The sequence below is a fragment of the Varanus komodoensis genome, unplaced genomic scaffold (genome assembly GCF_004798865.1).
Source record: "Varanus komodoensis strain SLA01 unplaced genomic scaffold, ASM479886v1 scaffold34_1, whole genome shotgun sequence".
Lineage (NCBI taxonomy): Eukaryota > Metazoa > Chordata > Lepidosauria > Squamata > Varanidae > Varanus > Varanus komodoensis.
In genome coordinates this window covers 7,934,983-8,005,430 of record NW_025335854.1, presented here as the reverse complement: position 1 = coordinate 8,005,430, position 70,448 = coordinate 7,934,983, and the positions used below count along the sequence as shown (strand labels likewise).

Genomic DNA, 70,448 nt, shown 5'->3' with positions numbered 1-70,448 from the left:
CAGACTTGGCTTCCGGCAAGGGGGGCGGCCAGGCTGACACTCCAGCCTCCCAAAACAAGGGGGGCTGTCAGACCCCTGGGATGGTGCCACGTGCGTCGCTAGGTTGCCACACGCGACTTGAAGTGATGCCGTCCGTGGGCTTGTCCAGAAGGCACGACGGGTGCTGCCGACGGGCCTCGTTCTTGAAATGCTAAGGCCATTCGTGGGCACAGTATCTGGGAGGTCACTTACAAGGCGATGTGAAACAGGAACCAGGGCGCCTTTGGCAGACTGGCAGGTGGCTCGGAGGAGCTTTAATCAGCGCCCCCCCTCCCACAGAGGCAGGTTTGTTTGCACATGCCCACGGGGGGCCTCACTGGACGCATTCCAAGGGCTTAATCCCCCACATGCTTCAATGTCATATCAATTACCCATTCGATATTGAATTATCTCCATCAGAGTATTAAGCTAATGAGATACACTGAGGATTCCCATGCAGGGAATACCAAATGCAGCAGGCCCCCACCATCTGAGCTTGGCACTCGTTAGTTTTCCTTTGCAATTAATTCCTATAAGTGTGCTTCTTGCCCCCCTTTTTGGCAGAAGGAAGCTAACATCCCTGTGCCATCGCTCACTTTTGGTTTCAAGGCAACTGAAGAGGTCCCATTCTGCCTACCTGCCTGGTGGGGAGCACCTGGGGGCCCGAGGATGAGATGCTGGCAAGGTAGCCTTGCCTCCCTAAATGATCTGCCACCTGCTGCTTCACAGCCAGCCCACCAGCAGTCCAAAAGTGGGCCAAACGAGACCGCGGAGAAGAAAACCCACCAGAGCTGCTCCAGTTCCTTTAGTGACTTTACACCATATTGACATTTAGCACAAGTGAGGTTTTTTCATAACTTACCTTATGCCAGGAAAACATCCTTTGCTGAACTTTTCTATGTCAGGTTGTTGTCCAAACTGCAAATCAGAAACAGTTTTTAAAAGAGCACTGTAGAAAAGTATCAACCCTGAAGACAAAAAATATAGCTACAAAAAGATATCAACCCAAAGGGGAACAAAGGGGGACTGAAGGAAGAAAAATCTCCTGTGGAAAAGAACCAGCAAACAGATATTTTCTTGACTTTGGGTCGAATCCAATAATAACCCCAGTTACAGTAGATCCATTAAAGTGAAAGTTGGACTTACTTTGGGTGCAGCTCTTTATTACTGGGGGCATATTTTTAACAAATAGAAAACTGGATTTGGAACAGCTAAGACGAGACCTAAGATGGAAAAATGCCAATCTAGTTCTCCCATATCAGGTATTAGAAAGTGCCACACAATACGTGATAAGAAAGAAGTTGGGGAGGAGGAGAAGCGGGGAGACCTTCAGGCCACAGTGGAATTAAAGTGAGGAAACTGAATTCCACTGTCATACACTGTCCAGATGTTTCCAGATTTCAATCTTTTACTTTCCTAGATTTGTCTGGGAATAGAGCTGAAAGACCGCAGTGGTGCAGCAGAGCAGCAGAGGAGACTGGGAGTGGGGGGCTGCACAGCACACCCCAAAATTCCCGCTCCAGGCCAGCTGCCCTTTCTCTAAGGAGCCTCCTCCAAGCTGTCACCCTCCAGAGCCTGCTTGTGAAGCAAACAAGACCTCCTTTCCCTCACACTTCTTTCTGTGCCCCTTCCCTCTCCATTGTTTGGGATCCTGTATTCTTACTTCACAAACCCAGTCTGAACAATATGCCCTAATTTCTTCTTTGCACAGTAATTGGTGGAGGATTCAAAGCCTTTGAGCCGAGTTTTTGAAAAGTTTTCCTTCTAATCAGTGTGATTAGCTCAGAATCAGCTCTCAAAAGAAGGGTCACGAACGGGCTCAGCTCTCCACATGGTGAACAATGCTCGCCTGCGCTTCCAAGACCTTGCCCTTCTAACCCAGGGCTCCCTGTGTCTCTGGCTGAAGTGCCGCATAACAGAGCAGAGGCGAATGAAGTTCAGTGGCCTTGACAACCAGCAGGCATAAACTGTTATGAGCCGAGCTTTTTATGGCAAAGGGCTATTATTCACTGGCGCAGCGATAGCCGCGTGTGCTTTTTATGGAGCAAAGATTGCCATTCTGCACTGCGGGGGACCTTGGCCGAGGGATCTCGTGCCCATTGTACCAGAAAGCGGACGCCAGGCAGGCCTTATGCTGCACCAGGACGACACTGGAGCTCCTTGACAAAGGGCAGGGCTGCGTGGCTTCAGAAAGGTTAGGGAGCATGACACACAGGACAAAACTAAATATTGCGAGTGCAAACAAGAAAGTTAGCAAAACATAGAAGGCTCCTTCTTCTGGCCTGAGGAGCCCACTGGCTTCTAGTCAAAGGGACTGTGTGTGTTGCATTTCCCGAGTCAACGTGGGCATCACTAGGAGAGACCAAGGTTCAGCCAGAAATTGGTGCTCTCCCTAACTGAAAATGTGCTTATGGGCACTTCTAGGAACACGCGATGCTGATTGTGATCCTATCCCAGCTGTTCTCTCTAGCATCCTGTAGACAAAGATATGCCGGGAGTTCCATGCAAGTCCCACTGTATAAGCATGACGAGCTCCGGACTACAGGAATTTGTCTAATGCGGCATTGATCTTTGCTGGATGTTCCAGCTAGGAGCAAGGAAGAGTTTTTAAGAGCGAACGGTGGTGCGGCAAGGCCACTGTTTTCTGTGGGGCACAACAGCCTCGCATGCAGGGGTCTCGAGCTCCCTCCAGGGCCTGTCCCAGCAGGGGTCTCGAGCTCCCTCCAGATGTCAGCACAAGTTTTTGGACCAAAAGCAGCAGAGCTGTGCAAAACGAGCGCAGAGAGGCCAGCCTTCCCCAGTTCAGTGCCTTTGTTGCCTTTTCCCCAGCCCAGCCTAAGCGGAGTGCTTCAGCTCCCATTGGGCACATGGGGTCCCAGGGGGAGACTGGTCCAGTTCACACAGTCTGCATGACTGCTTTCCCACAGTGAGCATGGATGTGTCCCAGACAGAAACGCCCGTATCCTCAGAGTATTTCTGTGACTCCGTGATTGTCTGCAGCAGCACCAACAGCATGGAGAAAAAGGCCAAGCCAGCGGGTGCTCAGAGATTCATTAACCTGGTTATCAGGTTTCCTGATGTGCCTTGAGCATCCATGTCCTTTGGGGGAAACAACTCAATATCTAATCAGGAGCAGAACAGTTTTGAAATCAGAATGCCAGGATAAACCAGCCTCTAGCAAAGCTTCTATCACCTTGTTCAATGGTTTTAAACAATGATCATAATCTAAAGAAGCTGCTCTCTCAAAAGCTGTACATTCTATTACTGATTAGATGTGGAGTCTTTTCCCCTGAGGAAGAGCCCAGATGTTCAAAAGACGTTCGTCCATCTGAGAACAATAAATTTTTAACAATAACTTCTAGGAGCTGTTGGAGCTTAGAAACACCACTTGGAGCCTCAGCTGGGCTTATGGGAGCCAGATGTGAGGAGGAGAAGCCGCCAGCTCCTTTTCTGGCTGAGGAACCGGAGCTGACATAGCTTACCTGTTGCTTTTGCACCTGGCCTCTGGCCTGCATGGAGCTTGACTGAAGGCTAAGCTACCCTTTGTGCCTAGAAACTAGCCACTCCTCTGGCTAGGTCAGTTCTCAGTTTGGAACTGCCCTGTTATTATAGTTTTACCCCCTTTCCAAAGTGGGTTTAGTCTAATACCCTTTTTAGGCTTTCTGCATTTCATTAAAGAGAACACATAATAAAGACCATAAAGGCAGGGAGGTCACCTGACACCTACAACAATGCAAACGCGTGCCTTTGCACTCATCTTTTCCCACTGCAGTCTCCACAAGCAAATCCATTCCATAGCACAAGCAACCTGAGCCAAGCCATTTAAGGATCATGGTGCAAAGCAGAAGAGGAGGGAGGGTGCAGGAAGAGCCACGCTGCAATCAGGCCGCGCTCCACGCACCTGGGCAAGAGCATGAGTGCAAAGCAAGTGAAAAATAAGCGAGAAGAGAAAACAGAGGGAAGGGGGAACTAAGGAGGGATCTGAGTTCTGAATGCACGCACGCGCACGCGTGCACGCACGCGTGCACGCACGCGCACGCACACACACACATACACAGAGTATGACTGCTTCCATGCACCCAGGAGGTCAAGTTAAGAAACAGAAAAAATAGAGAGCAGAAATGAAAAAGTGGGGAGGCTAAGAGAACAAAGACAAATGTTTGGGAGCTCTAAGGAAACTCACTGCATACAACATAATCTCTTACCTGTTCCCAAACATGCTGTTTTTTTAAAGTATTTTTTAATTAAAATGTATTTGCACAATTTAAACTTGCGAAGGAAACAGCTTTCCTTCTGGGAGATGCTGCTTCCCTCTCGGGTCTTCTGGAGAGCCCAGTGGACATGGATAAAATGTCTACAGCTGAATTGGTTTTGAGACCCAGCCAGAGGGTCAATTTGGCTAATGGGCAGCACAGAAATTTAAGACAGACAGACAGGAACACTGGTGTTCTGGGGAGCTGAACAGCGGATTGGTTTTGATGGGTTCTGGAGGAACTCACTGCAACCCTGTTTGGACCATATTTGAGCATCCAAAAACAGCCTCCGCCAACCTTGTGCTTCCCAGATGACTTGGCCTTTAATGCCCATCAGCCCCAGCCAGCATGTCAGGAATTCTGGGCACTGTGAGCCAAAATATCTGGGGTAACGTGGAAGCTGCCTTTGAAGGATACCAGATTTCTTTCACCAGCGGCTGGAAGATCTTCTGCAAGATCTTTGTGAGGCAGTCAAAAGATCATCTCCTGATCTTTATTTTATTTCTTAGGATCGGTTTTAACTACCCGCCCTCCCTTTTCATCTGCCTTCCGCAGAGCCCCCCAGAATTCCAGCCGGGACTCCAAAAGGAGCCCTGCTGGAGCCCGCTTGGTTTAACCGTTTGCCTGACCGGGAAACGGCTGCGGCACTCGCATCCAAGGAAATTCTCTTCAGAGAACCTCAAGGGAGCGAGGGCGAGGCCCAGCCTGTGGCTCCACTCGAGGTGGAGTGAGCCACGTTGCCTGGGCAACCCTCAGTGGACAGGCCGCCTCCGCAGCTCATTCATTTTTGCTCCATCAAGGAGTTTTCTGCCCGCCGGCTGCGGGGCTCCCAATGAGCCCCGAAAGGTGAAATGATGAATAGCACCAGGAAATGAGAGGGACGGGTGAATATTGATGGCCCGTACACATGATAGTGAGGAATAGAAGTTTGCAGTTCTTTCCTGCACCAGATCATTAAGTCCGTAAAATGAGCAACCGGTGGGGGATGCCGTCGTGTTGGGGGGCTCGGGGGGAGCAAAAGGGCCAGGCTGCTTTGCCGAAGGGCTTTTCCTCTGCCCAGAGGAAGGCTTCCAAATCGGCAAAGCAGCCAGCATCTCACGGGGCCGCGAAAGGCTGACACCCAGGCGAGCCGGCACTCCCAAGCAAAGGGTCCAGCTTGGTCTCTTCGCCAGGGAGAGATGGGGCTCACCAGAGGGAAGATCCAAAGTCTGCAGGCGGTGGGCAGCACCTGCAAATGCAGGCAGATCCCAGGGCCAGTTCACCGCACGGTGTGAGCGCGACTGCATTCAGGTGGGCCTAAGGGTCGTGCTTCCCCGGCATGCTGGTTTTCACTTCGGATGGATCACATCCCCTGGGAAGCTGGAAAAGAGGCAGCTTTCAAAGGCAGCTGGTGGGGCTTGTCTTCGGAGTCCATAGCAAAGCGACCTGTGGAACCTGTGCAGGGGCATTGGAGGGAAATCGCCTTGCTTGCTTGCTTCTGCACTGCCCCACAGCCAAAGTCCTCTGGGGGGCTTGCAGCAAATTTAAATCCCTTTCTGTCTGTCTTTTGGGGGCCCAGGCAAGGCGCGCTTAAGCGGCCCCCACCTTCTGCGCTTCTCCCTTTTGCACCACCTGCTCACCAAGGCTGCTGCTGTCAAGAAAAAGCAAAGGGAGGGGACGCATTTGGACCCCCCCTTCCCCCACCGGACACTGCCCCAGCCAAGGCTCCGTCCCCAGCAGCAGTTCCATTCCAGCAGTTCATGTTGCACAACACCAGCTAAAAATAAAATGTAAAATCTAATATATAAAATAGAAATAAATGAAATATGAAATATGAAATAAAATGCAAAATGTAAAATACAATGCAATACAATATACACTTGTTGTGGGGGGGCATTGCCCAGAAACGAAATTAAGAATCAGCCCAGCAACCACAAGCTGCACCTTCCGCGTGTCAGTGGAGCACTTTCGGAGACTCCTCATAGCTGTCCAAATGGGGGCCATGAGAGCCAGCTGTCACTCCCCCCCAAAAGAAAAGATTAAAGGGGAGAAATGGGCGCAGCAAGCCCGAAAGAGCCCTCAGGGGCAGCAGGCAGGGGAGAAAATGAGTTGGTATTCCCCTTGGATACCTGCAGAAGGATGGGGAGGGGGGGCAGCAACCCCTGGCAGGCGCGATTGTCTGTGGGGCTCGCCATGGGTTGGCCAGATGACCACTGGCCCCCATGGCTGAGTGCAAAGGCAGGTTGGCAGGACACACGGCAGAGCCGGACCTCGGCTGTTTCAAACCATTGCTTTAGGGTTTTATAATAATATATCAGATACATGGCTCTGAATCAGTATAGTGAAATTTCTGTTAAAGATTAAAACCAGACCTACCTGCACATTCAAAGAAGCAGCCATCCATTTTTTCCTGAAGGCAAGTTGCTGTGCGCTTCTACCCAGCTGGGAACATCTGGAACACTCTGTTTTTCCTGAATTTATTTGCAGTTCATCCCCTCACCTTCAACATTGCCTTGTCCAAACAGTGCCGCTGAATGAACGAGCCCATTCCAGCTGCTAAATATCTTGTACGTGTCCAACGTATGCCTGTGCCGTCCAGATCGTGGAGGCAAGCGTTCATCTCCTAACGACAGTTCGATCCCTTCCCTCTTTCCTCCGAAAGACCCACCAGCGGCATGTGCGGTCCTCCCCATCCCATCTCAGCATCGGAACAACCCTGTGGGGCAGGCCAAGCTAAGCAACAGCGAACGGGTTCGCATGACATGCGCGTGGTTGCCCAAGTCACAGCCACTCATCGTCTGCCCCTGAACCTTCCCCTCCTCCGCCTGCCGAGCAACTTGATTTCCTTTGCTGGGCACGGCTTGGCATGACCTCCAGACCTGGGGAGGCGGGTTGCTTGGGACGGTTAGCAAGCCGTCCAGAACCCACTGCCCACACCTGGTCCAGACATCATGATAAGCTGTACCCAGTGAGGACGCTTAGGTAAATCATCGTTAGGCTGGTTGATTAGCCACTGCATCTGATCAGCTCTCCTGTATCTGGCCGGATAAATCATGGCTGATTGTGCACTCGAACTGGTTGTTCTTTCTTGCTTGTCTTACATTTTTATATGAGCTCTCCCAAATGTCGGTTTGATGCAACATTTCCATTCTTGTGGGTTCTCGTTGCTTATCATAACAGTCTGTGACGGCCTCCTGGGAGACCTTTACAGACTCTTAGATTAAATGGACTACTAAAAGCCAACTGCCCATTGCAGCAGGTAAGATATGAAAGTTTACGAAAGATGGATCACCTGTTACAGGCAGTTTCCTCCAGGTCTGCGGGAAACGTGTGCTACTCATCTCACCGAATGCTCCACAGGAACCAGTCAGGTTTCAGTAAGGATGAAAGCTCTGGCCAGGACACACCAGATGCAGCAATCTGGGTAAAGCTACACAAAACCAGCATGTTTTGAGAGCACCTGCCATGATGATTAGACTGATGAACAGGTAGATAGATCACAACAGCTGTTAACCCCAGTCCCCTTTTTAGGAAGTGGTGAGAGGCGCTCCCTTGTTTGGAGGCGGCCTTGGTTTGAAGGACTCTCCATCCCAAGTTGGAAGATGGAACGCTGGAAAGGGAGCCACCCGTCTGCAGGCAGCATCTGAAGGGCAACCTCGGTAAGGTGCCTGGGAGGTCACCTGTCAGCCTCTTCCTTGCTACAGTATGGAAGGTGCTGTTTTTTCATTCAAAACCTAGCAATCGTTTATAAATCTGTATCGACCCCTCTCTCTAGCTGCACATTTGCATCTTTTTTTGTGATCAGGTGCGCAATTCTTTTTGGCAACGCAAGTGGAGCCGGCCAGATGCAGATGATGGCTCGGTGGGTGACTAGGAAGAGAGGCAGTGCTAGGAGAGGCACACGCTGGGAACACACGGGGGGGATGATCTTCTGCCCCGTGATACACACAGGGCAGGATGTCTGCGGGAGTCATGAAGTACCGTCATGTTTAAGCAGGTTCCTTGAGCACAGGAAGCGGCAGAACTGCAAGCTGGGTATACATCACACAAGAACCAGAGGCCTCAATTAAATATGTTGCCAGCCACACAGAATCCCGCGCTGTAAGTCATTTCACAAGACAGGTGTTATATTTACAGCAGCCTCAGAAACACGCACACACGCACCCCACTGAGATATTTCCAACGTTGACAGAAGACACGGCTGACAGCGAGACCGGCTTTAAACTTTTCAGAAGTGAGAGCTGAGTGGTGCTGATTTCCAAATAATGATCTAGGCTCTTCTTTGCGGGGCACAGACCATAATGCCCCCAGGAGCCCATGCGATTCCCTTCCCTTCTTTATGCCGTGCCTGCATTTGGGCGTATGCCGATCAGCATGTCCACATGGGCAGTCGCGCGGTCTCGGAAGCAAAGACGGACCCCTTGCGCTGGCCGCAAAGAAGTTTTGTTTTAACAGCTTCCTTTCTTCTTTTACGACCCAAGTATTTTTTAGCAACTGAAGAGACAGCCAAGTCAGTACTACCCTGATGTGGCAAACGTGTTACGGTGTGGACTGCCATTCTGCACACAACCGCTCTCCCAGCTGCAAATCCCACTGAGCTTAGCAGACTTCTCTAGAATGGAGAATCCTCAAATCTGGGCAGTCCTTTTCCTAAATAAGTGCAGAAAATCTGCTCAGCACCATCACGAATGCGTATTTGAGGGAGTGTTCGCCTCTCGGCTGTTTGAACAATGATGATTTAAATAATACTTTTTGTATTACTGACTTGGGGAAAGGGCTATGGACTAAATAAATACTCAGATTAGCCTCCGTAATCTGGCTCTGCAGAGAAAACGGATTTCTGATGAATTTGGCTCCCACTGCCAGGGAGGATGGAGCCTGACTCCTTTTCTCTCCCCTGCCTCCCTGTCTTGAAGCTTGCCCAGAACCAGCTTCAGCTGGACAGCGGAACCGGGTCCAGGAGCAGAAGAACAAAGCAGGCAAACCCCGAAAGTGCTTAGTACATTCAGTGATTCGTGAGCGTTAGATGCTTCTGTCACTGCAGCTGCTGCTGCCGGGTGCGTATTTAATTGTCGCCCATATGTTTGCCATTTTGTAATATTATGCTCCCCAAAAAGCAGGCTCAAGATCTTATAGATAAGTAGCAATCAACTATAAAAAGCTCCTTATTCCATCCAGCCCAGGGAACGGAAATGTGTGGCCCTCCACACGTTGTCACACTACAACTCCCATCAGCCTTAGCCAATGATGAAGATGGGAGCTGTAGTCCAACAAGATCTGGAGGGCTGCAGGCTCCCCACCCACTGGTTTTGTCCATTTTGGCACATAAGCAAGCATCTCAGGGCCGAGCGGTTTTAACTAGTGATAGAATGAACTGTAATTGGAAGTTTGCATCCAAAAGGCATGTGTTCCACCCCAAAGATACACACTGCCCCACACACACACACACACACACACACGCTGTTGAAGGAAGCTGTGTCTGGCCCAGTTCCTGCTGAAATTCTCCCCAGCAGAGTGAGCCGTCAGCTTGGCCAAAACAGTCTGGTGGGAACCTCACCAGAACATGCCTGCACAACACCATCCTTGCTTTGCCCTGTGGCAGGACTAATAAAAAGTAAAAAAAACCCCACAGGTCAGAGATGCCTCATGGTAAAGTACAGCTGCAAGCATCTGCAGTAGAGACCAGCAAAGACCAAACGTCAAAATTTCATTTTTGCCTATGCAGAATACTGAATGCAATGCCTGTCAAGTCCACCGCATCTTTCTAGGCTTGGGACTGATCCATACCTTGGGATGGACGCAGGAACCGCGAGGGCTCCCCTTGTGGAAAGCTGCTTGGCCTAATTTGGGGGTCCCTCTCCCACACATGCCAGAGTTGACCCTGAGGGTGGAGCCAGCTTTTTGGAAAGGGGAGAGGTTTCAGTCTGGAATCAACTAATCCCGCGAGCAGTCGCTTCTCTCAGGATGCTCCGTTGATGTCAAGTCGGAGTAGGAAGGCTGTCTGTAGTCGCACCTGGAGCTGCTGGAGAAGCAAAGAACGGGAGGGGAAGGCCTGCCCACAACACTTTGTTTCTAAATTAAACACAAAACACTTGCGTCTTGCTGCGGGTAAATCAACTCACTTTGTGCTTTCCTTTCCATTTCCAAAGCGAAAGGGTATCACGTTCGATTTGTGTGCCAAAACATGACAGGCAGGAAAGGAAGAAGCAAAGAGGAATATGCAGCATTTACATAACACACGGTGGCTTCCGTGCACTCGATGCACATTAGCCCAGCTGTTAATCCAACCAAACCAGGCGCTCCCTCCAAGGCATCCCAGCTCATCTCGTCTGGCAGATGCTTCCGCAGAGGCAACAATGAGGCCCACGACCTCCACCAAATGCTGCTCTTGAGGAAGCATCATGCAGGTTACTGCACAAGCGGGGAGGGGCCTTGCCCGAAATGACCCTCTTCCCGGCCATTTCACAGACTGTCGCCATGGGGACGTGGGTGGGCATGCGCTCGGCGGGTTCCCACATTGAAGAGCCCCGGCATGACTTCTGTGTGCCCTTCCAGAGCGCCATGCGCACACGCAAACACCTGGGAAGGCGTTGGGGGCAGGGGGCGTTTGGGGTGGGGCTCACGCGTCTGCCTGTATCAGTGCAGTCGATCCAGCATTCGCAGCGACTGCTCTGAAGGAAAACCCTCCTGGCCACAATCCTCCGCTTCATTTTCCACCCAGGAAGCCGGTTCAAACCGTGTGTCCTAGACAGTCCCGGTGAGCATAATCCTGCACTGCATGCCGGGAGAATGCCTGTTTCTCACCCTCGCCTAACTAAAAGCCAGTGCTTGTTCTGATGTACAGCTCCCATCCACCTTAGCGGGGGATGATGGGCATTGTAAGCCAAACTATCTGGGGATCCACAAGGGGCCTGCCTCCGTACTGGATACCCAGCTGGAACAGGAGTTTGGCTGCGGGCACAAGCAAGGAGAGCTGCCCTTCTCCTACCTGCAGGCTTGTGAAAGTCTCGTGGGCAGTGTTTGAGTCCAGGGGAAATGAGAGATGGTGTGCCTCACAACCCACCGCAAGCCACACACCCCCTTTTGTGATACAAATGCGGGTGACACATTTCAGGCAATTCAGAAGAGCATCGCCTTCAGTCATCCTCACTCCCAGTCAGCTCTCAGATCTACTCCTGACTGCAGATACCATCCTGGGGACGGCTGTGGGCCGAGCCAGAGAGAGAGGGTGCTGGAGAACAGACGCGGCGTCCATCCGCAAATTAGATAAAGGCGTGGCGACAGAGATTGGATGTCCCTGGGGCAGGGATCATGGGCCAAGCGAGGCGTCGCAAGACAACTGTTCACAGCGCTATTTGGCGCCCTCCATGGATTCTTCTTGCCTCCGAGTTGCAAAACCTCAGGCGTGTGTCCCCCCCCCCGGCTGCAATGCATCCTGGGAGGGGGAGGTAGAACCGCAGCTTTGCTTTCCCACCGCAGAGGCTTGGGTTGACCCACAAATCTCAGCAACCGGGAGCTCCTGCCACCACCCAGTCATTAAGCTGGCAAATAAGCTATCAAAATGCCTCAAGAGATGCTCGTGTCTCCCATTGACATAAATAATAGCATGCCTATGAATAATATACCATTATTGGGTAAATGACTCCAGTGCCCTTCCACACAGTCTGGTCCCCCGGAATTCTTAGCCATTATATTCGAAATTGCTGGTATTTTTTGCTTGCTTGCTTTTCTATTCCTGAACCTTTTTCCAAGCCTTTACAAAGAAAATTAATAATCATCACAAAATATTGCGTGAAGGGTGCATGTGTAGACAGGGGGGGGAATCCTACAACTCCAAGCATCCAGCAGCAAACATTATTCCGTCTTAATGTGCACAGAATTGTCCTCCAAGTAAACAGGCTGAAAACAACTATTTGCATCTTTGCATTATCAAGTAATAATCATACCAGCATATCTGTGACCAAGTAGAATCCCTCTTGGCGGTGTTCACTCTGAAGGTGGGTGTGGTAACATCCTTCTCTCACGGAGGGCCTGCCTGCCTCTCAGTCGCTACTTGTGTACAGAATCCCCTGGCAGGAGCAAGAGGTCCCAATCCAAGCAGGAGGGGAGAAATTTGTACCAGGAACAGAACGATGGTGGAGAGCTGATGAATAGCTCCCAACGAGGGCCAGGCCATGCCTTGCTCAACATTCACACAATACATTGTCATCTGCAGCACTCACTTTACTAAATGGCATGAACCAAGCAAAATATTGTCTTGTAATGGAGACAGCCGGCCCAGTTCTCACAGTGAAGCCGCACACCAAACCCGTCCTTATTCACCTGGCAAATGAAGGTGAAGGCGGAGCAGCCAAGTGGAGGGCGAGCACCTGCCTTCTGGATGCACCTGTCGGCTGAGGCCACCTTGCTTGCTGTGCAGCCCTTGAGACAGCAATACTTTGTGGGGCTCGGCATCCACAGGGGATCGCGACGCCATGGGTTCCTCACTCCCAAGCCTGAGCAGCCATTCCACCACGGGGCTTTTTATTTGAAAGGGGAAAGGGGGAGACCGACACATTAGACAGACAAAGCAATGACACACGGGACCGAAGGACAGCGCAGTAACCCAATGTCCTTCCCCGAGGCAAGACAAAGGAAGACACAGGTCCCTCTGGACTTGGTTTCTCGGAACCCTACAAAGCACCCTACAGAGGGCCAGCATTTTCCGCTCTCCCTGAGACCACCCTGTGTAGAAGATGTTGCCAGAACGAGGTCAGTGCTGGCCTGGGGTGCCCAAGTTTCATTTCTACAAGGGGCATCAGGTCCCGGCAGTGCCACTTCCACGGAGGAGCCCCGTCCGGTTGGAAGGCAGCATCCTCTCTCACAGTGAATCTCACAGGCAGGCACCTCCTCAGACAGAGGGACCTCATGCCGGGAAGGAAGGTGGCCCTCCTGTCAGTAGGTCATCTCTCTCCAGAAAAGCAGTTCTCTGAAGTTACCTCCCTCTGCCCAAAGGAAGACCGCTAGGTTTACTCTTCTCCCGTTGCTAAGCAACAGCTTGCACCAAAATCTGCCTCCTCCCCACAGCTTTCGTTTCCTGACTGCTCCGTGCTATGTGCAGACTTCTAGCGATCCTGAATGAGGATCAAAGTCAGACAGAGACAGTGTGTGTGTGTGTGTGTGTGTGTGTGTGTGTGTGTGAGAGAGAGAGAGAGAGAGAGAGAGAGAGAGAGAGAGAGAGAGAGAGAGAGAGAGAGATGCATTATAGCAGAATTCTTTCCCAAGTTCTTGGAATGTGCAATTTACTTGGAGACAAGTCTGTGGGACGGGTCTCCAAGCAACTCTGCATAGAAGTTTAGCCCTCTCAGGTATGTATGTACCACCTGACCCTTTGGCGTGTTTGTTCAGAGTCCATCTCAATAGTGTGGACTCTAATGGAAACCTCCACAGGATCCCATGCGCGTTTACTCAGCCACGTCGTACGCAGGCAATGAACTTCCCCCCAATCAGCGAGCGCAGCACTGCGGCCTCACAGCGCGGTTCCTGGCACACTTCCGCAGGCGGAGGCCTCCCAGGACTGTCCCCCAGGCGCACGGAAGCGGGCTGAGTCAGTGCCGTGCGAAGCGCCACCTGCACTGCGCGGAGGCAGCTCTCCGGGCATGAAGGCAACACTGCTAAGGCAGGAGGGGGCAGGGGCACCCCTCCAGAATTTGTTCTCCGGCAGCACCTCTGTCCCTTCCCCATTGGCTCCGCTGGCTCACGGGTCCAAGCATCTGGAAGCCCACAGTGGCTTCACCCATGCTAAAGAGACCCCAAGCTCCTTCCCAACGGCCCTACACAGGCCCACACGCCCCGTTTCCTCCCTCCAGTGCCCAGACCTGGAGGAATCGGTGTGACTTTGCAGAGTCAATGGGGCCTTATCTACTGAGACTGCGAAAGGGAAAGTGGGCCTTCCCAGCGTTAATTTTTTCCTTGCTATGTTCAGTCGGTCTCCTTGGGCTCAGCCGGAGACTGCTTCATCTTGTCTTCATTGCAGGGAGAAGCGCCACAACCGCACACAGCCGGCTCAGCCATATACTGAAAAGGCGCTGAGCAAAGCGAGGTCCGCATCGCCCCCACGTTTCTGCTCCTTCTCGTCGGAGGGAGAGCTGCAATGTGGGCAGAACAGCTGCGTCGCGTGGATCGGCCGGTCGTGGTCTTCAGGAAGGGCTCCTTCTGCCAGAAAAGCAGGATGATCTCTGGCGTCTTTGATCACTGAGGAAGGCTTGGGTAGCGTCGCTGCAAAATCCTAGGCGGATGAGCGGCACCAAAAGCTCCTTGCGCACTGACCTGTTTCAGAAAGAACTGCCCTGAACATCAAGTTCTCACTTTTAGCACCCCCAAAGAACACACAGGTGGGCAAATCTTTATGTGGCCAGGTTAAACCCCCCCCACATGTTATTAGCTTTATGGCCACAGAACGGCAGGCCATGGATGGAATTTTGGAGCCCTCGCAATGGTGAGTCTTCCCTCTGCAGCAGGAAGGACGGAGATACCCTCGCTGAATGTTCTTCTGTACCCAAACCCAAGGGAGAGGCGCCAGCACATGCTGAGCCCAGTGGACCTGGAACAGTAGCGCCTGCCAGAGGAACTGGCCAAAAGGGAGAACGACGGCCAGCGCTCTGACTCTTCCGGCCATATGAGTCAACCTGCACATCCAGAGACAGTGTAACCCTTGGGGCCAGACCAGAGTAGGAACACCAAAAGAATCCCATTATCCTGCTCCGCTAGGTGGAAACAGAATGCTGGGCCGGAGGGATCCTGCAGCAGAAATCATTCTTGCGTTGTTGTTTATTGCGTGCTGCTTTCAGTTGCGAGGCCCCATACAATTTAGGCGCATTTATGACGCCATACCTGAGCAGGATTGAAAAGTGGGATTCCTCCCATTGGGGGTGGAACTCCATATTCAGCGCTGGAGAGCTCTCTGGAGGATCTAGCCTGAAATATGAACCAGAAAAAACAAGAAGTGGGCACTGGAAGGTTGGAGGAAAGGCCGAGCCCCCTCGTTGAAGAAAAATACAGGATATAAGAGATGGAGGCCATCAAATGAGGAGAAATAAATTCGCAGGACAGGTGGTCTGGCACATCTGTCAGGGTGGAGTATCCAAAGCCCGTCCTCCCCCGGTGATACCCTTTCCGAACTGGAGGACTCAGCTGCCTGCCTCCTCTCACCTGGTCTGCAGCATCCGGTCGCCTGACTTCTTCCCTGCCGCTCTGGCCTGCTGGATTTTGGGTTCCTGAGGAAACAAGGTCAATCCATTTTGAAGCCTGTTCCAGCACTTGGAAGCAAAGGAGCCTGGAAGCTCCATCCACATGAGGGTCTTTGGCTGCTGTGGCCCACGTAGCAGCGGCCCCTTCGTCTCCCAACTCTCCAAAACTCATTCAAAGACTGGGGAACTGTCTAGGGTGAAATTTTGCAGGCTGGGGAAACACAGAAAGGGTGGAAATTGCCAAAAAAGGAAAAAACCCAAATTCCACCCACCTTGCACACCAAGAGTGTTTTGTCTGTCGCATCCACATCAGCAAAATTTAGCAATTTTTTCAGGAAGAAGCAGGGATATATTTACCTGGAGAGCTTTGGGGGAAAGGGTCACCATCCTTGCGAGGCAGCTGAGGAGGAGGAGGAGGAGGAGAAAAGTCTGAAGGCTTTGTCTCGCCCCAGGGAGGAAGTAAAGGTGGCGGAGAGCCCTTCTCCTGCAAAAAGGAAACCGTGCACCACGGGCGAAACAAACATGCTGAAAGCTACTTCTGGAGTCTGCCCTCTGCCTCCCTTGTGGTGAGATTCTGACCCAGCTCCCTGGCCCAGAATGAGTCCCATCCATCCCCGGGACACAGGCCAACATGAGCTGCCGCAAGAGCACACACAAGGCTCCAAGGAGCCTCAAGCAATCTCCATATGTGGCGGACTCCAACTCCCATCAGCCTCAACCATCACGGCCAATGGCCCAGAAGTCTGGGAGCTGGAGTCCAAAGCATCAGTCCCATGCCCCAGGCCGGGGCCGGGGAAGGCTGCTGCACCCGACACACAGGTTTCCCCACACGGAAGCCAATTTGCACACGCTGAGCTCCTTGGACCAGTTACAGGTGGTCTTGGGATTCCCCTCCCAGCTGCATTGGGGTTTGGTGCTTCTGACTTTCCACACCCTGCAGATACTTCCATCTTGTTTCTCAGAGACTGTGTGTTTCGATGACGGTCCTGGCAGCTCTCACCACCCACGCTAGCTATTTGATGGACTCAGTTTCTGACGAACCCAGAGAAAACCCGCCACATGGCCACATGTCTGCAGGCTCCCCAGACACATGGGAATGGGGAGCCCAGCCCAGACTTCACTCCGCTCATCCTCTGAAAGAGACAAGCCTGGAAATATTGGTTGGGTGGCCTGAGAAAACTCAGAAATTAGGTGGGTTTCCGTGGACAACTTCCAGTAATGGCTGCCTATTGCAGATGGATACCATCTGCCACTTCTCTGGCCACCCTGTACCAGCCCCCCTCCTTCCCCAGCCACTGTCATGCCAACCTTGTGGGGGACTTCAAGAATGATTTGAATCTCACATCATGGTTGCAAACCACCCAGAGAGCTCTGGCTATGGGGCAGCAGAGAAACGAAAGCAATAATAAAAGTGACAGAGCAGAAACAGAAGATGGCAAAATTACGAACTAGCCAAACGAAAACCATGCAAAATGTCTCTGTTATTAAAAACAGAGAATTGTTCTTATTTCTGCATCAGGTGTGTATACTGTACTGTTGGTACTGTTGGTACTGTTTCTTGCTCCTTGCCCTTCTTTTCCGGTTCCCACCACCTTCTTTCCTCCGTTGCTCTGTAAATTCACTGCAGTGCCAAAATCCGTATGCGCGGCTAGTGCTTCACCACAGCAGTAGCCTTGATGGTGATAATCCCAAACAACCCGATGTTACACAATCGATAAAAAGAACACCAATAAACCTGCCCATCCGCTTGCAGTCAGGTAGCGGGAAAGGAAAGATCAAGGGGAATATTAGTGGTGGAGAAAAATTTAACATTACCGATGAGCCAGGAGAAGCAGAGGGGAAAGGGGAAAGAGGAACGAGCCAGGTAATAAATCCTCGGGAGTCGCATTTTAAATATTAAAGAAACTTTGACGGTGGGAACAGGAGGTACATGTAAAGTTGAATGAGTCAGGCAAACAGTCGTGGGGAGGCTGAGCTGGGGGCCCTGGAAGGGGAGAATGTGCCCAACGGGGGAGGCAGAAAGTTCCTACGTTCGGCAGAACCCAGTGGTAAAAGTCTGCCTGAACAGTACCACTTCAGGCTGCAGGAGGGGGGTTCCCATGGGCCAAAACCTTCCAAGGGAAACAAGCCTAGGAGAAGGGCTTGTGCAAACCTGAGCTGCTGCTTTTCTGTGGGTGTTATGAGGATGCTGTTTTTTCCTGATGATTTCGTTTTGGGGGGGGGGGGGGGCGGTTCACCTTTCGATCCCCACTGCAGCTCAAAGTGATACAGTCCAGGAGAGACTTTACCACATGATCATGCGGGATGGCTAAACCGGTCCTTGGCCTTTTTGCATGGGGCAGTGCCACAGCGAATGCCGGCATCCATCCCGGCCAGCCATCCTCTTAGGGGTCGTCTCCCGCAGTTTTCCCACAAGCCTTGCACAAACGTTCAGTGATCTCACCACGCTCCCTGACCCTCACTGGCCAGCGGCGGCCATCAAGAGACGCACCACAGGGAGGGCCAGTCGCACGCCCAGCCGAAGCCTTCCTGCAAGGGTCGGGGGCCATCTTCAAACTGCCCCACTGCGGAGCCCCGGGGGCGTGGGTCAATATCTGCTAGGGATTCTGCTCTGAGAAGATCAGTCCTGGCTGCCCAAGTTTTCTCCTGTCAGGTACAAATGCTGCAGGAGGTTGGCAAAGGGGAGAAGCTTCTTCCGGAAAGCTACTGCAGAAATGCAGTTTCTTTTATTCTTTCGCCCTTCGTTACCTGGAAAACTGGAGTGGGAAAGTCCGAAGGAGGCTCTGGTACTTTCTTGGAGGGTTCTGCATCTTTCTTGGGCTTGGACCGGAACCAGCTGAACCAGCCAAAACCAGATCCCTGGAAAGATACAAAATCTTAGGTGTTGGAACTCTTGGACTATCTTCAGTGAGCACGGATGAAGGAACTGGTGGAAAAATTGGAAAGCAGCAAAGGCCATGATGAAACTTTTCCATCTTCTGGAACTGGTAGACTACAGAGGGCCTTGCATTCTGTAGCGACACCTTCACACACGACGCTTGAAAGTGTCTGTGAGTCTCTTTTGCAAAACAAGGTGTGCGAATGCTACTCAGACTGGACAGAATGTAGAAGATACTGAATGTGGGTTCAAGTAGCAGGTTTTCTGTTCTGATTATATAAGCCCAAAACAATTCTTAAGGGTTTGAGAAGTACTCTCAGATTTTATGAAAAAATGTCAAACCAGACAAGGCTATCCAAATACTTCTTTGTTCCAAGTGTCTGTCAAGGATAAACTGTTACTGAACATGGAGGTTCTACTAAGCTACCTTTGATAGATCCAGGGAGCTTCCGGATGAAAGACTCCTGGTGCTTCCAGTGAAACACTGTGCAGCTATTCCATCTTTTCCTCCTTCGTGAATTTTTTGGAAGAAGCAAAAAGACAGAAAACGCATAAAAACTCGCAAGTAGAAGATGACAGCAAGAGCAGCCCTTGTAAAATTCAGTGAATATGGCAGGGAGATGCAAGATAAAAGTCTTGTCTAGAAGCACCCTGATGCAATGTATTTTTTCCCCACCATCGGTCTTTTAAAACCATTCCATTCAATGCTTTCATCACCATACCTTGAGATAATGAAGAACATATTTTCAAACTGCAATCCTACAAAGAGTTAATTGCAAGTAGACCCCACTGAGCACAGGGGGACTTACTTCTGAGGATGTGCTGTGAAATTATATCAAAAGGTATGAGAGAGTTTCAATATATTTAAATAAATAACAATATATTAGGTTAAGTTCAGTGTCAGTTGCTGTTCCTGCAATATCTCCAGCCAGCTGGCACAGAAGTTAGATCTTGCTTATGGCTCCCGATCTGGGAAAATACTTCAGGAGGTTCGGTGAGCCCTCTAAATGGCAGTAAACTTAAATAGAACCTAAGGTTGAGCTTAAGGGCTTCGCAGGAAGACTCACCTTTGCTTGCTCTCGTTCTGCATCCTCTGCAGGTAGTTTCTCTCCAGCGGCTTCCTCCCCTGAAGCGTCTGGGCTTGGAGGGGCATCCTCCATGATCGATACTGTGGAACTCTCTGAGACAGTCCGGTTCCGAGCATTTCGGGCATTCTAGTGTCCAGGAGAAAAAAACCGGAATGAGCGCACCAGGTGCATTGATCAGGAGAAAATTCTCTGCATCCCAAACCGAAAAATTTGTACTCTCAGCCTCTCCGTTAGGATCAAAGTTGCTCAGAATGTTTCTTTATATCATTCCTTGTCGGAAGAATACGAATCCATCACATTTCAGGGGTCGACAAAATGAGGCCAAGTGGCAGAAAGAAGCCCATGCAAAAAAGGGACTTGAATCTTGTATTTCATAGTGGAATTGTTGCCTTTTATGAACATTTTGGAGACTATGGTGTTTGGAAAAGGATAGAAAGTAAAATGAAACGATAGATAGATACATTTTCTAAGAATTTCACAGGAATGCAAAGTTCCATATTTGGTTAGGGAATCGGTCCCTCTTCGACTCACCAGGACGCAAGCCAAGCTGAGATTGAGCCCTTGAATGCTTGGGAACGCTTGTAACTTCTTTGTGCAAGATATGCGGTTCTTTGTGCAAAATACACAGGGTACATAATTCTTGGCAGAAAATACACAAATTGCTGAATTCTTTGTGCAAAGCCCTGAGTTGTGGGCACAGAAGCAGAATTGTGTTGAACTCCTGCTAAACATCCACACGAACTCTTGGCACAAGGCAGAGTTAGGGCAGAGGGAATGGGGTCGTGAGGAGATCTAACAGATCCCTGCCCCCAAACTGGGTTCCTCACACACCCCGATCCGGGACTCCACAACGTGTAAAGACGGATGTTCATCAAGGAAGATCACAGAGCCAGGAGGTCCTAAGAAGAGACCTGCAGAACCAGGCCAAAGCCCTCTCCCTTCCTGTTTCCACAGGACAAGAGTCCGCCGCGACTGGAGCTCCCAAAAACTGATTTTCCGAGGCACACTTCCTCTGATCCTGGAAGCAAATACCACCAGCATGACGAATAGCTGTGTATAGCTTCCCCCCCGCCCCGCCTGCATAGCCTCATGCCCCTCTAAACAACTAAGTTCAGGGCCATCCCCACATCCTGAGAGCTGCGTGTACTTCTGAACCTTCCATGTCTGGTTCACCGCATTACTCCAGGGGCCGCCATTGCAAGAGGGAGAAAATCTCCACGCCTCCATTGCCTATGCCACTTATCATTTTATAATCCACTCTGCTAGAATATCTTCAGACATACAGAAAAGAAGCAGTTCCTCAACCATTAACAATCCACACCAGCTCAGGACAAACTGGACTCTCCAGGAGCATGTGATTGACCTGACACCAGTGAGGGGGAATCTCCAGAAAACTGCAAACACGGCAAGTCTCCAATGCAAATCAAGCTAACTTGCACTGGGAAATTTTCCACGTGCGTTGGGAACATCACTGGGGAGTCATTTCATTTAGCATGCTTGCTGAGTACAAGTTAAGAAACTAGTGGGCTACAAAGATGACTGTCATCTCGGTGCTCCACAAGAGTGGAGCTGAAAGGTTTGAGGAAAAGGTTGCTGCATATTCCATGTACTTTGAATGTTACAGAATGCAGAAATTCTACTGGAAAATTTACTGTTCTAATAAAGCAAGTCAGCAGCACTTTCTTCCGTTATTCAAATGTTAGCAAGAAACAGCGCTGCTGAAACCAAGCGGTTGACACACTAAGAGCAGCACCCTCTGGCCTCGCAGGATTGTTTGAAGCCCCACCGGCGGGGTCTCGTGACCTCCAAGCAAGGATTCTGAGAACGAACCACCAGCCCGCTCCCCTCACGGCTGGCATGAAAAGAGCGAAGCTGGCTGGCTCCCCGAGGCTGCAGACTGGCCTCACAGGACAAGGAGGGGAGGAGGCCATGTCCACGTGGCAACCCCGCCCCTTCCCCTCCCCTTCCACACACTTCATCTGGATGGGCCAAAGCCAGAGGGGGCACAGGCCTCGCACCAGGCATTCTTCTGGCTGTGTGCCATCGAGTTGCCTCCAACATGTGGTGATCCCCAGACTGTCCTGCGCTTAACAACCCGCCTCGGCTCTTGCAAATTGCAGCCTGTGGCTTCCTTGACGGAACTGACCCATCTCATATTCGGTCTTCCTTTTCTTCTTCTGCCTGGACTTTCCTTAGCATGAATGTGTTGCCCAGGGAGTTTTGCCTTCTCCAGCCATTAAGTACACATATGCCTCTGGTACGTATACATCAAAGGTGAGGGGTACTGGATTGCACTCCAGCTCCAGGGTCCACCCCAGAAAACTGCTTGACACCCAGTCCCGACCAGCCCAGAGCTGCTAAAATCAGGTCAGACTCCTCCAACCTTCTAACGACGATGTCACATCTCCTCCACCTCTCACCTGATGGTCCAGACCACTCTTCTGATCACCAGGGTCTTGGTATGGCTCACAGGACTCCACAGTGCCCCCTGCAGACCAGAGCAGAATAGATTTCATGACACTATCCAAGTTCTAGGCTTCAACACATCAAGAACCATCTCTGATGCCCTGGTGCAACCCAGTAGCCTCTGGCACGTAAGTGGTACCAGGTACCAACATGGGCAGCTGCAGGCAACAGACGCTCTTGCTATGACCTTCTACGCAGACACAAAGCCCCCATTCTCCTTTGCTCCAGTCCTAAACACATCCACTGGAAAGTTAGGTCCTACTGAGTTCGACAGTGTTGCTACTGTGTAGGCAAGCTGGTCGGCCCTCGGTTTCTGCCCAGAGTGTTGAGAGCTGCTTGCTTACCTTTGTGTGCCAGCACAGCTCTTAATTTTCCCTGTGCCCACAAGACCTATATATCCATAGAGGGCAAGACAAGCATCTGCTTGACCCAAGGAGCCACTTGGGGATTGTCCTGATATTGCAAGCGTAGCCGCAAAGGGCTACAGGGAGCAAAGCACACACGCTATTAAAAGAAGTCCTCTTCCACTTGGCATAATTCTGCTCTCTCCCTGATTAAATGCAGCCTTGGAACTGACGTCTCTTTAACCAGGGTGGTTGTTTAAAGCAGAGTTTAGTAAAGAAACAGTTCCATCTGCTGGCAGTTCAAGTAAGATCGACACTTTTTTTTCACTTGCTCTGTTTCTGTGCTTGCTTTTGATAGCGAGCCGATACAAAAATCCTTCTCATCCCTTTGTCGCTGATGCCAGCAAAAGCGTTGTGAACTGATTTCTGTGATGGGCTGCCATGAAAAGCACCAAAACCAGAGTCAGTCAAAACAGGGGCGAGCTTAAAGGAATAGCCACACCATCTCTCTGGACCTCTTGCGAGGCTGTCCAAGAAAGGTCCAAGTAAGCCTTCAACTGTGGTGTCAACTGTGCGCATGCAATTGTGCTGCACGGGTGAGAACGTAAACAGGAGCCAAAGATACTGCAGGAGGGCGGATGTCGCTTTAGCTGTTGTGACACGGGGTCAAGCTGTTTTTGACTGACGGTGGCCCTATGAATGGACGCTGTCCAAGATGTCCTGCCCATGACAGCCCTGCTCCGCTCTTGTCAACCCAAGGCTGGGACTTCCTTGATGGAGCTGATCCCTCTCCAGGTTGGCCGTCCTCCTCTTCTTCTGCCTTCGACTTACCCGAGCATGATGGGCTTCTCCCATGACACCTGCCTTCTCAGGATGAACCGGAAGTACAACAGCTTCGCCTTTGTCATCTTTGCTTCGAGGGGAAGCTCTGGCTTGATTTGATCCAGGACCCACCTGTTGGTTCATCTGTCAGTCCGGGGTATTTGCAAAGCTCTCCTCCAGCGCCATATTTTGAACACCTCAATGTCCTTTCTTCACCATCCAGCTTTCACACCCACACATTGCAATAGAAAATACAACATTTTGGATAATCCTGGCCTTGGTCTCCGGTGAAATGTCCTTACACCTGCAGAGCTTTCCTAGTTTCCCCATCACTTCCCTTCCAAAGCTCAGTCTTCTTCAAATTCCTTGGCTGTAGCTTCCCTTTGAACGGATGACTGAGCCAAGGTATGCAGAATCGTTCACTTTTCAACGTCTGCCTTGTAGACAGGAAAGTTTTGTGATTCTTTTGCAGTCGTGATTTCTGTTTTCTTAATGTGCAGCTGCAGGGCTGCTTCTGCACTTCCGGGAACAGTTTCACTTAGTTACGGTTTTCTGCCCCTAATGTGGTATGTCTGGCATATCTTAGATTATTGATGTTTCTGCACGAATGGGCCAGGCTGAACCCTCCCTCTGTTCCTGCTGCCCACCTTTTAAATAGTCCTCTTGGAGGCTGCTATTTTCATTTCCTCTTGGAGCTCCCCTGGAAGCCTTCCTTAAAATGTAAGTAGGAAATTAAGAGACAGGAGCTTCGTTGGGTTCCCACTCACTCCAGACCGCTCCAGCCTTCTAGTGTTTGCTCTCTGTGTAAATGAACTATGTCTTCTTTGGCCATAAGTCTGATCCATTTCTAGAAAACTTCAATCATTTCCACAATTTTTAAAAATTTCTCCTTAAGGCTGGAATTTGATTCGCGCTTACTTCAAAGTACCATTCTTTACCTGGTGGCTGGGGCAGACTTGTCGAAAGCTCCTCTCGTGGCCCTCCCATGGAGAACGTGGCAGCTTGGCCGGTCCCTGGAAAGCGGGTTTCCAGATCAGCATCCGCTGGATCCCCGGGATGGAAGTGCAGCCTCGGATCCACACCTGGCTGGTACCGAGTGGAGTCCCCTAGTGACGGGTGACTATCAGGATGTTGCTCAAGGACCTCAGAGCATCCTTCATTTTGTACAGACTGAAAATGGGGAGCCAAATCTGGATGACCTAAGACTGGACGGAGAAGTTCAGCGTTACTCCCAATTCTCAGATAAAGAAACGGAGGTAGGGAACTTCGTGAATGGTCAGTCTAACAGGTGAGGTTACAGCTCAGTGGTGGAGCAAATACTTTGAGTGTGGATGGTCCTGGTTCAGTCCTCAGCATCTCTAGCTGTAATGGTGAAAGAATAGGTGCTGGATCAGACAGTCCCCTCCGTACTGGACAGACCAACATTCTTATTCCATATAAATAAGGAGTCAAATATAATTCTTCAGTTCAGGAGCCCAACCTGGATTTTATACAAAACATATGCATACGCCAATTGTGAACAGCCCTGTGTAATTTAGATCTCTTGTTTCAGTGAAAGAAAAGAGAATTAGACTCTGGGGAGCACCCAAAGCCTACTTCTTTTTAATGTAACCGAGGCATTTGCAGTTAGATCCGATGCTTGTTTACTTAGAAATTAAGGCGCAGAAGCGGTCAAACTGCGAGTCAGCCGTAATACGGCTACAGCTAGGAAGAAGGGGGGTGTCTGTCCATTTCAGCCGGCCCGTGACAGCACTGAGGCCCTCCGAATCTGACGCAAAGTGGACAAATGGGGCTGCGAGGAGTGCCTCTGAGTCCGTCCCACTGGAACTTGTGTGACTCAGACCACACTGGAAGGGGTTGCACTGAATTTGACCCAGAGCACCGGAGAAGGTGGCTTTCTTTTTCAGATGCCACTGTTGTTCTATGGTGGTTTTTTTACCTGGGATTGATCCGTTGGCCTGGGCAACCTCTAGCGGATAGGGTGCAGCACTGGAAACACCACCTTCCTCCTGAAAACGGATAACAGTGGGGGGTGGGGGGAGCAGACCGTGTGGAGCACAAGCAGGGATGGGCCTGGTTGGGAGCTGCTTCACACGCACCCAGAGTGCACCAGGGCTCCACACAGATCATGCCTCCCACCCCGGCATGTGACCAAGGGCACCAATCCGCAGGACAGCAGGCTGGTCCCGTCACAGAAGATCGTGTTGGAAACAGGTCCCTGCGTCTTGCAGCAGCTGCCGGCCACGTAGTGATGGAGGAGGAAGCGGGGGGGGGGCTGCAGGGCAGTTCCTAAGAGCCAGAGCGCCTCCCGCTGGCCACGGGGATCTCCCTGGAGCTCAGCAGGGACAGAACCAAGGAGACCACGTTCCATTTCAGGCCAGCCTCTCGGCCAGGGGTGTGAGTCACAAATCTGCGCCCTCGACCAACGGCTGACATGATCCCCCGCATTAGCAGAAGCTCAAATAATGCTTCTCACGGGTCGTGGCTGAGCCTGGCCAATCGCTTCGCTGGACTGACCCTGACTCAACACCTGTCAAAAAATCGCAAGACGCCAAAGGTGCTTTTGCAGATCATCCGGGTGGGCAGCCCATGCCAGCCCTGCAGCACAGAGAGCCTGCTTTGCGTTCCTCTTCCCTTCAGTTCAACGTGGGGGAGCTCTCTGCGGGGGCCAGAACTGGTCCCTCCACACCCCACAGCCCGAGTTCTCACCTCCCACCGCCGTTGCCGGGCTCGGAGCTCAGACAGCCAATCTGGTTCCAACAGCTCCTCTTGTCCGGGCCTCTCCGACAGCCGAGGATCCGAGAGCTTCAGTCGCTCAGCCAGCTGTTTCATTAGGAAAAGGAGAGGAGAGACGAACAGAGGTGAACTTGAAACCATGCGGCAGATGACTATCGTTTAAATCAGAGAAAGGGGACTGGCCACGGGAACACTCGGTACATGACTCCAGCAAAAAACATGAGCTCCAATGATCAGAGGCTGCCTTCGCCAGGTCTTCCGCAACAGCCTTCCCCAACCTGGCTGCACCTGCAGCTCCTACCACCCCCGAATGTAGGGAATACTGGCGGAGGCTGATGGAAGGAGCAGGCCAAAACTTCGGGAGTGCTCCGAGTCGGGGAAGGCTGCCCTAGGGTAAGGACTGTGCTTCCGACCATATTCAGGAAAAATACCCAGGTCTTTTAGCTGCCTTTCCAGAAGGCCAATTGCGATGACCGGGAACAGAAAATAGGGAGCTCAGGGGGTGGATGTATCCAGGGCAGGATGGTCACCTTTCTCCGAAAGGCTCTCCAGCCGCAGAAGGTCTTTCTCAGCTCAGCCAGGGCATATTCTCCGCAGAGAATGCCAGGGACTGGATGTTGCAGCCTCCGAATGTCCTACAGTCTCTTCCCCAGTCTAAGATGACTTGGGAAAACAGAAGGCGTCTGAATATTGCTATGCGCATTCAGGTCAACATTAGTGACCTGGCCCATGATGATTGTGCCCTGCACCTTCCAGGAAGAACAGACTGAAATCAGAGGCTAATTTTCATGATCATGTATTTATGCTTCTGGCAAAAATGGAGAGAAGCTGGACTGTGGAGTGTGCACAGGGATCCTCTGATACAGCTGGCACTGCAGGGTCGAGAAGGAGCGGTGAGGTTTGTCATTCCCCAAAGATTCATAACCCTGCAGGACAACAGGGAACGTTGAGGACCGGTGGGCTGCAGTGGTATCCAAGCTTCTTTGCGTGAAGCAGCAGTGAAGGTAAAGGGTCAGGGGTACCAGTTTCGGGCAAACCACCCAGTAGGCTGCTTTCGTGCTCCCAGTCCAAGCCAGGGGACACCCAGATCTTCTAGATGTCCTTGGGACCTGAGACAAGGGAGCATCGTCAACACCCTTTACCTCCGTCCCAAGCCTAAGCTCAGAACAGTAACAACGGCAAAGCAGTAGGGCCTGAAGCCCGAACTGGAAACACAAGCTTGAAATGATGAACCTAATTTCTGTTAAGAAAGGATAAATAGGTATCCAGAACTAGAAGACAGTGAGAACCCGGAAACACTATTTTTAGGCAAGCCTTAAACCAAGGCTGTTGCTTCTTAAAGAATGGAGAAAAACATTGAAATTGTGCAGCCAGTTAAAATAGTAAAACCCTCCCCAAAGGCCCGGTGCTGGCATCAAAGGGCCACATGGCCAGGCAGCTTCCGAGGCCCCACCCTCGCAGGGGCCACCACAGAGTAGACCACCTCGGTTAGGCCTCGCAGCTCTCCTGCTCTTTCCCCCTTGCCCTCGGGCCTTCATTAGCCCTGAGCATGCCTACAATAACAAGACGGAGCAGAGGTGTCCTCCATTTCCCTTGCACACTGTGGATTGGGCCCAGAGGAAGAAGGCAAGAGAATGGCAGCAGGGGGAGCGGTGAGAAGACTCTTGCCCAAGGGTCTCCCCCAAAGGTGGGGCCAGGACTAGGGTGGGCATTAAATCTGGTGCCCATGCCCAGGGCCGTCTTAACGCCTGGGCCTGATGGGCACTTGCCCGTGGGCCCCATACTAATCTGTGTATGCTAACCCTTGGAAAATTGGAAAACTTGCAAAATTAACAGTAGTTGTAGCTGTCGTAGGGGGCCCAGGACACTGCTTTGCCCGGGGCCCGTCACGCTGTGAAGACGGCCCTGCCCTGTGGGGCATCTTAGCCACTCCAATCTGCAGCCCATTTACATCGCTCAGTGAGCTCCCAGCTATCCACAAAGGCCCAGGCTGTACCCCTCAAACCCTTCTCCAGACCGCAACCCTTCTCACACCTGTGACCACCCTCACCAAATTCGGTGGCGGCCAGCATGTCACTCACATCAGACCCTCCCTGAGGCTGCTCCCAAACCAAATTTCTTGGGAGCCATTCGTGTGAATGGGCACTTGCATCGGAGAAGCGCAAATGAGGCCAATGCGAGGATCATCAACCAAAACATTAGCGGAAATAGCAGGTTGCCTTGAAACAAATTGTGCTACTACAAGCCTCCATCGCTTTGTAATTTGGGTTATTTGCTTAATAGCTGTGTTGTGGCTGTTTCCATTTCCCCTGCATCTCGCACGGCTGAGTGCCTTGTCCTCTGCTGATGAAGGGTGGGCCCAGCTTGGGCCTTCTCGGTCAGGTAAACAAGCCCATTTTCAGGCTGCTGCTCCAGCTGTGACCCGTCTTGGGAAATAAAGATTTGGCTATGTTGATGCATGCGGGGGGATCTCTAGCTTGGATTAGCAAAATCCAATATGGAGCTGCCCTTGGAAAATGTATGGAAACATCACCAGTTTCAAAATGCTCCAGCTGGCAAGCCAAAAGGAATCAGTTGTGGAATCCCTTAGACTGGTCTTCAAACTCCCCCAGCTGAGCGAGCAACTGCCACGCCCTCACCGCATGCCTTCGTTCGCATGTCATTTTTTGGCTCGAGGAGTGCAAGGGCGGATCGGGGGGTCCTTCAAGACACACCATGCCTCCATGCGAGAGGAGAAATGGACAGAAAGCAGGCATGAGAAATGTAACACTTCAACGCCAGCAGGAGAGCGTTTCAACCTTCCAGAAAGTCTGTCACAGACCTGGAAGTTGTCACGCTGCAAAAGCGAGAGTCCCGCATGAAGACAGAATTTATTTACACATCTGACATGCTCGCACTTGGGCGCAGGAGAATCTGGGAACAGCTTCTGTCCAGGCATGCTCCAAAATTCTCCCCTCAAGTGTGTGCTGCCATTCTGTCAAGGAGGCGCCCTGCTGTGGCAATTTGTCACCAGTCTGGAGACCGGTCCAAGCTAAACGTGATGCTAAATGCACGGTGTGGCGGGGGGCTTGAATGGAAACGCCAGCTGGCCGGGATTGCCGTGCTCGGGAGAGGGGCTGACGCTTTCCTCCGATGCCTCTGTTCCAAAGGAAATGCGCATACGCCACCTCCCCACAGTGGCCATTTGGAACGGCAGAAAAGCTCCTGTCCGGCACCGATGGAAAAGCACAGGGTGGCTTTTGTCAGGACCATGGCTTAGGAAGGAAGGACAAACGGGGCTATGGTGACGTGTGATTGGAGGATCTATTTAGCACCTTGCTTGCCCTGGGTCACTCCCACTCTGATGGGATCCAGCCTTCTCCAACTGGATGCCCTCCAGTGGGACTACAACTCCCATTGCCTCTATTGGCCATGGGTGGGGCTGATGGGCATTGTGTTCTCCCTCCACCAAGACTGCGGAGTACCCCATTTGAAAAGACTGTGCTATTCTCTCAACCACCCTAAAAGTCCCAGATGGGTTTGGTGCTTTGGGGTCATGGGAGATCAGTGGGGGAAGAACAACTCTGCATCCGATGAATGCCTGCAGATGCATCTCTTCATAGAACTGCAATTTGATGGACATGCGCCACCATCTTGCAGGGGTTTGCCCTGCTGCCATTCCTTCAGCCAGAAAAAAATGCCAGCTTGGTTTGCATCGCTGTGTTCTGGTGCCCTACCAGAGAGGAAACAGTCCCTTTCGAGGCACCCGTCAGATTCCCATGCTGACAAAGCAGAGACTGGGACAAAAGACAGCAGAAAGACATCTGCCGTATTCCAGCACCAGCTGCTGATGCACCCAGCCCTCTGTGGCAGAAAGCACCTCTGCAAACCCAAAATCTTGCACACAACACCCATTGGCCCCTTCCCGACCCCATCCTATCCTTTCCATCACAAAAGGGCATCCAAACCTCCTGCCATGACAGTGCATTAGGACTTCCCCCTTTAGCAATAAGGTGATGTTCTTGATAGCTCCCCTCATCCACCACCAAAGACCCACCTTGATAACTTGGTCCAGGAGGACAGGGTAAGTGTTCTCATTCTGGGCAAGGAGCATCATTCCAGTCCCTTCACAGTAATGCAAGGCCTGTGCCGGGAGACCGAAGTCCAGAAGACGGGAGGCATAAACCAGCTTGTATACCTGTGAAGCAGAAAAGGAAAACGGGGACTGATTTCAGGGGGGAGAGACGCAGAACAAGATGCGAGCTGGACTGCCTCCGTGGATGAAGCCAACGGCCCTTCCATTCCAGGTGGTCTCACCCAATCAGCTGCCCTTAGGTTAAAAGATGCCTTTGCATCATGGCAGAGGGGGAACAAGCCGCTTCCAGTTCCAACTTGGGGAGTGCAGCAGTGAGACCAGGGTGGGAAACCTCTCACATCGGCGCTAAAGGTCCTGGCAAGTAGTCAAGATTAATGGAAGCCGTGACCAAGCACACCCGCAGGACTGCGTGGGCTTCCCCTACTCAGAGGCCACAGAGAACTAGCCAGCTAACCTGATGCAAGATCAAAGAATTAATCATGGTTGGAAAGACCCCCGTTTAATTAAAGGCAAGTTATCTTCAGAAACCATGAGCGAGGCGATGCCTCTGTACCCTGGCATTGTTTGTCCATGCTGACAGTGGCTACTGGGCTTCAGATGGGGGGAATGCAGGCAAATGACCATGGATTAAATACCAACGAATTGCCGCGGTCACGTGCCATCAAGTCATCTCCGACCCCGTGTACGAAAGCCCTGCAAAATGTTCCATACACAACATCCCTGCTCAAATGTTCTCCATTCCAATGTTCTCAATTCAGGATCGTGGCTTTCTTAAGGGAGTCAGTGCACCTCTCGTTGGGTCTTCCTTGTCTTCTTCTGCCCTTGACTTTCAAAGGAGGGGCGTTGGAGCAAAAAGCGGCTGGATGCAAAGGGGTTAACCCCACCTTCCCCAACCTGGCGCACCCTGCATCGGCTGAACGGCACATCCCAAGATTCCCAGCCTGCACAGCTGATGGCCAACTCGTTGTCGGGTTTGGGTTACCTGGAATGAGGGGAGGAAAGCTTGCCGGGCTCCCAGCGACCGGCAGTACTCAAAGATCTCTGTCCGATGGATGCACTCTGTCCTCGAAAACTGGGCGAATGGCTCGCTGGAAGGGGAAATGGAGGGACAGTCAGGGGTGGAAAGCAAACGCCGTCCTCCAAAGCTAACTGGCTGGATGGGAAGATGCCGCGCCTGGTGCACCGTCCAGCCTCTTCTCTCCATCCAGCAGCTTGCAGATTTCAGCACCGTTAACTGCCACTGGATGAAAATCATTAGATACATTAATTCAGATATATTTGCATATTACCCAAACATTAACTATTATTACTACTACTGCTACATTGCATTAACATCCCACTTTTTCTCAGGGCTGATAATGTACATCATTTCAGGCGAAAAGGAAAAAATATGCATTTTTTAGTGTTTTTTGCAGATCTGAAATCTCTTTTACTTTAGGAAAACTTTTACTTTAGGGAGTGGTGCTCATCTCCGTTTCCTAGCGAGGGAGCCAGCGTTTGTCCACAGACAGTCTCTGTGGTCATGGGGCCGGCATGACTAGACACCGAAGTGCACGGAACGCTGTTACCTGCCCACCGAAGTGGTACCTGTTTATCTACTTGCATTTGCATGCTTTCCAACTGCAAGGTTGGCAGGAGCTGGGACAGAGCAACAGGAGCTCACTCCATTGTGCAGATTCGAACCGGCGACCTTTCGATCAACCAGCCCAGCGGCACAGCGGTTTAAACCACTGCGCCACCTGCAGTCCAGGATTATTTATACCTTCTTTTAAAGCACAATCTAGTGTGGTTGCCCATAATGCTCTGAACGCAGAGGATTATGGGCATCTAACAGAAGAGAGGAGAAGGCTGGAGACAAAGCTTGCTTCCGACCCTCCCAAATGCTTCATTGGCTGATTTGGGCTTACGAGGAAAGGAGCTAAAGAACTGCCTGGATCCCCTGCAGGACAGCAGTGTCTCACCCCCTCCCCACATCCCCTGCCCCCTCCCACCATTCCGAAGTCGGACTTGTGACCTCGGGCCTCAGAGCTGGAATAGGAAGAGTGGTGCCGGCTTCAAATTCAGTCCCAGCTCTGACCTCCACATGTTTCTCCAAGGTCAGAGCTGGAATTCCAAATTATCCAATGTCCAATCTAGATGGCATCTAGAAGTCCTGGAACTGGACCCTTAATTTTTTTTTCCTGTCCCACCATTCCTTGCATAGAGTCTAGGAGAGCAACTTGGAGGGCTCCCAAAATCATAAGCCCTCTAGAACAGGCTTCCCTGATGCAGCACACTCCAGATGTTTGAGGCAGCCAACACATCTGCAGGGCCCCAAGTTGGGAAGGCTCTGTTCTGGAAGCAGGCAAGCAGACCTGGGAAGGAGACTGCGAAAGATGGTGCAGCAGAGAACTTAAAAATACCCGCGCCTGCATCAGACTGCAACCTGGCAACACCACTGCCAGTGAATTAACTAAATCGCTGAGGGTGTATTAATAAACGCCTTCCTGCCTCCCCTGTCTGCCACAGCAATGGGGAAGCTGCCTTCTTTGCGGTAATTAAGTGCTTTTAAAAACGGAGGTGGAGGGAGGGGGACTTCTGAAATAGCAACCACGATGCACTCGCTGTCTTTGCAGGCAGAAGACTCACAGCAAAATACCTGTGATCGTTAGCAGCACCTCGTTTCGCGTGCTCACACGCCCCGCCCCGCCCGGCACGGCATCCCTGCAGCTGCCACGAAGGCCCATCCTGCCACTTCTAAAGCTTGTCCTGAGCGCTGACTCCCTGGTCCAGGACTTAACTGAGGGCCACAGAGGCGCCTCTGAAAACCCGTGATTTGAGGGAGAGTCAGGCTGAAGCCTCAGGACTTTAGGAAGGCTCAAGCCCACGGCAACTGAAGGGGGGCCGACCGCGAGGTCGCACGACGAGCAGGACACCCTTCCAAAGGTCAGCCTGCGGGCTGCCCCCGCACATCCTGCCTCGAAAGCCTCTCCTCCGAGCAACACCAACGTGTCGATTTAATGCCTGCTTGAAGATGCAAGACTGGCTTGGTCCTGGAGTACTAATAAGAAGCGAATGGTGTAAAGGTGAAATGAATCGTTAAAATGTTTCCCTTATTATCCAGCCCGAGTTTCATTAGCATAAGTGGAACTGTTGGCTCCTTAAATTGGATTTTTAACCTTAGCAGTGCCTCTTAAGGGGAATGACTAAGCTGCCTGCCAGCGCACCAAGCCGCCCGCGCACCAAGTCATCATCCGGGGCAGGCCGGCTCCTGGGCACACCCTCTTCGCTCTCCCGGAGTCGCCGGGACACGGACAAGCTCGGAAGGCCACGCGCCGCCCTCCTCCTCCTCCGCAGGGAAACCGCCTTGCCCACAACCTTCTCCTAACATCCAGCTGTTTGGATGACAAATAGGATCCTGGGTGGCAAAGATCCGCGAGGCAGCACCAGCGCCGGGCATGCCCAGATGTCGCAGGAGCAACGCACAGGATGGCAGGTGCACCAGGCCGCGCACGCCTACGACGCAGCCGCCAGCGAGGCCGGGAGTTGGCGGGTGAGGCGGCCGTTGGTCAGCGGTTCTGGCGGGCAGCTTTCCCCTCTCCCCTGGCTTCCCCAGTTCAGACACCGCCAAGGAGGAGAACTATTTGGAGCAGTGGCCTTGCGCTGGAGCCGGAACGGATCTGCCTTGCTCTCCGTAATCCACTGGCACAAGCACATGGCTGCCGATTTGAGGAACCTCAGGCTGGGGGGCTGAATTTGGCCCCTGGGGGTCCCAGCCAACCCCCGGGGGTCCCAGGAGCTTCTGCCCCCTTCCCACTGCCCTGCCTGTCTTTCTCGCAGCCTCTCCTTCCGTGGGTTCCCAGCCCTTGTGCAGTATTGCCTCCCCAGTTTAACCAGTTGAAGACCTCTGCTAAGGCGCGCTACTGGTAGGCAGCCAGAGCTTGGAGCTAAACTGCAGCCGTGGTGGCACTTCTGACCGCACCCCCTTTTGCCTTTGGCCCCATCCACGGCTGGGAGGGGCCCTGGAAACGTCTCCGGAACGCGATACGGCCCTCAGGCAAAGGACCTCCGACGCCACCCAGATCCTGAGGCCCTTGGCAAAGGCTCCCTCCCTCCGCAAGACCACTCCCTCCCCACCAGGGTCGGCAGCTGCTCTTCCTCCTGCCCTTCCCCTCCACACCGCTGCCCCTTGCCCACCTGAGCGACAGAGAGCCCCCCGCCTCCCTCGGACCATCTCCATTTCCTGGGGAACCAGAAGGCTGCTCTGCAAGGTCTAGGGGCACCTTGGCAGTGGCCCCCGGGGGTGTGGGGTCAGGCCACGAGGGGCCCCTCTAAACCTCTGGCAGGCTCCAGCACAAATGGTCCCTCTCAGCCTATGACCAGGACAAGAAGCCACTGAAGTTTCAGTGCTGTGGGACTTCATCTTGTGCTCGGCCTGCCAACTGCATATCAATATACATATACGTATTACAGCATTGATAAACTTTCTGGCACAGGAAAGCCATCAACCTCCCAATGACCTCCTTCCAAGGAGCCAGAACCCCTGAGCTTCCGCAGCACTCGGAAGTTCTGACATGTCCGGAATAGCGAACGTTGCACTCGGAGCCCCACCAAACCTTCCCCATCTCTGGCTGAACTCACCTCTGGCTACTGCCCAGCAGGACCATGCGGTCCGCCTTCACTCCGTAGTGGCCGAAAGGAACATCGGCCATCAGGTAGCAGACGTGAGCAGCTTCAATTAACTCTTTCGCAGCTGGGTGGGTAAAAGGGAGACGTGTTATCCGTTATGGGGAAGTGAGACGAGACGGCGATTCACACTCGGCCTCTGTTGACGCAAAGAGCCACTGCAGAGAAGGCAGTGGGGATCCTGCAGAGGGGGGACAACTCTTGCCCCTTCCATGACTGAAAGATTCAGACTTTCTGTTCTTCTAATACCCTGCCATTTCCTGGAGCAAGCTGAATGGCCATGAATATCCATAGTCAATTTTTACAAGGGGCAGAACTGGAGACGGAGAGCGTAAGGGAAGCCTGGAAGCTCATCTTGGCTTCTTGGCGTCCAGGTTCCTCGTGCTCTGAGCTTTTGCCGACCAGAGCCAATTCCTTGTGTGGGAGCAGAAAGGAACGTGGGTGCTGAAGCTAAGGAAGGGCTCTGGCTCCTCCCGCGTTTGATGAAAGTGGGCAGAAACTCAAACGGCGGACACTAGTTATTGATTTCTGATTTCCACCATTGGCTCTCAGGAACTGCTCAACCCCGACAGATATTATGCGATGGCTACACTAAAGCTTTGGAGACTGGATCCATGCATCCCAGCTGGGGACATCGCTCAAGCTTAAGACAGAAATATTTCCAAAAATCCGGCTGCCAGGCAGGAGAGAGCTTCAGTGCACTCATGTTCAGTTTGGGAGCTTCCTAGACTTCCAGGGTCAACATTGTGGGACATAACCTAAGACCGGAGAGCCCCTTCAGCTGGATCCATCACTACTCTTCATCCACTCTGGCTCCAGAGGCAGAGTTTATTCTGGTCTATGGGTTAGCAGAGGGGATATCCAGAGCAGGAACTCATGCAGGGACACAAAAGGCAGCCTCCTCCCTGGGTCAAGGAATTTGCTCGCACTTCTAAACCAGGAGTGATGGAATGGGAGGAAGATCGTTCATCCACAGGGGATGTGCTCCTACTCTTAGCTAAGGTTTTGCCTGAGGGCTAGTTTTGGCCTTGCGTGGCCGATACTTTTCAGACAAAAAGGAAGTGAGGGGGCAATCGATCGTCTGGTGGACGGGGCTCAGAGCTGCCCTCACTGCAGTTGCAGTCTGGCTCGCAGAGGTACAGGTGCAGACTCCGAAAGGACGAACAGGTGTGCAACACAACCATGCCGCATTTGGCCCCAGGTTCTTCAAGCTGAAGGGGCTGCCAAGAGGCCGCTCTCCCACGAGGCGGCTCCCTCCACCGCTCCAACAGTGGAGCGGAGGAACAGCAGGGGATGGGAGCAGAGGACAGACCCCTTCCTGGGGGGTTTCCCAGGCCCGATGAGATTCCGCCATTCCCGCAAGGCTAGAATAGCACAAGAGGCGACCGACCGACCGACCGACCGGCCGGCGGCAGGAGAGCGGCAGCAGCAGGAGCACGCGCCCCGTTGCGGCCTGTCCTTGGCGCATCTCCTCACCCAGTGTGTCTCCCATGGTGACGATGGCCTTGGAATTCAGCCCTGGATCTCCCACCTGATTGGACAGGATAACGGCCAGGTGGGGCTTCCAGTCGCCCCACTTCTCATCCCCGCAGCACTGAGGAGAAAGAGGTGGAAACGTGAGCTGCAAAATACTTTAACCATTACGTGCATTAAATATCACTTCTGCTCACTGGCACAGACCCAGAAAATCTGCTCTGTAGGTTCTGGGGACAGAAGAGAAGTTTCCGCGTGGGATTGCTTAAGTTCACATAATCAGCCAAGAAGGGCAAAATTCCTGTGAATCCAGTGAAAAACCTGGGGCTTTAACTGACCTGCTAAAGGAGTATCTCAGCTTACCTGGGCAGCACCCTACAGATTCACCGCCTCGTGCAATGCGTCAGCAGCACGGATCGTGTCCAGTTCTGTTGTTCTGCCACTGGGAGGGAACTGCTCCCCCCTCAAAACCCTGCTATGCACCACCCAAATCCGCTGCAGAGGGAGGACGAGTGAAGGGACTTGGCGCCCTTGAGGGTTAGTCTTCTCTGCTAATTATTCACTTTGTGCCCCGAAGGGATTCCTGGCCACAGGGCCTCCCACTTCGACAATGCCAGCCTGCCAAATCCTGCCTCCCCACCTGAGCTAGATAGAAGCCATGGAAAATGGCGCTTGCAGTTCTGCCGTGTAGGGTTTTTCAGTTATCTGCTTGATTTCACAGGTAGTATTATTAGGTGTTGGTTTTCCATCAATGCTATTCTTCATTTTTTGTAAGCTGTCCTGAGACATTTGTAGTGGACAGGTTAGAAAAGCTTTTAATAAATAAATAAAATCAAGAGGCTTAGTGAGAAGATGATCTGTGCACAGAAGGCATCAATGGACAAACGAAGGACACCCAGCCTGTTTCGGCCCGGGCCCCCCCACGGAGCAAGGCCTGGCTTTGTCCATCAGCCAAGGTCTTCCATGCCCATCCATCATCCCCCCCGCTGAGCTAAAACCCTAAATGCCACCCAGCCAAACACTAGGGCCGGGCTCCGAAAGATGCGTCAAGCCGGGCTGGTGTGCTTCAGCCATCGCCTGGGTTGCCGCTTGGAAGACGCAGGGTGAATCCTCCAGACCGGCGGCTTGGTGACCCTCAGCAGTGCCGGGCGCCTGCTTTTGCATTCCTTGAGACAATGCAGCCGTGGGAAAAGGAACGGAAGCACTTCCGACTGGCAGCCTCGGGGGTGGGAAGCCCACCTGCTCTGAGCGGCAGCAGAGTGCACCGGAGGCAAACAGAAGCCGGCCAGCTCTTTCCTTGGAATGCACCCTCTTAGGGAAAGCAGCCGGCCTTGGGCAGGAGTGAGCACTGGGACCTGGGGCGGAGGGGGCCAGGTGGTCAAGGCGGGGCCGGCGGGGTGGGGGGAGACCCTGGCACCATGTGAGGCTAGGTCGCACCACAGTGGCTTCCCAGGCCCGCTGGCCGGCACCGTGTTGTGCTGGAGCATCACCCCTGCCAACGGCCAGAGTTGCCGGTGCAGAGCAGATGGGTGGCAAGCGGCACCGCGTGGCACAGCTCACAGTGCGGGGGCCCTTGGGCTGTCCATCCCAGGCAGCAGCCGGCCGGCCTGCCTTCAGGTCACCAGCCCAAGCAGGGCCCTCCTGCCTACCCAGAGACAGAGAAGCCACGGAGGCCGGAGAGGTGGCCGGGCACAGTACCAGAGATGCCTGGGGGATCCGTCCGGACATGAGCTGGAAGAGCGTCTGCAGGGGGTCGTTGACGGCCAGGGTGCTGGTGAACCTGCAAGGAGACAGAGGGCACCCCTGCAGCAGACGTGGCGAGCCCTGCACAGCGGAGAGCGGCAGGCGGGCAGGCCGGAGAGGCCCTCCCCGGCATCAGGTGCTACCCACCCGCTCAGAACCCAGCTGTAGGTCCGCAGGTCCATCTTGCTGGAGAGGAAGAGCGCGTGGCCCCACAGGTGGTTCCTCATGGCCCAGTCCAGAGCTTCCTGCAAGAAAGCAGGGTCCCATCAGACGCCCGTTCCCGGCACTGCGTCCCTTGCCCCCGGCATGCCCTGCCACGCTCCGTGCTGCAAAGCGTGCCACGGGCTGATGAAGCGGCACGCAGCTGGACCCTGGCGCTTCCCTACTTGGGCGTGAGTGTGTGTGTCCCCAGATCTGATTGGAATGAAATTCCGCCACCCAGCCCACACTTCCCACAATTCCCTCCCAGCACTGCATGGCTCAAGAAAAAGATGGGCGAGCAGGACAAGACGCTTTTATGTCTCCCTTTTCTAAACTCCCTGTGAGAGAGGGAGCACGCGGAGAAGCGGAGAGCTGTGCCCCAGCCTCCTCTCCAAGCACGCAGAGGTCCCAGTCCAAACCAGGGCTGTGCTCACTAGTAGAGGCCTTTAGCTAGTATAAGCACCCGAGTTAACATGTAAATAGCACGTTGTTTTTCACTAATCCGTACAAGCAACCCTGTTAGGCGGACTCCACTGAAAAGAACTAATGTCTGGATTGACTTTGCCTGATCTGACCATTCCGTATTATTTAATGGTGATCTGTATACACGTGATCATGTGATGCTGCAGTGGTGAGATTCTGTATGCAGTCAAGGCCCCCTTGCTCAAAAACAAAGCAGGAAACACCACAGGAAACAGGATCCTTCAGCTTACTTTCTTTCTGCCGTGTAAGAGGAGCTTGGTGAACTTCTCCACCGTCTGCTCTGGTGTGGCAACACTGGGGACCACCCCACCGGTGAGAAGGTCTGTCATTCCACAGCCCTGTGCCGGCCACTCTTCCTCCACCAGGTTGATCAAGTTGGCTTCCGGCTCCTGCCTCCTGTACCTCTCCCGGTGCTTGCGCTCCTGCATGAGCAGTTCCGCGATATCCGACCCCACCATGGACTGGACGGGAAAGGGAGGAGACAGCACAACCGGGCACTGGGTTACAGAAGGCGGGTGGGAGCAGAGACACATGCGCCCTTTTACCTGTTCACTTTGCTAAACGGGAAACCCTCCAGGTTCCTGAAAGTTTTCAAGGTCGAATTCCCGTACACACAACACCCTGCATTTCAGTGTACATCACCGATCTTGTTGCCCCACCAGAGGTCAGTTGTGGGGGGCAGAATGGCTCATCTCCAGGCCAAGAGCAGACCTGTGCCTGATGGAGGAGAACCAGTAACAAGGGCAATTCCTCTGGGGAGAGGGAACAAGCAGGGCCACCCCAGGGCAGGGCAGTCCTGAGCCCAAAGGATCCAGCACACCTCACTGTGGCAACGTGGGGCCCATTTCTCTCAAAACGCAGCATTCCCACTTAGGGAGAAGGAGATGGGCTGGAATTTGGCACAGAAATGTCAAGGTTAACAAGTAAGGTTACTCAGACATCTGCCAAGAACCAAGCAGCCTCTGGTTTGTGCAGAGACACTAGAACAAGGAGGATCTGAAGGGCATGGATGTGAGTTCATTAATGCATTGAGCTGGCATCCAACCTGAAACAGCGGCACAATTAAGTAACCTCTGACATCCCCACTGTCCTGCCCACAGGCAGTGTGAACCTCCCTGAGGGTGGAGTCGAGCCTTTTGGGAAAAGAAGGGGCGAGCAGCTCTGCCATTTGGAATCAGGTCTTCACACAGGCAACGGCTGCTCCCACAAACCAAGGGAACCTGACTTGGACTGATGCTGCTTGACAGCAGCCTTCTTATGAAGCACCCTGGACAACAACAGGCCCATTAGCTCAAATATTTCAGATGCCTTCTGTTTAGAACTGCTGGAAAGGAGGAGAGTTGGGCTCACAACATTCATTCCCCAGGAGACCCCAAGGACAGGGGCAAGAATAACGCCAGCCTGGGACTGGCACAGTTCATTCCCACTCAGTTGATTTGCATGCCAGGACTGCAAAGCGAGGCTGTACTTTAATTGCTCTCATACTCTGAAGAACAATTGTCCCATACGAGAAAAAGGACCCTCTTCAGCAATGGAATCCCTCCCGAATGGACACCCGGATCCAACCAAATACTCCTTCGAGAACGACCGGCACACGCCTCAGATGTCCCTAGAGCACATCAGCTGGGAAACGGAAGCTGTAAACTGGGGCCACTGCAATCCCATCATGCACCTTCCTGCCCGTCCCACTGAACGAATGCAGCCACACAAACAGAAGTATATTTATTTCTGGGTCTGTGCAGTGGATGAGGCGGACAGTGGCTGACACAGCAGGGTAACAGTGGAGTCGAAGCAGGGGAAGTCTGTGCAGCTCCGGCAAATGCAAGGGCCCCGTCGGCTTTCCCCCAATGCCAGAGGTACGTACCCCATTCTGCTGGCAGAGGAGGAGGAGGAGCTTCCAGAGCAGGGCAGAATCTCTGCCTGGACTGGATGCCGGGTCGCACCCCATGGCTGCTCTGCGCCGGCAGAAAGTCATCACGTCCACCTTGTGCAGATCCTCCCTGGAAGAAAAGATGCGGTGAGCACCCCAGAGGAAAACTATGACCCGCTTGCAGCTTCCTCGAGCGCTGGACAGCGTTCGGTTCGCAGAGACCTGCTTTTGCGGGCGAGCCGGCCGCCAAGGGGTGAGACGTCTTGGCAATTGCTCTTTCATTGACTGGTGCACAAGATCAGCCAGTAATGGCCCATCGGCTCCACTAATTAGATGTTTTATGTGGATATGTAATAATATATTTTAATATATTAAATTATACATTTCATAATTACCACATTATTGTTTTATTACTAATACTTTAATAATAATGTAATGATCAATTCTTACATTATTATTGAATATAATTGATTATATATTTCATATAATATACATTAAATGTATTATTAAATATATATTAGAATATAGTAAATATGTTATTGAGTATATAATAGACAGTTACATACTTAATATTTATATATTATATAAAATATATATTATACACAATACATTTTATTATATTAAATAATATATTAAATAATTATTGAATTTATTAAATCATTGTTAAATATAATTTATTAATAATAATAATTAGATTAATTAAATCATTATTAAATGTGTTTTATTTTATTATTATTCTGAGTAGATCTCAACATGAGCGTCATCACCCCTGCCCAGATCTGCCTGCTTCCTGCTTTGCTACCCTTAGCAGCATCGCAGATGCCCCAGCCGGCTTCACAACAGGGCTGCGTTCGAGCCAGCCTGCACGCTGAAGTCTTAAGCAATGCTCATCCATCCGCTGGGTACCTGATCAGAGGTCCTGGGAAGACCCGCATGGCCTCCTGCTCAGCGGTGTCGTGCAGGAGAACCTGCAAAAGAGGAGAGCCTGGGAGACGGGAACCTGAGAATATGGAGCCAACAGCCTGCGCTCCAGCCAAGTGCAGCCGATGGAGGAGATGTGCTGCGAGCGCCCCTTTGGTCAACCCTCGGGGCGGCGTGCTTGGCCTGCCTTCCGCGAGCACCCAAGCGGGAGGAAAGGCGAGTCGCTTGGCCACCCCAAGTCCCTGCCTGCATGAAGGCCTTCCTTGCCGCCTCACGTGCTTCGGCTGCGCTGCACCAGGGAACCCAGCACAGCACGGGTGCATCTTCTGATTGCTCAAAGAAGCTCACGCACGTCGTTTCCATGTATTTGTCGGCAGCATCCAGATTCCCGCAGAGCAGCCTGAAGGAGACCGGCTCGCCTGGGGGCAGGGCCGCGCCACCGGCTGCCTGGATCACAGCTCAGCCCCTCAGCCACTGCAGGAGCCATTCCATGAGCCACGGGATGGCAAACCATGTCCGGCAAAACAGGTATCCCCACCTGCCCACAGAATCTCAGCTTTCTTCTTTCTAAGAGCAAATTTCTAGTGCTTGTGCTGACTGCGAGAAGCATGCGGGATGTTTCCGCCAAAGGCCAGAACTCCAGGACAAAACCCATTTGCCGCCAGAAGAGAAGCCAGAGATGGAAGATGCCAGCAGAAACAAGAGAGGCCGGTGAAGCAAGGGCCTCGGTTGCCCGGGAGCAAGAGCAGAAGGAGAAAAGGCAGAGGAGAACGAGTGAGGAGCCAGCGGGCGAGCTGCGTTGCCACTCTGGTCCCCTCTGGGCAGAGCAGCAGCAAGCCAAGTCCAAGTGGCAAGTCAATGTTTACCTCTAGGCTGTGTATTTCAACCAGGGCTGGCTGCCCCTCTGCCGGGTAGTTGGGACATCCTCGGACCAGCTGCCCTCCAGCCCCAAAGCATACGGGGACGTGGGGGAGGGAAAACTTCTGGGGTGCCACAGGGCGAGAGGAAGCAGCTCGGATGTCTTCTGCTGAACGACAAGCACAAAGACTTTTAGGGACTGGCTGGTGGCCCCACCAAGGGAATGAGCGTGGCCTGGACTGCAGGCCACAAGCACGGATATCTCCAAAGGTGGCCCATGAACTGTGGCCCCACCTGCTTCCAGGTGGGGAGGAGCAGCGGAGCTGAGCTGCTCACCTGCCTGAATGGGACTCCAGTCCCTGGAGGGAGCCGCTTCGTACTGGTTGGAGGCGTTGCCCATGTACTGGCTCAGCTCGTAACTACTGGAACTGAGCCCCGAGTCTTTGTACTGTTGGAGCAAGCTTGGCTCCTCCGGCCATGGATGCTGCATGGGAAGAGAAGGCGAGAACAGGAGGAGAGATGGGGAGGGCGCTGGCCCAGATAAAACCAGGCCCAACTCCCTCGTAGCTTCTTTCTGGACCAGAGTGGGCATTCCCCAGCCCACCCGTTCCCTTGCCGTGCCCACTTGGCCCATGGCTGTCCCTGTCTGTGGAGGGGGGCTGCAGAGCCAGCTGGGATGGGGCACCAGAATGCTTGAAAGCTGGTACCTCTGGTGCTGTTCCACTTCCATTCTTCAAAACGTTCCCCTGGAATTCCTTCTGAGCCCACTCTCGTTGCAGAGGAGAGCTGTAGTTGGCATCATAGGAGCCATCTTGATTTGGCCCAAACCCATCTTGGTAGGATGCGTGTGTTGTAGTGCTGGGGGAGAAAGGCGCCAAAAAGACAGGATTTCGCTTCTAATCTGTTCGTACACCCTCACAGAGCGCTCGGCGGTTGAAGTCATGCTCCTGTTCCCTGGGGAACACAGTGCCTCAGGAACACTCCAGAGGGATCCAGTTCCCACGAAATGTAGATGGTAAATTGGGCTGCCGCTCCTCACTGAACAGGGCCAGCTCTAGGTTCAAGGGGACCCTGGGAAAAACACCCTCAGTTTTCCCCCTCTCCATGCACATTGAAGGGCCTTCTCAGCCTTACCTGCCATTAAGAGCCATACTCCAAGCATGGCTTGGAGCTGCCATTTTAATTTTCCACAGTGCCCCAGAGTGCTCACCACAGTGTCCTTCCAGAGCCTTTGCTCATGAGTAGCCATGCATAATCTCTGCCTACTTTCACTGCTTAACTGATGACATCCGGTTTTCAAAAGTGCCGTGGGGCATTCTCCAACCTGATGTCCACCAGATGTTCCAGACCAACTCCAATCAGCCCCAGCCAGGTTGGACTGTGGCCAGGAATCCTGGGAGCTCCAATCCAAACAACCTGGAAGCACCAGGTTGGAGAAGGTTGGAGGAGACCGTGAGCCAAAACCCACTGAATGCTACAAACACTGGACTAAGAAGACCACGGGTGCCTTCCCTCTGGGATGGCCAGTTCTTGGCACTTCCTCCAAGACTTCCTTACCGAATTGGTGTCACTTCATTATGCCCTCCAAAGCCACCACTGTCCTCAAGAGGAGAATTCTGGTAGTAACTCTGGTCCCAGGAATTTGCTGAGGTATCCCTCTGTCCTGGATCTACATACTCAGAAAAATATAAAAGAGCAGCTGTTTCAAGGCATCAGTAACACTTCAAAACGTCTCTGCAGCATCATAAACACCCGTCTGATGTGCCTGCGTGCTGTTCTCCACAGGATTATAGTCAGAAACAAGGAACGTCTGCGTAAAAGAGGCCACAACCCATCATTAATTGTATTGATTTTCTACTCATCCTGCCTCTGTCTACCTTGGCAGCAGGTGAAACTTTTCAAGAGATAAAGGAAGAAGGAGCTTTACCTGGAAAATTTCTACACTATAGCCAAATCTCAAGGCACAGAAAAGGCCCTTCAGAGAGTTTGCAGTGTAGGAAATACGGAGTCCTGGAAACAAATTATTCAGGCTGGTCGGGGTTGGCTTTTCTAAAGGGTCCTATAAGGACTGGAGGAGACCGAAGGACAACGGCTTCTGGGGAAGCTCTGGTCCGGCGGCACTGTTGTCCATGCTCAAGAATTCTCATACATGCATTTTAAGAACTGTTTAAGTACATTTAGATGCCTGTATGGTTGCTTTGTTTTGCTCATGGCCTTCTTTCGTTTATTATGTTCTTTAGCCCGTTTCTGCTTTTGCATTATTTCACCATGCGTTGTTCTATCATTGTTTCATTATTATATTTCAGCACATGCATTACTAGTCTGTGTACTGAGTGGTCTAAGAGGGCTTGTTGTTGTGTACCATTAAGCTGTCTCTGACTTAAGGCAACCCTGTGAAGGGGAGCAAGCCAACATTCCTGCCTTTGACAGCCCCGCTCAGCTCTTGGAAACTCCAGGCAGGGGCTTCCTTTGCGGAACTGTACCATCTGCCTTGGACTTTCCCCAGCAGGAGTGTCTTCTCCAAGGAGTCTGGCCAGAGTCTTCTCCTGTTGCACCAACCTTGCCTGCAGTACAACAGCTTCAGTTCCATCATTTTTGCTTCCAGGGAAAGTCCTGGCTTTCTAAGTCCTAAGCGGGTTACAAATAAACAAGCAGATTCAAGCAGGGGGTCTGTCTGTGCACTGTGTGAGTACGAGACCGTTAGCACTCACATATTCGAATATGGTACTCTTAGCCAGATTAGCCAGTCTCAGGCAAAGGTCCACGTGCTGGCCACGACTGGAAAGAGGCCAGCGGATCTTCCCGGTTGCGCCTCTGCTCTGAAGCACAGAGCGTGTGCTGTGCCGTTCCCATCCAGCCTCTGGCAGTGCCACTGGGGGAGCGGAAGATTTGCGAGGGGCTTCTGTTGCGGTGGCAACCTTGGCCTTTCTCTCAACACTTAATCTTTAAACACTGCCATTCCACAGGCCTGAACCAGGTCTCTCCTCTGGAGGAGGGCCATTCGACATAGCAAAACCATGGTTTACCAGAACCATGGCAAACCAAACCACAGTGAAGTTTCGGTCCCCGCATGCCATAGAGCTATGGAGAATGGTAAAGACAGAATGGCGGAGGGCTTAGGCGTGGCTTCCTGGAAAAGAATTTGTGCACGACGACCACCAACACGCTCAAGATCTACAGCCCCTCTTCGCACACATCACCAAAAAAATACTTGAATCGGCTGCTCCTCCACCACCACCACCCCAAGCCCCGATGGAAAATGCAGTACCTTTTCCACTCAGCTGCACCGGAGGGTACCTCTCGTAGCCGCCATATGCATAATTTTCCATGGAGCGCCAATACAGATCTTCATAACCTTGCCTGAAGTGCAACCCAAACAGAATGAGCAGAAAGACAGACAGACTCTCTTTGTGCAGTTATTTAAATTCCTCTTGTTTTGTGATGATAAAGAAGCGATTGCAGGACACTAAGTTACATCATCCCATTTGGATGACTGTCCAGATGGTTTTAATGTCTCTAGTGAGAGAAAGCCCACCACCTGCCCAGATAATAGACTTAAGATGACTTACAACACAGAACAACAACTGTAAGAACTACTAACCATAATGAGAAGTCAGGATCAAACTGGAGTTTCAGATCCTGGCTTCACCTGAAATTAGAGTTTAAGCAAACTATAGTTTCTTACCTTCTGACATCAGGGGAAACTGTGGTTTGTTTAAAATTGGAAAGGAACACTCCCAACTCTCTCCTCATGGACTCAAAAGAGGAGATGAGAGTAGGGAAAATGCACCGCAATTCACATGGTGGGAAACCATGGGTCTTCCATGATGCATCGTCCAAAATTGCTTTTTGATGTTTGTTTTTATTTTAATGCAGCCATGGAGAAATCCACCTTTGATTAGGGTAGTGGAGCAGGAAAGGGCATGTGGAATCCATGGACCGCTTTCCCCTTAACAATCGGCCCACAAACTGCTTCTCTCACCACAGCAGAAAAATTATTGCAGAATCAGTCAAAAACACTCCCACCAGACAGGAAAACAGCTAGGGGAAAGCAATTCTGAAGGAAGCGCTGCCCGACACCCCCATTTTGATACAACAGGGCACCTTGTGGCTGCGTTGCTGCAAAACCAAAACCTGAGCCTGGGTTCCAATCCCCACTGAACCACAACGCTCTCTACCCGGCAGCCTAATCTTGTGCGCAGGATTCTGCCAGGAAATGGATATGTGGAAAGTGACAGACGACGTCCATGGCCCTCTGGGTTACGCAGAGAGGGCACCCGGGAGAAGCTGCCCTGCGGCTCTCCCCAAAACAAGCCCCACCCTTATCAAGCATGACTTCCTGCACACCTTGGGTGAGACCAGTTGGGGTGGCTGCTCTCATAGTACTCAGCCCTGGAGCTCGGCCTCCTAAAGTCCTGGAGCTGCGGATGATAGGCAGGATGGTAGTATCCTGTCTGGGCCTCCGGCCAGGGCGGAGGCACTGCCTGCGATCCAGCGGGGTACATCCGCTCGCCACCATGGCTGGGATGAGGAGGTGGAGTTCCACGGGAGACCCGCCTCCAGGGGCCCCGGTCGTGGCCTGCGACCCAGGCGGTGTGCCTCCCTGGAGTCTGGGGCTGCCGTGGTGGACCCCAAGCATCCATCCGGGACTTGCCGCGCGGCCTGTTTCTGTTCCGCGTTCCTTCTCTCAGGATGGTTTCAGCTTCCTGCAAGCACAAGAGAAGCAACAGGAGGGTGATCCCACAGAAGGAGGCCTCCTTCAGAACAAGAGATACGGAATCCCAAAGTTACAGCTATGGGGTTACACCTTCAAGTGGTGCACAGAAGGGTCCAGCATAAAGGGAGGAAGCCCTTCTTAAGCATTATCTGTCTCCACCGGTCACATTCCGACACAGTAGCTCCAGGCTCTTTTGAAACACAGAGGACTAGAAACATAAAGGATGTTTGGAAATATCTGTTCAAGAAGTTTAAGCAGGAAGAGAGTCACCAGGCAGCATCAGCTCCACAGCAGCAGCCCCCCAAACTGCAGCAGCACCCCTGAAAGCCCAACCTCCAAGAAGGGGTGAGTCTCTTTCCCTTCCCTTGGGCCAAATTCCAATTGCCCAGCTATTCTACTTGGCCTCTTACTGGGAAGGTGAGAGCAGCATTGTCCAAGGTCTTGGAAACAGAGTGTGTAAATAAGATGAAGATAATTAAAAGCACTTTCCCCTTCGCGTAAACTCCTTTGCATCTCGTAATTGTATTTTATAACAGCCCTGTGTTTGGCCAGAAACTGGAGGAGGTCTTGTACACAGTTTGATCCCTTTAGTACCAACCATTTTACTGAAAAATCACATGCAGCAACCCAGAAGGTCGTGTTTGAAAACACCTTGCAGGCTTCTGCCCTTCTTAGAGCACTTTTTCAAAGTCACACACTCTCTGCTTTCAATACCTTTCCTCTTGCACAGTCCAACGGCGAGTTGTCCTAACAGCAGCACCAACAAATCAGAGTTGTCTCCTTCAATCCTGACTTGTGTTCAACATTAGCCTGTGTTTAAATCCAATTCTCCGCGGTGTCTCGCATCACGTCCTCAGACACCCCAAGATAAATCCAGGACAAGGTGGGGGAGAGGCATTTTCCCAGCAGCACGTGGGTCCACATGTACACGCATGCACACACCTGCGTACAAGTGGGACCACCTGTTTCTGCTGCTGCGGCCTGGTCTCCACAACGCATGTCCCCAAAGGCTGCTGACAAAGTCCACCTGCCACATCGGCTGACGCCTGACTGAGTCCACTCCCTGCATTTTTCAGGGCCAAAGTCCCGGGAACACTGATTGCGCAGGGCAAAGGCTGCCCTCCCGGCCGGCTTCCTTTGCAGACCGAGGAGTGGATTCTAAAGCAAAGGCAAAAAGGCACCCTGGCGACTCGGAGGTCTTCCACGGAGCTAAAATATGGGCAGCCTTATTCAAAGGTCCCAGTGCAGGTTTGGCCAAGCCCTCCAGATTGTTCCCCCTCCCCTGTCATGTTTGCACACATCCCCCTGCCATCAAGGCCCGCCCAAATGTTTCACGGTTGCTTCTGATAATCAAAGGTGAGTTGTTCAGAGGAAGGGCTGCACTGAGCTGCCCAGGGACCACAAACTGCCGGGGTCTGTCCCCACAGATTAAAGATGACAGCAGAATAGACTGCCGAAGTCGGATCTTTACCAGAGTGCCATTTCCAACCATCCTGGAAGGGAGTCCAGCATTAATACTCTCCAAGTGCAGATGCTGACAGACAGGGAGAGCTGGGGAAGGGCTGGAGAACAGTGCAAAGCATCCACGGATGAGAAGGGATTTAGTGCAGGGGCTTTGGGCTCGCACACTTACTGCCGGTCTTGTCCGGCTCTCTCGTTAAGTAAGGGTTCGATCCCATGCAGGCTTAGACTGAAAGAAATCTGACATCCCCCAGGATGCCTGAGCCAGCTACGCTGGGGCATGCTGGGAGATTAAGCCTTCCTCCTGCCTAAACATGCATAGGTTTGCATTGTAAAGCACAAAAGATGCTGTAGGGACTGGAGAGGAAGAGAATCCTTTCTCTCCAAGCCACAACGGCTGAGCTCTGCACTTCCAGGACTCCAAGGAACTCTCTGGTTCCGATTCCGATTGAGATTCAAATGCACAATTAGTAGGCTATTCAAGTGCAAGAAAACCATCAAACTAAGCAAGCAATCCATTTCTGCTTTCCCCACCCCAGCACTCTCCAGATGTGTTGGACCACAATTCCCAGCATCCCCAACCACACAGGCTCGACGGGGGATCTGGGAGCTGCAGTCCTGGCAAGCACCGGACTTGGGGAGGCAGCCGTGCAGAATCCTCTCCCTTGAATGACACTGGAAATTCTGGCGCGGGGTAAGAGCATCCACAGGTGAGCACGCTCCGGGACGGAGCTGCCATCTCTTCTCCCGGCGGGCTCTCGTATTTTGCCGTTTTTCCTCCGCTCCTCTAAATTAATTCATTATAGGGCGGCTGTTTGTTTCTACACCGGCAGCTTTTACAGACCCTCCTGCGCTTCCAAATCCATGCACGCCACTTGTTTCGCAAAGCTGCGGGCGGAGTTTCCTCCCGTTCCACCAAGGGCTTAATTGCTTGCGAAGCAGCTGGAACGAGACTCAAAGCTGTTTGGAAGAAGAGACGGTAAAGCACGAGGATCCATGCAAGAGAAAGTTTCCAAAGAACGGACACGTTTTCTTAAAGTGTTGTAAGGAGACGTTTTATGTCACGCCTTTCCTCTTCCCTGTCTTGGACCCCCACCCCAGCCTTATTCCACGCACGCTTCGTGTCTCTATCAATGCCCTTCCAAAGGGTTACTTACACCGCCTATCGCTAAGTGGAAGCCTTCGCAGATGCTCCGTATCTGCATAGCCTCGCCTACGGGCGCTCCGTGCCACGTCAGCTCGCCGGAACCTTCGAGCCGCCCCTGTTGTCTCTCGCCGGACCTATTTAAAAGCTGCGACGCGGGTGAGGGAAAAGCTGGTCGGAGCTGCGACGCCGCCATGGGAAGGCGGTCACGCGGGAGCTGGCTCGCGTGTCTCTTGCGCTATCTTAAGCAGCAAAGCAGCAGAATGAATGCCGCTTTAAAGACTGTTTGAGACCCGCACTGTGCAAAAGCTGATGGTGTTGGGGAGGCCACTTGGCTGCGTTGCCAGAAAAGGGCGCCTGCTTGTGTAAGAACACCAAAGACCAAGACCTTTGAGGGGCTGTGGATTCGGTTGTGCTTTCCTTCGGAGGTCTGCGACTTATGGCGGCCCTGTGAACAAACGCCTTCCAAATGGGCTGTCCTTGACATCCTGCTCTGCTGCTGCAAACTCGGAGCTGTGGCTTCCAAGATGCAATCCATCCATCTCCTGGTTGGGCTGCCCCTTCTGCCTTCAAGTCTCTCTAGCAGGGGCGCACCCAGATATATGTAGGGTTCCAGTCCAATGAGAGGCAATGGATGCTCTCCCCACCATCTGGTTTCCTCCAAATAAAAGAGGAGTTGTACCATCAGCCCTCTGCATAATCTGTGCGTAATGACTCAGAAGCACGTTTGACAGTCCCAGCCACAACTACATTGCCTATCACTCGCAGTTTGTAGGACACACAGCACAGAGTTGGGAAATAGGATCCGTCCTCGTTTAAATCTCCACTTGACCATGAATCCATTGGACTGACTGATTTCCAGCCATAACCCTTCCTTCAGACACGACCTTTCAACTATCCTACGGCAAGGATACCATTCCTGTCTTACACAGCCAAGGTCCCGAGAAGGGTTTGTCAGTAACCTCAAAGATGAATCTGTTCTGAATCCTGCTTGTGCAGTTTAGATCCCGGTGAATTTCTTTTGTTGTGCTTTCCAACCGGGGTGCCAAACCCCTGAGAGACATGCGGGAACAAAGGGAGCGAAGTGCATCAGAAAATCGTTTGAGCCTGGTTGTGAGTATTCTTCCTTGAAGCATCCCACTGAGAAGGGTTTTACTTTTTTAACACCGAGCATACCTTTTGGAGATAGGTGAGCGCTAGCTTAAGGATGGGGGGTTGCCACTTGGATGTATTGTTTTTCTGTTCGCGGAGCTGAGCATGTATTTCCGTTCTACTTCACAGTTCTCCCTCTCTGTCCCTGTGGGCACATGTGTGTGATGTCCCTTTGTCCAATGCTCTGATCATGCGCGTTTTCTACCTCCATATTGCTGTTACTTATTTATGGGGCCTTGGAGGTCCTTTGTGTTCTTACAAGGTGAGAGTACCCCCTGGAACATAGACCCTAAAAATAGCTGCTCTTTCTCTCCCGGGGAGGTGTGATTGTGTTGCCTTCATCATACATTTGCACATTTTCTCCTGGGTGAGAAATGGCCTTTGCAACAACAGCATTTGCAGGTGTGCTGTTGACGCATCCTGAGAGCTCAGCTCAGTGTTTGGCCGCGGCAGCCAATGTCACTTGACTTGATATGCCAAGGGAACGTCCGTCTGCAATGCAAGCATAGAAGTTCTACAGGGGGTTCTTAGAGAAGCATATTGTGGCAGTCCTGTTGTTGCCACACACACCCGGCCGAGTCTAGAGGAAAGGAGGAGAATGAGCCAAAGAAAGATGTCATAAATATCTTTTATGATATTTTATCTGGCTTTTCCGTGGCTTATTTCCACGGCTGTCATCTGCTGTAAGAAATCTTGGCTGACTAATCATGTACTGACCAATTAATTCATCAAATCTGCTTAAATGGGCATGGGAATAACGTTCATTCTGAAATGAAGAGTGGAGCCAGGGGTCAGACTAGATGACCCGGGAGACCCTTACTGACTTGCTCTTGTTGGGAAAATTTGGATAAATCCTGTCTGAAAAGCATTACTTCTGTGTGCTTTTTGCATTGTGGGATCAAATCCTGTCTTCCTTCTCAAAACCAAGCTGTCACTGTTTAAAATGGCATTCATCCCCCACTCCTTTCTCTCACCTTTAGCTGTAAGCTACAGTACACAGGCCATTTGGTCCGAATTTACACTGTATACCTTCACAATGATTAAACAGTCATGGTTGGAATTCAAGGCAGTATCTTCCTAGCGCAGAGGCTCCATGTGCCCTGGCCAATTCAGAATGTCTAGAGTCCAGATAAGAGTCTTGAGCTCATGCATAGTTTCTCAGTAGCTTGAATTCACATGTCTAAGCAGACCTGGAGATGGGTTCAAGCTACTGAACTAAAGTGTCAATACAGGCAATTAGAAATATTGTAATCTCATTGTTACTGTGTGATTGACTGACATTTCTTTATCTGTTCTGTATGTGATGACCTCAGAATCTTATTGTAATCTCTGCATTCTGTCATCAATTGCCCTGTACCTGTGTACCTATAAAATACCCTGCAATGGTGTTGAAGCTTTGCAGCAGAGTTCACCTCTGCCTGCCCGGTAATGCATGCATTATCGTGAGTACCGCGGGAACCTTGGATAATACAATAAAGCCTCAGATGGTCTGGACGCTTGATCTTTCCCACGAACCCGAGTTTTATTTCCTCTTCTCAAATTGAGATTCCGGGGTTCTGACACTCTGTTTCTATGATCACTTCCTATGGTTTTGCATGACCCACACGCGTGTCACAGCAGGCTTGCTTGGATGCACATTTAGCTGGGTTCCTGCTTCAAGCAGACCCATTGAATGAGGTGTGTTACTCACAGGGTAGATCTTGTTGATATATGTAGGTCTCCTCTGGACATGGTTAAATCTAGATCTAACCCATGATTTTATCAGACGTTCTGTCTCCTGTTTGAAAGAGGGGATAATAGTACTTCTGAGGTCTGCAGCTCATACAAGTAAATCTTTTAAATATAGAGACACATATGCCTATTGAATGGCCTCACAAGTTCTCCTCCAGCTCAGTGTTTTGATGGTTTATTTATTGTATTTATATCCCACACTTTCCGGCAAGAAATTCAAGGGGACTTTCATGATCTCCATTTTCTCCCACAACAACCCTGGCAGACAGCTTAGGTTGAGAGTCCATCCGTTGGTGTAGCTCTTTTTAAAGTTCAAGGGGAGTTTGGAATTACCTGGAAAGGGCACAACGAACCTGCATGCATGTTTGTAATTTTCATGTACCATGGTGCCACCGTTGGTTGTGTAAAGGCAGTGCAAACTTGGGGAAGGGAGAGTTAAAAGAGACTTTCTTAGCTCAGCAAAGAATCCAGTCGAGCAGAAGTCTTAGTACAGTGCTTGCTTAAAAGCCTTTTGTAGAAAAAACCTGAGTACTGGGGGTAAGCCTGTACATGCAATATTTTTTAGAGACTTGAAGAAAGGCCAAATGTCATTTGCAAATGCTAAATAACAAGAGCAGCAAAGCAGAGGTTGGTTTCTTGACATGCTGCTTGGAATTATTTGAGGACAAACTTCCTGGATGCCCCTGCAGTGCAAACTAACGTATACGAAAAAGGCAGCCAGCTTGCCCTTGCTGCTCCCGAAACGACCTCCTGTCCCACTTGACCCCGTAGTCCTCATTATTTATGCCCACACTTCAGTTGTGAAGGACTGAATAGGCAGAGCGTACCTTCAAGGTGATGGAAACTGTTTGCACGGCAGTAGTTACATTTCAACGGTAGCAGCCAAATTTCATTTCTCCTTTTTGCACAGCAACTGGGAGTGGCTTTTGTGGGGGGGGGTGGCTCCACTCTCATGGAAGGACCCCCGCTTCTACATCTGCCGCCACACTGCTGCTTGCCCCCCAAGACTGAAGAACCAAGGGCCACTCAACCATCTCGTGCCGCTGCTGCACGGGGAAGCCGGCCGGGGCCTCCGAGGGGGCAATTCTCATGGCGTTCCCCCAGCTGAGCATGCCACCTGCCCTCTCGCACAAGTCCCATCGCGCTTCTCTAGAGAAGCTCTCAATGCTGTGAGAGACCCGTCATTCTTTCCTCTTGATCTTCCATGAAAAGGCACGCTTAATTGACAAACCAGGCGACAAAGCACTTCCTATCCACGTGGCTACGGGCTTTGTCATTAAAAGGGGTCCCTGGCTGGCAGAGCCACGGAAGCAAGTCCCCGGAGCATCTGTAATTCAAGGACATGCATTATTTATAGGAGTTCTGTAAATGTTAAGATTGGTTTAAAATACGATAAAATCCCCCATGCGTCGTTCATGTTTGGCTTGCGATTGTTGTTGGTAAAAATGGCCCAGACTTTTCGTGAGTGGCCAAGAATCTAGGGAAAAGGGTAGCTTTTTCCAAAGAAATAACACTGTAGTCATTATCAAACAGGTGGTATTGTTTATATTGACCTAGCTGCAGAATTTGGCATGCTGGAAACATTGCTTTTTTAATGCACATTTCTGGATCCCCAGAATTCAGAATTTGGTGCAAGAAGTTGGCTTAAAATGCAGATGTCTTAGTGGCAGGCTGGACTGAGAAGAAACTGTGTAGCTTTTTGTTTATAAAAGCTTCAACATGCTATTTTCCCTTACTTTCAATGAACATCTTACTCATGGTGTGCAAAAGATTTATGAATAGATCATTATGGGTTGGCTATAGATTTTCATGTTAGTAGAAACTTAAGGATTTTAAAACCACACAAGCCCAAGTCCTTTAATGAACACAAAGTTATGTAAATCCTTGTTTAGAAATCTGCTAATTTTGCAGTATTTTGCAGCAGGTGGAGGCAGGGATTATATATTTCCATAGATTACCTCGTGTTTTTCCTGTCCAAATGGACATATCAAAACAGCTGATACCAAGATCCTAAATATATCTGGTGTGGTGGTGAAGCCCATGAGAATGTAGGTCGGTAGATATATGGAGGAAATTTAAAGGGATGAATGAACATGAAGGCACGGACTTGACACTTAATGTTTACAGGAAAAACATCAGTGCATGATCAAACACCTTCCAAAGAGTGCATTATTTTATTTCACATTTTCATTGTACATTGTTGTTTTCTTTCATTATTTAAAAGCATGGCAATTAATTCTTTCTACTGGCATGTTAAGGACACTTTCCTTAAATATTATCTCCCTGAGTTTTCCTGATTTATGCAGGTAGTGCAAGATAAAATCTTCAGGAATTCTAAAAATGAGAAAAGCTGAAAAAGGACCTCAGACTTTTAAGTGCAGCTATTAAAAGGAAGCTTGTGCAGATTTTTAAGTTAATAAAACATCACCAATCATCTCCCATTTTATTTGAGGCTGAAAGTTGCTGACGCAAGACCATTGTGGTACAGAAAAGCATGTGTTGCTTTTGCTGAAAAGCACAGAGAGGGAAAAGGACACATGAAGCCTCTCCCAATTAGGGTTTGCTCATTTTTCCACTCACGCCAGCTTCTGGTCGAGGCTCTTATTGGTATTTTTTAAAATGTGGAAAAACAGAATATGGAATTCATTTCCTACAAGTGCAGCCAAGTACATTTAGTTTGGCTCTTGGTCAAAGTGACCTTTTCCTGATTATATGACATCATAGCTCAGTGGTCCACAGTTCACATGTGAGGACTAGCGTGTTGAGCAGTTGTGGAGGAGGAATTATGGAGGCTGGTCAGAAATCATGTGGAAGCATCATGCATAGGAAGCGAGGGGGCTTCCTGCACACAGCTCCAGCCCTGATGATTTCCCTGAAGGCCTCTGTTGTTCTGGATCCACAACCAAAGGCCCAGGGACCAGTTCTGCTTACACAGAGGAAGCTCAGACCAAGGAGCCGATCCCTTGGGCAGGTGGCCAGGGCTTGATCTTCTACCTCACACCCCTCCCCTCTCAAAAGCAGCCATCCAGAGAGAATGGGTGCTCAGGCGGGCAATCAAGACAGTTCCACTCTATTTGCTCGTTTCCCTTCTGCTTGCTCCATGAAAATGCTCAAAGAGGCCCACATGCGGTTTCAAGTGGAGGCAGCCTCCATCCAGGTCACTCATACAGCCAGAACAATTCGGCTCCAAAGGCAGAATGGCTTCCTTTACATCTGTGCCAATGATCTGGGTTTGCATATCTGAGTGTAGTCTAGACCTGGAAAACTGCGCTGTCCAATTTTGCTGCTGCTCCACCCAGCAGGAAAGCAAGAGGAATTGTGCACTGACAGCAGATGACACACAATCCTGACCAGCGTTGAATTTGGACTCTGCGAAGGATGCTACTGCCCGACCACAAACACAGCAGTCTTGCTTAGACACGGCGGCTGCTTCCATAATCCAAACAACGCTCCAATCACTCAGGGAGCAATCCCATGCATGTTTCAACAGGCTGTTGCAGGGTGTTTTCCCTATCCAAACATGCAAAGGGTCGCACCTTTAGCAAATCATTTTGGATTCATGACTGCGGTCCTCTTTCTCTTTGGGAGGATGTAAATATGGTGAGCTGCAAGCTTAGCTAATGGAGATGATGACCTTTCCTGTGGATTTCCTCTGGGTCACGTGGGCAAAGGCTTCGTTAACCTGCAAACAAATTCAGACCAAGAGGCTGGAGAAGCTTCCCAAAGGTGCAGGGCACACACCTATTTTCAGGGACTTGCCAGCATTGACAGTGTTACCTGTGGACATGCAGGTGGCACATTTACAAGGGTGGACTTAAAGCAGGTATACCTCAGCCCTGTGGCTGACTGTGAGGGTGGGTGCTATGCACTTTTAGCATGGCCATGTCAATTCCATGAAAACTGCAATTCCAGATCCCTTTGGCTACTGAGGAATAAATTGGGACCTGGCCCTCTAACCTGGGAACACCACCAGTTATTTTAAGGCCACTGATCATGGAGACAAGCTTGTCTGACTTATACAAGGGGTCTTCAAAAAGTTTCTGCACTTTTATATTTTATAAATATATTTTAGATCATTTTTGCTGGTGGCATTAAAAAGTTGGTATGATGCTAAGAAAAATGCATCGTGAAGGAAGCTGACTGTAGAAAAGTGATGTCATTTGTTTTTGAAATTCTTAATAGAGTTTTAAAAAGTGCAGAAACTTTTTGAAGAACCCTCATACATTAACTGTATGGCACAGGAATTGGACTTCTTTGGATATGGTGTCAAAAAGAAGCTGGAAACGTGCTAGATGGCCTTGAATAAGCATCCACATTCAAGAAGTTGGATTTTTAAAATCCAGTTGTTTGTTTGTTTCTGCCAAAGGAGATTGGTTCCAAGAATTCAAGACAACAACCAGGAAATGTCATTAAGACATTTGTACAAGGAATGGAGAGCAGGAGGTTTGTACATCCTAAAAGAGATCATAATAGGAATTGGAATGTTACTCAGAGGGAGCGAGGAGAGAGCCCCCTGGATGAATTACAGACTTCACTGTTCCTTGGGTTATTTTCAGCTGTAAACAGCACAGAAATGTGCTGGCATAGCAACACTTTCAAATGCATCTTCTAGAAAGAAGCTCTCCATCTTAATATTCCTCAGAATTAAAGAACTGAGCGTCCCTGAGTGTACCCTGAGCCCGGGAGTCTGTTTTTAGTAGCAAATGAATAGTGCTCACATGCTTTTCTCACAAGAATCTTTTCCCAGTTGCTCAAGATTTCTGTGATTTCAACAGAGGCAAAATTCCTGAGGCAAAAGACCGGTTCTTCCCTACAGTGGCAAATGATCCAGAGATTTTCTTTCTGTCCACCCCACACAGGCTCTCCAGTGAGGCAGTATTTCCAGTGAGGCAAAAATAGCTACAACTCAAGAGATTTTGCTCCCCAAATCATTTTGGACTTCCTTTTGGTGAGAAAAACAGGATACGAATAAATCCTGGAATGAAAGGCTAAACTATCAAACATCTGCCTCTTGTTTTTGTCACCTTGACTACTAAAAGGCCATGCCTGTCACTGGGTCCTGACTTCCCCCCAACAAGAAACAGCCCCCCCAAAGCCTCAATGTCCGATGTGGCCACCCACTTTCCCACCAAAGGGCAATGGACCAGCTGCCGGACTTCAACCTGAGAGAAAATTAAAATCCACTTATGGGCTTTTATTTCAGTAAACCAGCCAGCTGCTCTCAATATGAAAAATGGGCACAGCGCTAAGTGCTCTGAATAAAAGGAGGTGGAAATGCCATTATTCACCCTGAAAGAGAAGAGTAACTCATCCATATTTACACAACTGTCTTTGAGCACTTTCTGCCTTTGTAATAACTGCCTGGCGAGGAGTCTTTAAGGCGGAAGACAGATCTGCTAGACAAGCAGTACAACCTCGCGCTTATGGGTCAGTGATCATTCTAGGAGCCCTCGAAGCTGTCCTTGGTCTCCGGTGCCTCCCACTGCCAGACCCTGGCCTTGCTGTATTAAATGCGATGTTTTTATGCAGAAAGTGACACATTGCAGAGCTCTGCCACCTTCTGGGAAACAGGATTAAATAAGGGTTCTTAAGCCCACAGGTATCGCAATTAGAGCTTCCCGTTTTTCCAGGGAAGGAACAGCAAGGACCTGGCTGCGTGGGTGGGCGAACACACCACCCTCCCAGTGCCTCTGTTTCAGAATCTAATGCAGCTGCATCTGATGCTGGATCTTAGTCTTGCTGGCCTGTAGATTTCCTCATCCTCTGAAACACACCTGATGCATCTTTTAGGTGCTTTGCTGGCAAGAAGGGGATTTTCACTAGGAAAGTAAGTCGCCACAGGGGCCAAGTCATAAGGGAACCAGAGTGCAAGAGTTCCCCGCAGAAGGGTAGTAATTAATTCAGCCAATGTTTTCTAATGCAAACATTTGAGGAAAAGTACATGGTATAGACTGCCAGAGACTGTACTACAGAAGGCTGGGGGGGGGGGCGGATGTGTGTCCCCGATATCAGCGCCCCCCTACATTGGCCAGATTCATTTATTTCGGAGCCTGATACATGAGGAAGAAGGCTAGCACTGGGACCCTGATTCCTGACATGCTAGCTCTCCATGTGCGGGCTGATTTGGATGGGAGGGGGGCATGCCACTCCTTGCAAGCCAGAGTGCTGGAATCTGCAGCCTGGTTCCCTGTGCAAGTGCCTGCAGGATCAGGATCAGGATCGGGCCTGGCAGGACCCGCAAGGACGGCAGCCACTGCGATCACACAGCCTGTGCAGCCGGGAGGTTCTCGGAGGGGCTCCTCACGCCGCTCGGCTCGGCTACCGCAACATGGGCCTTCACGGACCGGATCACCTTTCCTTCTGTCCCTTGGACAGCAGTCCTGCCGGCCGCGGCCCCCACTCTGGCCTCTGGCGTCTCCTACCTGGCCACTGAGCTGCTCCAGTTCTGCCCTTGTCTTGCTGTGCTCGGCTCACCTGCTCAATTCTGCCTTTGCCTCCACCCGCACCGTGACGCAACCGGAGCATCGCCTGTTCCTGACTTGCCCTCTGGCCCTGCCGTGACCTCCAGCCACCTCCGGGGCCCCAGCCAGAGCCCTGCCGCTGGCGTCCTGGACCCGGCACAGATCCAGGGGGACTGAAGCACGTGCGCCTTCCGAACGGAGCGGCTCCAGAGGCCCTTCCTCTGGCAGAAGGGCGGGCTTCTCTGCAGCAAGGGGACGGCTGCCCTCCCCCAGCCTGCCCCTCCTTACCTCCTCCAGCTTGAACACAGCGCCCACGTGAGGACGAACGCGTCCCTCCCGGCAGTGCAGAAGAGCGGAAGAGAGCGCCGAGGAGAAGACCGGGAAGTCCTGCTCCCGGTACCGGCCCCAGAACAGTCCCAGGGCAGAGATGTTCTTCAGCAGCAGCAGGTTGGCTGGGATGGAAGGGATTGTTCCTCCAGCAAATCCCACCACCACGATCCTGCCTTCCCAAGCCAGGCTGAAAAAGTGGGTGCGGACAAGTGAGAGGGGTCAACAGCAGACGCAAAATGTCCCTGCACCGTAAGGGTTACTGCCAGGTTTCCCCTACTGGGCTGCAGCTGCCACCTCTTGCACCTTTACGATGCATATTTTAAAACATTTTTAGCCGCTCTCGACTGCACCTGAGCCTGCCGCGGAATCGCATGACTTGGGCATGAGAGATGGGTGATGGCTCTTCATCTTGGGAAGCGCGCCTCAAACGCTGGCTGGGTCGTTTCCGGGGATTGCTGCCGCTCGCTCAGCACTCCCCCAGGATCATGTACTGCGGGCTCCGTCCCGGCCTCGCAGCGAAACGGCCCCTGACCGTTGCCCACCTGTGCATCGCCTCCTTGAAGACGTCTCCACCGACGGTGTCAATGACCACATCGACCCCCTTTCCCGCCGTCAGCTTCTTAACTTGCTCTCTCAGGCTGGCCCCGCTGTAGTTCACGCTCTGGAATGCCCCCTTCTCGAGAGCCAGGCTGCACTTCTTGTCATTGCCCGCTGCGGCGATCACCTGCCACCGAGAAGGCCACCTCCATCACCAACCACGCCATGCAACGCTCCGGCTGCCGTGCCAAACGCTTCAGGTGAACCCTTTGCATCGACGTTATGCCAGAACTCATTAAGAACATAAAAGAGGCCTAAGCAGCCTTTTGGAAGGAATGGAGGAAGCAGAGCGGCCCGCTGGATCCACAATGAAATGCCACACAGAGAGACTCCTGCTGGCCAAAGGCGATTCTCAGCTATTCCTCCTCTTCCAGGCAGCTCTCGCAGCATCTGCTCTGGATGACCTTCCAGAACACATGGCGGGCATGTCATGAGTGCAGCCAGCTGGAGCCGGGGGTCAGACCAGATGACCCGGGAGGTCCCTTCTGACTCACCCTGTTTCTGTTTCTATTTTTCTAATACTGTAGTCCTGGAAGTGCTGTAAGGAGTGTCAGGATAAAACACCTCCTGCTTCCGCTGCTGGACTGTGGTCCCTTCCACCCAGAAGGGCAAGGCTGGTTATCCCAGTGGGATACGTGAAGGCACAGATCTGATGGCTGCTCCTCACTTCACTACTAGATGCTTCAGCTGATTTTGCTGTCTGCTCACCACTTCTCTTCCCAAATGTGGAGACTTCCACAATTCCTGTTTGATCCCAAAGCCCCCATCATTCGCCCCAGGGAACAGCAGGCAGAGGAAGGCATACCTTCGCCCGAAGAACATGGGTTCCCACATCCACAACGGCAAGCCCCGTGGCACCAGCTGCTGCTGTCACCAGAACGGTCTCCCTGCAACCAAGAGAAGCGCCATGACAAAGAAGCGGGCCTGGGAAGAGCAACAAGAACACTGACCAAATCACAACCGAGCTGGAGCCTTGTAGCTGTGGAGAATCTGCCTACGCAGGAGCCCACTCTTTTCCGCAGGAAACCACTCTTCTGACACGGCGACACTTAGTCTCTTGAAAGTGCGAGGCTCATGCTCTGTGACACCATTTTTTGCTCTACAGAAAACTGGTAAAATCCCAAATATGGGCATAAAAAACCTGGTCGGTTTTCATGAGAAACAAAATGGCACCATTTGGACAATTGCATCAGATTTATCTCTACCCGAGCACTGGTACGGATTCGACGCAAACAGCCACACTGCTCAGGATGAAGTTTTCCAACTAGGGAAAACTCTCAGGCAGCCACAGCTTGCAACGAGACGCAACGTGTGCTTGCCGATTCCCACGAAGCAGTCGTGCCGGCACTCACCCCGGCTGGGTCCGTGCTCTGTGTTCGAGCGCTAAGATGGCGGTCCCGTAGGAGACGGGCAGTGTTGCAGCATCTTCGTAGGCGACTCCCTGGGGGATGGTCCAGAGCAGCTGCACAAGGGGAGACAGACGAGATGACTCTCAGTGGCCTTGCCAGCCCTTTGCCAAAGGGGAAGAGAAAGGGAGCGCATCTTGCACCTGCAGAGGGACTTTAATGCAGCCTCAGCACAGTTCCCGAAGCCCCTGTAGGCCCTCCAGCCAGGACTGTGCAACACAGGAAGTGAAGCAGGTGATAAAAGATGAAGCGGCAATCAATGCAACTACAGAGAGAGCTGCGGGAGAGTGACTGAGAGGAAGAAAATTAGCTCCTGCACTGGGAAGGTCCAGCCAAGCAGAACAACGATGTGGACCATCCGAGCCCCTAAACTAGCCCATCTGGAGGACCCGCGCCCTAAACTAGCCTGCTGCCCTCAGACATGGAGATGGATGATACCTAGTCTCCTGCACGGAAGGAAAATTCAATGGCCAACCCAGTTGGCTTTGCTCACCAAACAGGACAGAGACCCTTTGCCCTCCCCTTCCAGCTGCAAAACGCTTGGGGCAGCCTTGTGTGTGTATGCATTACAGCAATCAGTTTGTTTTAATCTGCATCCTTAAATCAGTTAATCATGTCTGTTATTAATTTAATTCCTCTACGGCCGAATAGCCAACGCTCTCTGGGCAGTTTACAACAATATAATTTAGTAGATGTGGAAACTCTAAAGAGCCATGAACGCCTTCGAAGGGTGTTGTCGCTTACCTTCTGATCGGCAACATACTCCTCAGCCAAAGCGTTGGTACTTGTCACACCAACAACACGGTCACCCTGTGCAAAGTCAACGCCAAAGAGGGTGAAACAGCCAGCGCTCACTCCTGCTCCCCACGAATAAGCTCATGTCCAAACGGAGGGCTTTGTCCATACCAGGCATGTTCAAATGCGCGTGCCCAACAACAGCAACTAGGCAGCCGCCACGTTGCTTACCCATTGATGCCAATCCAAATGGCAGGTGGGAGGGCAGGGATACGAGGAGCAGAGCGACAGGGGTTGTCCAGGAGAGCGACAGTGTCCGAACACTGAGTGAAGCCTCTTTCTGGCAGGACCTCTTCTCCCCACGTCTGGCTCAGGGCCGGCCCTACCACCAGGTAGCGGGAGTTGGCTGCCACAGACGGCAAATGCTGCGGGGTGGCGGGGTGAGGGAGAGCGGAGCTGGGGGTCCCATGTGGCCCACTAATGCCCGTTATGCCCCCTAAGCTGTCCTGCTGCTCTCAGGTACGGTGGGAGACCCCGTCTTGTTTCGAGAGTTGGAATTCAGTTGCCAGTTTGGAAGAGGCGAACAATGCCATCTTGTTCTTTGCCCCGGGCAGAAAATGTCTCGGGCCGAAGCCGTCTGGCGCAGGGTACGGGGCTAAATCTGCCCCAAAGCAGGCTGTGGTGTGGATGCATCCTGCTACTTTGGTTTCCTTCCACCTTTCCCCTTTCCCGGCTCCGGCTGCAAGCAGAACAGGGAGCAACAGCCTAAAGAGCACACCTTTCCTTTCCTCACAGACCCAACCATTTCCCAAACACAAGCAAGTCCCCTCATTCCGCTCACCTCCTTCACGCTGGTCACAGCCACGCCGGCCTCCATCACGTCCCCTGAAAATTCCATTCCTACAAGAAAACGCACCTGACGTGGAATTGTTGCCACAGAGCTGTGTGGCCGCCGCTGCCCCCAGAGCGAGCCATTTTCTGCAGAGCTGATTCTACAAGCAATTGCCCTGGGTTCCTGCTCACCAGTCTGGCAAATCATGCAGCAATCATTTGGGCAGCCCAAGCAATGGACGACTCACTAGAAATCAGTGCTGCAAAGTAGCCAGGAGGTGTCACTCTTAGCACAATTAAAATTTGTTTGTGTGCGTGTGCATGTGCGTTTTAAGGGCAAAGGACAGAAGGAAGTCGAGTGCTGTTTGTTTTATGGGTTTTCTCCTCAAGAAACTTCCTTCTCCGAGTTTGCAGAGCCCCCAAAACTCAGTGGGTCTGTCCCCATGTCTGTTAATTAACTCTCACAGAGCTGCAGCACACGCCAGCCAAGATTCTGAATACTCGGCCGCTGACTGAGGTTGCCCTGCTGTGTGAACCCAGGGTGTGGGTTATGCAAGGGTTAAACAACCCTAACCATGCAACAAACCACAGGGATGCAAGGGTTCATATGTGCATAACCCAGTCCTTACGACACAGCTTCTGAGTAGGGGCTGCAAATGGCTTCCCCAAGTGCCATGGTCATTGTGGGCTATTTAACCCACAACCGGGCCAACAGACCCAGAGGCCAGGTTCACACATTACGGCAAACATCACCGCTGCGCAGTTTGCATCATGCGCATTTCCTGCCAAATGTGCCAGTTAGAGGAGTACATGTTCCACACCGTTTCCACAGGCCCTGCCCTGCCCTCACACTTCTGCCTCACAGGCTGACAACTCCCATGAGCAGAGTCTCCTTCCCTCAACTACTGCATCCAATAGACCTCAGCGGCTTTGTCCGGATGGGCCCACTGAGGTTTCCGGGTGGCTCTCCTTTTCCCCCTCCCAAGGGTACCTGCACCTCTGAACAGCTTCTTAGCCATTCCACGCCCAGCAGTCTTTGCGGCTCACCTGGTGTGAATGGAAGGGGCCGTTTTTCTTGGTAAAGACCCTGGCAGGCCAGTATATCAGCAAAATTTACTCCACAACAACGAACACGAATTCTGACCTACGAGAAGAAGCAATCAGAACTCCTCGTGCAAATGAGCCTCAGAAAGAGTTGCAATTTACTTACTTATGTATACATATATTTATAGGCTGCCTGTAATTGCCAAGGCCTTCCTTAAGTGTTAATGCATCACTGACTCACTGGATTCGTCGGCTCCCTTTAAGAAGACAGTTACGGGGAACACGAACCATTTTGTTCCAGGTGCATGGAGGCAAGGGGGTCACTCTTTTCCCTCCCATTTCTCTGATATAGGAGAGTCACCTGTGGCGAGTAAAAATCCCTTTCAGGCAACCAGACAAGGAAACTTTGGTAACCCAAAAATGAATGTGTCCTTTTGTCTTTCTAGGTTTACTGATGTGTCACAAAAGACTCTGCAGGCCATTGGACTTATAAAAAGAAGCTGTTAACTATGGTCATCTTATTTGCAAGGCTTGATCAAAAGCTGCAGACTTCAGTGAAATTTAAAGATTCTACTGTGTAGAGAACTACTGTTTCTACACTAAAGGAACACTGGCCAAGGTCTGTTCAAACAGAAGGTGTACCTAAGCTATCTATCTATCTATCTATCTATCTATCTATCTATCTAAAACATTTCTATGCCGCCCCCATCGCAACAAAGCCTCAGGGCAGCTCACAAAGAATAATAAAAAAGGAATGCTCAGCACTCCTAAGAACCTGCTTTATTATTTGAACTGAGCACAACTAAATGTGCACCAGAGTACAACTCCCATCATCCCCAACCAGCACAGCCATTGTTTTTAAAGAAACCCATACATGGGACACATTTGCATGTGAATGTCCGTGAGGATTCAGGCTCTGGATTTAGAAAAGGATACGGTATTTATTACAGACAGATGGTATAGAAGGTCTCTCAAGTGCCAGTCAGTCACATGGTATCTTTTCCAAATAATAAATCAAGCCCCTACATGCCTTTCCTCCCTGGCTGAGGAGGAATAACTTTGGGGCAACCAGGCCAAGAAATGGGTTCCTCCACCCCAGCTCCTCCTTTCAGGTTATCAATACGCCATATCGATCACAGATAGGCTGGAATGTATTTGGGTGGACTAGTAAATACTTTGGTCTGTTTGTAAAGTGATGATGAATCTACTTTCTACCAAAGGTCCACTGGGGGTTCACTGGCTCCTGGAGTACCCTAGGGAACAACAAACCAGTCGCGCGATTCCGTATCACTAGGGGCACAATCCTGCTGGGTGGCTGGGGAATGCTGGGAGTTGTACAATTCCCCCCTCCCCCGCTCCAAACGTGTAGGATTGCACACAGGACTGCAGTCTGCAAACACTGAGCTGCCACTAAGCCCCATTAGAAGGTATTTCTGAGTATGGACATGGTGGGTGAGGCCCCACCGGTGCGGGTGTCCAAGGATAGGCTGGACAGACACATGGTGGGCATGTCGTGAGTGGAGCCGGCTGGAGCCGAGGGTCAGACTAGATGGCCTGGGAGGCCCCTTCTGACTCGCCCTGTTTCTACGTATGGTGCTCAGAGCGCTTGCTTAGACAGCCAGCTCCTGGGACAATGAGCCAGGAAGTCGGCCTTCCCCAACATGGTGCGTTCTAGATATCTTGGGACAACAACTCCCAAAATCCTGGTGACGTGCCCAGAAAAGGAAGAGGAAGCTGGAGGTGAGCTGGAAGGGAGCAAACAGAAGAAACAACCTTCCAGGCATGCGGAGCACCTTGAAATGTCAGTGCTGGGAATGACCCGAGACGGAGAGCGAGGCTGCGTTCCTTCTCCAAGGACCTGTTCAGGTCAGGATCATAACCACAAACTCTGGAACACCTTTTGATCTCTCAGGTGCACAAAGCCGGCTTCACGCAGGTGCATCCTATGGATCTTGCGATGCCTCCGGCACCGCCCCATTTACCTCGTGTGGCTGCAGCGCACAGGATGGGACATCGCGTACAACCAACGGCTTCGCCAGCTCCGTGCAAAGCGCGGCTCGATAGCTCCTTCGGGGCTGCGGAGGCGCAGCCAGGCTCCGAAAGATGGGACCCCGTGGTCCTTGCTCAAAAGTGCTCCTTCTGCAGCGAGAGAAGAGGCACTCATGTATGTCATTGTCCCCTGAAGGCAGGCTAGGTCTCATTTTTAAATAGCATCATCTGCGGTTGGTCCAACAAAGGCTTGCAGGCCAACGTTCAGTGGCCTAGCACAGACCTAGCAGCTTCTATCCTGACCATGATGAGGCGATTCCCTTCCGCTCCCCTCCGCCCATTAGGAATCCCCCTCCCTTTCCAACTCCGTTTCAACGTGGGGCAATCATGCGACATCTGCAGAGGTGCTAAGAAACCCTACTAAGGAATAAGCAGAGCGGCTTCCAACCCTGACTTCCGAACTACCCGTGCGAACACAGAGCAGAAGCAATGCTGCCCCGCCAGTTAAGGCTAACCAGAAAGAAGAGCAGCTTGTGCATAGCAGGGGGAAGGGGGAAGGCAGCCCTGGGCACAGCGTCCCCTGATCGTGTCCACGGCACCGGTGCTCAGCACCAGGGCTTCGCCATAAGGACAGGAAGCAACGGAAGAGCCAGGGATGTTTTGCTTCGGCTAAAGATCTGGAATAACGCTAGCAATGAGCAAGCACCATGAAGCAGTCCAGTCAGAATGATTGCGATGGGGGAAATGGCAGAAGTGGTGGACAAACATGGGGGATTTACAAGCGAAAAGCCTGGTTCTCTGGAGCTTGAGTGAGGCACATTGATCGCACAATAAAATCCTCTTCTGGAAGCATCTGCAGCAGAGGAGGGCCGTGTGTGAACACAGGGCGGGTCTTCTCATATTCTTACTAATGGAGAATTTTAATTCCGGGTTATGCAGTCACAACACAGACAGCTTAATGGCAAGGGCACAACAGTTGCCGTTTCCCGGGAACAGCGGAAGCCGTCCTTAGCAAGGCAGAATTCAGCATAATGGTGCCGTATCGATCGCATGCCTATGACGGGCTTCCAGTCTGCAGGTAGAACAACAAAGTCTGCATCATCCTGTAGCAGAAAGGGAGCTCCAGCAAGCAAGCGACCGAGTCAGAGCATCTGAGGCTGCAGAAGTGGCGAGGACCAAAATATGGCGATCTTCTTGCCCATACACGCATTTTTAATACCTCAGCTGGATTGGCAGCTTGCACAACGAGAATTACCAGTATAAATCAAGGCCTCGTTGGGTTGGCAACAGGTAGCCCTGAGCCAAACCTGGCCAACTGAACAGTCATCTGTTTCTTGGAAGCAGAACAGGAGACGAGGGCAGGACAGAACTGGGACCTGCGTGTCTCACCTCCCCACGCATTTGCAAGAGTTGCAGACCCAAAAAGGTACCGGCTGACTGACTGATATTTATATCCTGCCTGGCACAAGTAGGGGCTGGAACCCCATTTATTAGGTTTCTCCCCCCACCCTCATTTGCTAGGCGCATTATTTAAGAGTAAGGCAAGAGGAACTGCGGGAAAAAGGAAAATGGACTGAGCGTTCTTTAAGAGGACAGATGAGTGAGATCAGCCTGCAGGAAAGGAACTGAAACCAGATTGGGAAAGTTTCCAGAGAGGAAGCCACGCTGAGTCTGTTGCAGCAAGAACGGAATTGTGCGTCTTGTGCTACCTTACCAGGCTTGGTGCAATTCTAGGCAAGTCCAGCCTGAAAAAGGCCTTCAACTCCCAGCAAACTCCTGCCGGGACTTGTACGCCTTTTCTGTCTAAACTGACACAGAGGTGCACCCTTAACCAATGTACTGCATCTTCAGCTGCTGCGGATGAGGCCCACTTCTCACCCATCTGACGGCAAAGGCGCATCCACAAAGCTTAGCGGTAACCAAGGTGCTGGTCTTTACTTCTCAAAGGACACTTTGCTGATCATGCTGGGAAAGTCCAGGGTGCAAAGTACAAATACAAGGAACGGAAAATACAGAGCCTGAGCTGGCAGGAGGCAGGCAAGGCTGAGATGCTCCAAGGGGGCAAGAAAGGAATTTGCGGCTGGGATCTATTAGGAGGCATGGCCTAATCTGGGGTTGTGGGGTGGGGGGTGGATACAGCCTCAGGGATGCCTTTCCAGGAGCAGGAGGCACAGTCTGCGAGGGCAAAAGGAAGCAACAGGGCTGAAAGCGCTTTGCGCCCCTACGAAGGGTGGGGGCGAAGTCGGCAGCCCCAGAAGCCCCCCCACACACACACACACACACACACACACACACTCAGTTCTCTTTCGCTTCCCAAGCGCTGCGGTTGTGGGGCAGGTGGAAGAGGGGCAGCAGCGGGAGGGGAGGAAGTAAGGACACGCGTGGGTGCAAAGGGGGGGACCGAGGTCTGGAGACGCAGGCCAGGTCAGGTATTTTACTCCAGGGAGGGCGCGAAGGAGCGTCCCAGGCGCGGAGCTCTGGGCGCGTGTAAAGGCCTGCCCTGCAGGGAAGCTGGGCTCGAGGGCCGCCCACCCGCCCCTCCCGGAAGGCACGGGCGAGAGGCCGCGGGCGAGCCTCGCCGCGAGGGGAGCCGAGCAGAAGGGGCGGTCCCGCGGTCGCACCTGCAGCCCTGCAGCCAGGGCGCGCACCTGGCCGCCACGCCCCAGCGCAGCCCCGCGCATCCGCCGCTCGCCATGACGCTCCGCACGCCCGCTCCCGGCGCCGTCCTTCCCGGCGGCGGAGTCCCCGCCTCTCCGGCCGTCTGGCCCACCCCAGCCCGGGGAGGGCCGCACCGCCGCGCCTGCAGCGGGGACGCGCCGGGGCCAGCCGTGGGGCCGCGGCCCTGGTCCGAGTCGCCGCTCGCTCCCATCCGCCTTCGCGAACCCTCCTTCGACCCGGAGGAGCTGCCTGAGGGCGCAGCACCTGGGAGACCCCCGGCTGCGGGGGACACGCCGTGCACGGACCTCCGTCCGCACGTCAGGACTCGTCCGGCACGCAGGCGACGGCGAGAGGAGCGACTGGAAGGGGATGCCCGTTCCGCGGCGAGGCGAGGCCCCCAGCGGGCGCCCGGGCGGCCAAGGGGTTCCGGGCGCGCATCAGGGCAAGCTCGGGCCGCAGCGGCGAGTCAGGCGCCCGTGCGTACGAGGCATAAAGTTGGGGGCTCCTTGCCTAGGAAGATTCTTTGCAGGGCTGCAAGCCCAGGAAAGATCATCCAAGGCAAAGGCATGTCGTCCCTGAATAGTCAAGCCGCTTTATCCTTAACTGAGCTTGCTAGAGGGTAGCCCAGTCGTAAGCTGGGAAATGGTCCTGGGCACTGTCACAAAATGGCTGCCACGGCAAGCTCTGCAGGGAGAAGTAATGTGCCCCATACGTCAGTTCAAGGCAGAGATGGGGTACCAAACACGAAATAGAAAACTATTTCACAACCGTGCCAATTCCTGAGAAGAAATAGCGGAGGGGCGTTAAAGTGGGGAGGGTCGGGCAAGGCGGTGCACCAGGAAAGGTGCCCAGCGATACCTTGGCTGCCCATCCTCCGTTGCTCAGACTTCTTCGAATTTCTTTTGAGTTGATGACTGAGCCAAATCCAAGATTTGGCAATACAGGGCAGGCAAAATGCAAGATTTAAGAACACAATTGAAAACATGTGATTACAATTCAGTGAAACTTCATCCCACAGTGAGCACACAAGCAAACGGGTGGAAGCTAAAATGGAGGGGAGAGGGAGAATTTTGTAAGCTCCTTTGGGTTCTTTGCAGGAAAAAGGCAGTGTGTCGATATAATAAATTAAGATGCCGCTTTCTCTAGTAGTGCAAGCTAAAATAATCTCACAAGATCCCTAACTGGAAGCAGGATGGGCATATAAGACCCTTAATACTCCTTGGGCTAAAATCGCATGTTTCTTAGGACTTAGTTTGAGCGAAGATCTGTGCAGAACTGCAGTGGGCGTGAGTCTGTAATGCATTTCAAGTGATTAATGGAGATTATCTCAGTACTTTTGTGCAAAAGAAACCAGTGGCTAACAGCCTTTTCCTGTGTTAGCGCTGCAAGCAGGGGAGCCGTGAGATCTTTCCAAGATTCTCTCTGCACATGGACAGATGCTGTAGGAAGTAAAGGCCAGACCAGAGATGGTGCTATTCACGAAACTGGCAAGAGTGCCATTTCTCTGAAAAGCAAACTGGGATTCCACCCAGATTGGAGCACAGGCGTTTTGACAATGTCTCCACGCTGCATTCCCTGTCTGGATCGATGCTCCCCCCCCACCCCCCACAAGCGGATCTTAGTGCCAATGAAAGCACCTGATGGAAATAGCAGCAAGAGGGAAACCAGTCTGAGCAGGGGCAAACCTCTGTGACCCCAATCCAAACTCCCCTCCACCACATATATTCAACTTTTTAAAAGTCCCTTGGTTGTTAATTGTGTGGATGACATCATGTCTTCTTTGCCCAAAACACTGAGCAGGGAAGGGGAATTTGTGTTTTTTCTTCCACGATCTTGAAAACAAAGATCGCATCAGCCTTCCTCCTCCAACCTAGTGCCCTCCAGATATTTGGAACAACCACTCCCATCAGCCCCAGCCAGCATGGATGGTGGCTGGGGAGCATGGGAGCTGTGGTCCAGGCATTTAGAAAGCACCATGTAGGGGGAGGCTGCATTGCAGGATAGAACACTTATCTTCTGGACCTGGGTGTCTTTCTCATGGCTCTGCCCCGTTTCTTATAAAAGGATCCATGGTGTCCCACGGGGCTCTGC

At 51.8% G+C, this 70,448-nt stretch overlaps 2 protein-coding genes across 2 annotated transcripts; both read right to left on the bottom strand.

Moving 5' to 3' along the window:
• Window positions 1-15,866: 15,866 nt before the first annotated feature.
• On the bottom strand, window positions 15,867-47,579 carry LOC123027862 (protein transport protein Sec16B-like; the record flags this gene model as incomplete). The annotated part of the gene is made up of 23 exons (XM_044439141.1): window positions 47,533-47,579; window positions 46,449-46,807; window positions 45,370-45,461; window positions 43,659-43,770; window positions 42,809-42,959; window positions 42,438-42,585; window positions 42,110-42,267; window positions 41,229-41,290; window positions 40,317-40,452; window positions 38,683-38,913; window positions 37,916-38,013; window positions 37,724-37,805; window positions 36,029-36,146; window positions 34,508-34,619; window positions 30,870-30,975; window positions 29,849-29,989; window positions 25,786-25,899; window positions 25,016-25,085; window positions 24,015-24,275; window positions 21,865-21,932; window positions 19,424-19,570; window positions 18,227-18,337; window positions 15,867-15,962 (listed from the first exon to the last, which is right to left on the bottom strand). Coding segments are annotated over exons 2-23 (2,910 nt in total), but the record flags the coding sequence as incomplete, so codon positions are not given.
• A 6,882-nt stretch (window positions 47,580-54,461) lies between these two features.
• On the bottom strand, window positions 54,462-68,568 carry LOC123027861 (quinone oxidoreductase-like protein 2). Its single transcript, XM_044439140.1, has 10 exons — window positions 68,321-68,568; window positions 65,693-65,849; window positions 63,714-63,810; window positions 62,677-62,735; window positions 61,845-61,910; window positions 61,047-61,156; window positions 60,500-60,581; window positions 59,640-59,821; window positions 59,056-59,284; window positions 54,462-55,988 (listed from the first exon to the last, which is right to left on the bottom strand). The coding sequence occupies exons 1-10, from the start codon at window positions 68,566-68,568 to the stop codon at window positions 55,920-55,922; spliced, it is 1,299 nt and encodes a 432-aa protein (XP_044295075.1). The 3' UTR covers window positions 54,462-55,919.
• Window positions 68,569-70,448: the final 1,880 nt, after the last annotated feature.

Bases quoted from the DNA above. Each gene is read 5' to 3' on its own strand.
- LOC123027861 (XM_044439140.1), bottom strand. From the start codon at position 68,568: ATGGGAGCGAGCGGCGACTCGGACCAGGGCCGCGGCCCCACGGCTGGC. The intron at 65,850-68,320 runs GTGCGACCGCGG...CTCTCGCTGCAG, and splicing joins CCCTGGCTGCAGGGCTGCAG to AAGGAGCACTTTTGAGCAAG. The intron at 63,811-65,692 runs GTAAATGGGGCG...TTCTTCTCGTAG, and splicing joins GTGCGCTGCAGCCACACGAG to GTCAGAATTCGTGTTCGTTG.